The sequence below is a fragment of the Entelurus aequoreus genome, linkage group LG10 (genome assembly GCF_033978785.1).
Source record: "Entelurus aequoreus isolate RoL-2023_Sb linkage group LG10, RoL_Eaeq_v1.1, whole genome shotgun sequence".
Lineage (NCBI taxonomy): Eukaryota > Metazoa > Chordata > Actinopteri > Syngnathiformes > Syngnathidae > Entelurus > Entelurus aequoreus.
The window spans coordinates 46,711,228-46,783,316 of record NC_084740.1 but is presented as its reverse complement, the minus strand read 5'-3'; the positions used below and the strand labels follow the sequence as shown (position 1 = coordinate 46,783,316).

The following is a 72,089-nucleotide window of genomic DNA, read 5'->3' as shown; positions in this document are numbered from 1 at the left end:
TTTTCTAAATGTGTCCACTGAGTGTCGCAATGGCAATTCTGTTAGGCAAGCAAATAGTTTATATCGGGGCGAGCAAGTATACCCAGCAAGAGGTACACGACTCCTCCCCCTCGACCCAACGTAAAACACACATGAGTTAAATAAACAATTGGTAAAATGCTGCATGAGACACTACACATTGATAAAGTTCTGTTGAAACAATTGTCTTCTGTGCAAATTTAAATAAAGTGAACAGTGGAAATGACGAATGAGGTAGTTAATACATAGAGTTTTTATTTATGTTTTAATATGGGCTGTGACTTAAAGTTTAATTGCTTAGTAGATTCACTGAAATTAAGTCTAAGTTCATTGTGTTCGTCATTTCGTTTTTGAAACTGCCCCAATTTTTTCCTCAGAATTTTCAAATAACTTTAAATATTTTGTCAAGACGGATATATGTGATGTATTTCCTTTTTTTAGAATGTGCTTGTTCTATTTTGGGCCGAAGTAAAACAAAGAAAACAAGCTGAAGTTTGATTGAATGCTTTATTTGTCCATTCTTAACATGTACAAGACACATAAGAACTGAAATTACATTTTCGGCACAATCCCGCTAAGAGCAGACATACGTTACAGGGAGACAAGACGGGACCGCCAACGGATCAGCCACTTAGGGCGCTCCTTAAAAAGGTGGGAAAAAGGTAACATTGGGGAAGGGGGGGGAGTAAAAAAAATATCAGTCTGAGGCTGGACCCTCAGGAATGGTCCAGACTGAGTCCGAGGAAAAAACCTCACATAGCATGGCACACATAAACATGGTACATGAATCACAACAACTCGCAACAGAGTCATCCAACAGGACTTTGGAGGCCGGCAGCTGCTGTTGAGCGCTACTCAGCCCCCACAACCCCGGAGGAATTAAGCAGTGGTGAAGGCGTTGATTTGGGGAGGGGTGTGTGCGTGCATGTATGCCCAATTAACTTGGGTGAGATGTTGGAATTGTCTTTATGGGCCGAGGCCGGCCCCAAGAGTTCAAGAGTTCAAGAGTCCGACCCAGGTGCTTTTGAAAAAAGGGAAAGGTCAAAAGCGTCCATCTTTGAGGAGTCCTCAGGGGAGTGTTTTCAAACAGCCTGTTCCTCAAGGCCATTCGAGGGAGTCAAATCGTAGATTAAGATGTTGTTTTTTCTTCGAGCAGTCAAAACAATGACATTCCTGCTCTGTATGCTGGCTCTGACAATTCCAATTTATTCTTTCTCTAACTTCATCAAGATGGAATCTATCTTGCGATTCAAATCAGCAATCGCTCCAGTCTGTGATCCCACAGCACGACCCAATCCTTCCATTGCGTTGAACAGCCTGTTGGCCCCTTGAGTGGCTGCCATCGTCTTCCGAATTTGACGATACACCAGAGCAATGCCCAGCCCAATCAGCAAATGCCCTGCGATCACAGCTCCAAATAGGTAGATGTCTTCCACGTCCTCGATGGAAAGGACTGAGAGGCACATGATTCTCCAAGTATTCCAGGAATCTCTCACGTACCCCGCAGCAATGGTTCCATCAGGGCAGCCAGGCTCCCCCGAACCTCTTTTCCTTGTCGAAAAGACTGTGTCAATTGCGTCGAGAGTCCAGTTGATCAAATTCATTTTGATGTTTAGATTTGAGGACAGCTCAAGAAAAGAGGCTTCAAAAAGTTCGGACAAAGACAAGGACACAAGAAAGCAAGCGGGAAGGAGGAGGAGCAGGGAAAAATGCGACCACCCTCACCAAGAGGCAAGACAGAAGTTGTCGTAGTTGTACTTTTAAGTTATCATGCCATGATTTTACCCGTCCGGCCCATGTAGGAATAGATGGTTCTCCATGCGGCCCCTGAGCTAAAATGAGTTTGACACCCCTGATGTACAGTGTATTTTGTCAACAACTGTATGTGTGTAACATATTTTTAGTGCTGAGCGATCATAAATCTGCTGCGGAGACACACTGTGTGAGGCTCGTCTCATAACCCCGCCTCCTGGTGCCAAGCGCCTCCTGGTGCCAAGCACCTCCGCCGCAGAATGCACCGCCCGACGGGAGCACCGCGGCCACACCAACCAAAGCCCACACCCAAACCCTCCTTGTGCAAGACCGAATCCACCCAAAAAAAGTCACTTAACAAGAAGCCAAAAAGTGCAAAAACAACAATGCTCGCGCTGCAGGAGCCGCGAACGACCGCAGTGACACAACATTAGGTACACCTGCACTGCAGGTTCATATGTTTGTAAATCTGACTGTGATGATGCAGTCGTGCCTCACCAGACATTAACCTCACCGCACGCCACTGATATATATATATATATATATATATATATATATATATATATATATATATATATATATATATATATATATATATATATATATATATATATATATATATATATACATTGTTTTGATTCATTTCAATATCTTACATACACTTGTTATTACATATGTTGACCAGATGTTGAGATATTTGCTGGGAGTCCATATTGGTTCTCCACCAGCGTCCCACTTTTGTTCATAAATAAATCTAATCAGCTATTGAATAGTTTTTCCATGATTTTGGAGAATGGTGGAAGTAATGAAACTGGTGTGTAGTTAGTAAACTGGTGTATGTCTCCAGTGTTTCCCACAGGACAGGCATCTATTTGTGGTGGTGTGGTCGGGGGGCGGGGGTGGCGGCGGCAGCGGCGATGATCAAGAAGAACGCGGAGTTGGAATATAATTACAACACATTATGTACATATTTATATACAGATTTGAACAATTAGTTATTCACTGAAATATATGTATTAATTGTGGTTCTTACAAAAAATATATCTTATAAAATATAAAAGCTGGACCAGGGTACCTTGCCTCGAACTCTCACCGAAGCGTCAATAACTGTATTACTAAAATCGGGCAAAGTAGATTCTGACTGTAGTTTTTACCGTCCCATCTCTCTCTTAAACGCTGATTATAAGATTTTAGCTAAAGCACTGGCCCTTTGCCTTGAATCAATTTTACCAAACATCATATCACCTGACCAAACTGGGTTTATGAAAAACCGGCACTCTTTTTCCAACATTCGTAGCCTTCTTAACATTATTTTTTCTCCAGCATCCGAGGAGACGCCAGAAGTGGTGGTCTCTTCAGATGCAGAGAAAGCTTTCGACAGGGTGGAGTGGGGATATTTATTGGAGGTCTTAAAGAGGTTTAACATTGGGTCTAAATATATATCTTGGATAGCACTTCTATACTCTTCTCCTAGGGCTGCCGTAAGCACAAATGGGATCTTATCCCAATTTTTCACACTTGGGGGAGGTACACGTCAGGGGTGCCCTCTAAGCCCATTGTTATTTGTTACTGCAATCGAACCCTTGTCCATTGCTCTTAAATCGGCTGGTATCAGTAAAGGAATCCATAGGTACGGTCTAGAACACACACATTCTCTATATGCGGATGATTTACTTTTGTTTATATCTGATCCAATCTCTACCATTCCAAAGATTATTGAATTGCTAAACAATTTTGGATCATTCTCTGGCTATAAATTGAATTTCGCTAAGAGTGAATGCTTCACTGTGAATAATTTGGCCCTTGAGATCCCTGATGGATATTTCCCATTTAAGATTTGTCCAGGAACAGCTTCAAGTACTTAGGTGTACATATTTGTCGTAAGCTACCAGCTCTCTACAAGGACAATTTTCCACCTCGAATCGACAAACTTAAATTAGATTTGGATAGGTGGAATGATCTACACATAACTATAGCTGGCAGGGAAAACTGCGTCAAAATGAATGTGCTTCCTTGATTTTTGTATCTGTTTCAATTTTTGCCTATCTTTTTACCCAATTCCTTTTTTTGCATAATAAACAAACTAATTTCATCCTTTATATGGAAAGGCAAGACTCCCAGGATTAGAAGAGAGTTCCTGCAAAGGCATAGGTCCGTAGGTGGTTTATCACTCCCTAATCTAAAATACTACTATTGGGCAGCTAACATACACAAAGTGACTCTCTGGATCCAAGAACCTGAATTAATCTGGTGTAAGTCTGAAGCTAGTTCCTGTTCTACCTCTCCCTTGGATCTGCTTACATCGAAATTACCTTATCGACCATCCCAATTTACTTGTAGTCCAATTGTCATTTCTACCCTTAGAATCTGGTCTCAATTTAGAAATACTTTTGGCCTGCAGGGCTTATCCAACCACAGCCCCATTCATAATAACCACCTCTTCCTCCCTCCTAGCACAGATGTAGCGTTTTCTCTATGGAAGCAGTCAAGCCTTAGCAGGCTAAAGGACTTATATATCCGGTTTCAGGGCAAATCACTCTACGGAGACAGCCCTCGCAAAAATGACTAATGATCTATTGCTAACGATGGATTCTGATGCGTCATCTATGTTGCTGCTTCTTGATCTTAGCGCCGCTTTCGATACCGTCGATCATAATATTTTATTAGAGCGTATCAAAACACGTATTGGTATGTCAGACTTAGCCTTGTCTTGGTTTAACTCTTATCTTACTGACAGGATGCAGTGCGTCTCCCATAACAATGTGACCTCGGACTATGTCAAGGTAACGTGCGGAGTTCCCCAGGGTTCGGTTCTTGGCCCTGCACTCTTTAGTATTTACATGCTGCCGCTAGGTGACATCATACGCAAATACGGTGTTAGCTTTCACTGTTATGCGGATGACACCCAACTCTACATGCCCCTAAAGCTGACCAACACGCCGGATTGTAGTCAGCTGGAGGCGTGTCTTAATGAAATTAAACAATGGATGTCCGCTAACTTTTTGCAACTCAACGCTAAGAAAACGGAAATGCTGATTATCGGTCCTGCTAGACACCGACATCTATTTAATAATACCACCTTAACATTTGACAACCAAACGATTGCACAAGACGACTCGGTAAAGAATCTGGGTATTATCTTCGACCCAACTCTCTCGTTTGAGTCACACATTAAGAGTGTTACTAAAACGGTCTTCTTTCATCTCCGTAATATCGCTATAATTCGTTCCATCTTGTCCACTAGCGACGCTGAGATCATTATTCATGCGTTCGTTACGTCTCGTCTCGATTACTGTAACGTATTATTTTGGGGTCTCCCTATGTCTAGCATTAAAAGATTACAGTTGGTACAAAATGCGGCTGCTAGACTTTTGACAAAAACAAGAAAGTTTGATCATATTACGCCTATACTGGCTCACTTGCACTGGCTTCCTGTGCACTTAAGATGCGACTTTAAGGTTTTACTACTTACGTATAAAATACTACACGGTTTAGCTCCAGCCTATCTCGCCGATTGTATTGTACCATATGTCCCGACAAGAAATCTGCGTTCAAAGAACTCCGGCTTATTAGTGATTCCCAGAGCCAAAAAAAAGTCTGCGGGCTATATAGCGTTTTCTATTGGGGCTCCAGTACTCTGGAATGCCCTCCCGGTAACAGTTAGAGATGCTACCTCAGTAGAAGCATTGAAGTCCCATCTTAAAACTCATTTGTATAATCTAGCCTTTAAATAGACCCCCCTTTTTAGACCAGTTGATCTGCAGTTTCTTTTCTTCTCTCCTCTTCTCCCCTGTCCCTTGGGAGGGGGAGTTGCATAGGTCCGGTGGCCATGGATGAAGTGCTGGCTGTCCAGAGTCGGGACCCCGGGTGGACCACTAGCCTGTGCATCGGTTGGGGACATCTCTGCGCTGCTGACCCGTCTCCGCTCGGGATGGTTTCCTGCTGGCCCCACTATGGACTGGACTCTCGCTGATGTGTTGGATCCACTGTGGACTGGACTTTCACAATATTATGTCAGACCCACTCGACATCCATTGCTTTCGGTCTCCCCTAGAGGGGGGGGGGTTACCCACATATGCGGTCCTCTCCAAGGTTTCTCATAGTCATTCACCGACGTCCCACTGGTGTGAGTTTTTCCTTGCCCGTATGTGGGCTCTGTACAGAGGATGTCGTTGTGGCTTGTGCAGCCCTTTGAGACACTTGTGATTTAGGGCTATATAAATAAACATTGATTGATTGATTGATTGATTGATTGATTGATGATGTCTTCGCTAGTTTCAGTGAACTGTGTAAAAAATTTGACCTACCAAAATTTCACCTATTTCGATATTTTCAGGTTCGTAATTTTGTTAAATCAAATAGTCTCTCTTTCCCTAATACTCCACATAATTCGCTAATTGACTCAATTTTAGATATTCCCACAAATCAGAAAGGCCTAATCTCCAAAATCTACATCTTAATATCCCAGTTTAGTAAAACATCTCTTGATAAAATCAGAGGGAATTGGGAAGAAGAGCTTGGCAGATCTATAGATGATGGAGATTGGGATTCTGCCTTAACCCGAATGAACAACAGTACATCCTGTTCAAGGCTTAATTTAATACAATTTAAGGTTGTCCACCGTATTTACTTTACTAATTCCAAACTCTCGAAAATATACCCCAATATCTCGGATACTTGTAACAGATGTCACACGTCACCGGCAAACATGACGCACATGTTTTGGTCTTGTCCCCATTTGCTGGACTATTGGACAACTATTTTCAAACACCTTGCTAAGGCATTGGATTTAAACCTGACACCATGTGCAGAAATGGCTATTTTTGGGACGGTATCAGATCCCCAAATAAGGGAAAAATTTAAGGCTAGTATCGCCTTTGCATCCTTATTAGCACGTAGGGGAATTTTGCTGGAGTGGAAGTCACCATTTTGCCCCAAAGCCTCCTTATGGCTTAAAGACCTTATGATGTATCTAGATTTGGAGACAATAAAGTTCAATCTTAGGGGGGCACCTGGGAAGTTTTATTCTGTTTGGGGTGGTGTGGTTGACTACATAGCTAAATTAAAGACGCTATAGGACACATGAAAAGTTCACCTTTCACAAGCCAGCTTCCCTTTTTTTATTTTTTTTTTATTTATATTTATTTTGGGTGTATATTTACTATCTGCCTATGTTGAGAAGAAAGTGATGTACTAAATATTTTCCATTTGTGACTGTACCTTTAACTTATGTAGGACCTGGGGGGTTTGTGTATCGGGTATGTGTTGGGTTGCTGTTCTTGGAAGTGGGTGGGAAAAAAAGGGGAAAATGTGATTACTGTTCTATTGTATATTGTAATACCTGTCAAATTCAATAACAACATTTATTAAAAAATATATATATAAAAGCTAAAATGTCTCTTAAAGCTCTGCCCCTTTAATTGGTGCATACTAAATAATTTAACTTTAGCCTACTACTACAACCATATTATTTACCAGCAACATAAAGTGAAATTAGGACCCTTTTCATGAGAAAAGTGCATTTGTGATCTGACCCTGCTTTATTTTTCAGTGTTTGCTGAGTCTCAACTGTTGCCTCTGTCCTAGCTGGCTCTACATGCTGCCTGTCTTCCTCCTCTCCTACAACATCTCCCTGCGTACTTACTATCCTTTCCTCCTCACCCTCTCTTACTGCCTCAGCTGCGCCACTAGTTGAAGCCTGGAAGTATTGGAAGCAAATTCATTTTCACACTGATGGACGTCTGTTCACTTTCCTTATGAGATTTCTAAGTGTCTACACCGTTTTGATAATACCTCCTGTGGTCCGGACTGTAGGCCTACCTCCTCTCCAAGTCCAGCCCTTTTCGGCCGTTGAAAATATTGTTCTATACTCATCTGTGTGAAGGAGTGAACATCCAACATTAGAGTTTATTACTAACGAACAGAAGCGCTCTATGTACAGTGCCGTCTAACCTTAAGCGGCAGCAGCTCAACACGTGCAGGGTTCAACGTTAAGGTTTTTTTCTACTTGCCCGACTTCTCAAATCTACTTGCCCCAATATTTTTACTTGTCCTGCCTAGGTTTTTTTTCTGGCTGTGTAGTGCTCATGGCTTATATCTTACTAAAACCCTTCCCGTTGACTATTTACAACACTACACAGTATTTATTATTATTATTATCTATAATTACATTTAAATGGCATTGCATACATGTAAAATTAAATGCTATTTCACATGATTTGACCAGTAGCAGTTACACCCATCTGAACAGGTCAGCCACCTGTTTAAAGCCCGATCACAGTTGAAATCTTGAAATGAAGGGCCTTTAATGGCCAAAACATTAGCCTGGACAACATTTTAACAGCTGCTTGGCTCAGATGTTATTCTTTTCATTGCATTCACATGCTGCAGTGGACAGTGGACAATTTAGCTTCAGTATTAATGCAGTATCCGAAGCACCGTCTCCACTTGTGTTTATTGACAACAGGGTTATAACCTGGACACGTTAGCTCGTCGGTATGGTAACAGGTGACTGTTACTGCGTGCGTCTGCCCCGGCCCCCGAGTCAAACAGCGGCGGTGTTAATGAAGCAGCGTCAGGCTGCTCATCGTCAGTGAAACGCTCGGTGAAATCGCGGATTAACGTTAAATATATGAGGAGCCGCAAGCGATGCAGCTATAACCTATCTCACCTGGTAGAGCACCCGCTGCGGCGACCCAGTTCCATCCCACCTGACAGTCGCTTTGCTCCAAGTCAATCCCCCCTCTCACCCTCTCTCCCCCCTCCCCCGTCTCTCTCCAGCTGTCCTTTCAAAATAAATGCATTCAAATCCCGAAAATAAAAATTAAGAAAATCCGAGTCGGTGCTGCACACTACACAGGTTCGGACGACTTTTGAACTTGTTTGCCAAGACGTCTTACCCTCGTATTTTGATCGGGTCAGTCTGTTCTTCTTTCACTTTGTCGTCATCGTCGTCGTCTTCTTCTTCTTCTGGCCCACCAGGTGAATTAAGTGCTATTGGCGGAGTTACAATGCATAGTAGGCTACCGCCACCTACTGCACCGGAATTGTAACTACAAGCTACATTCACAGACAGAGTCCCATTGCTTTTATGAGCGGTCGAGCGAGTCAAAAACCGAACAATCTATTCGTGGCGGACGTAATTCTTTCGTGGCGGGCCGCCACAAATAAATGAATGTGTGGGAAACAGTGGTCTCCATTCTTAGAAATTGGTACGACTTTTGCAATTTTCATTATGTCAGGGAATTTGCCGGTTAGAAATGATACGTTGCTGATATATGTCAGAGGTTCTGAAATGTCTTCTATAACCTTTTTTATGGTTACCATATCTATTCCATGACAGTCGCTTGAGGTCTTGGATTTACAATGTTTTACAATTTTGATTATTTCTTCTTTTGTCACGTTCTTAAGAAACATGGAATTGGGATTTCTGTCTATGAGCTCACTCAAGTCCTCAACTGATCCATCATCTGCATTTGGAAATCTTTGTTCCACATTTTTTCCCATATTAATAAAGTAATCATTAAAACGTTCAACTATTTGGTTCATATTGTAATTTTTTGTATTTCCATGTAGAAAGTACTGGGGGTAATCTTTCTTAGCAGCATTTTTAATGATGCTATTTAGGATGTTGCTCTCATGTTGTTTCTGTTCTTCTTTAATAATTGTCTGTAGTATTCCTTCTTACATGTTCCTAGTATACCAATTAGCTTGTTTTATATTTCTTATACTTATTTTCTGCCTCTATAGGTGTCTGTGTTATTAATATTCCATATAATGTCTTTTTTTTGTGACAAGCATTTTTCAGTCCTTTTGTCATCCATTGTTGGTAGTTTTTCTTTTGCTTCTTACTAACTTCTTTCCATGGACAACATAAACATTGATATCATACATGTGGGCCTATATATATATATATATATATATATATATATATATATATATATATATATATATATATATATATATATATATATATATATATATATATATATATATATATATATATATACATGCTGTTAAATGTAGCTTTGATGTGTCAAGCTACTTTTGCAGTGTAGCTTGTAGTGTAGCGTGCTACAATTCTCTGAGGATAGCTTAGCTACATTTAATTGAGAGTAACTTGTAGCTTAGCTTACTACATTGTCCAGGTAGCTTGCCCATCACTGTCTATTTGGCCTAGCTCACATGTCAATAGTTTGAATACTGCAAACTTCAATACAGTAATACCTCATTTGTTCTGCAGACGTCCAGCGGGTGTCAGCGGGGAGTCATGAAGAGGAGTGGCACACCAGTGTGGGACAGAAGGAGCTACAGGCCCCCTCCCACATTAAAGAGGAGCAGCTTCATGATGAAGATGAAGCTCAGTCCTTACAGCTTCATCACAGTCAAAGTGAGGAGAACAGAGGGGCGGAGCTTGTAAGTCAACACATCACAGAAGCTGATGGAGAGCATTGTGAAGATATAAAGTCAGAACCAGACAGCATCTTTGCTCCACTGTCAGACACGGACCACATGATGTCACACTCTTCTGATCACAGTGACCACATCCAAAAACCTTTGGAGAGTAAAAATGACTCTAAAGGTGATACGAGACATCACACTAACAACAAACACTTTGACTGCTCTCAATGTGGGAAATCATTTAGACAGAAGATTAATGTTACAGTACACATGAGAACACATACTGGAGAGAAACCTTTTACTTGCTCTGTTTGTAAAAAGAGTTTCTCCACAAAGCGTAACATGACCACACACATGAGAATACACACTGGAGAGAAACCTTTTACTTGCTCTGTTTGTAAGAAAAGTTTCTCCTCAAAGGCTGACATGACCACACACATGAGAACACACACTGGAGAGCAACCTTTTACTTGCTCCGTTTGTAAGAAGAGTTTATCCACAAAACATTACATAACCACACACATGAGAATACATACTGGAGAGAAACCTTTTACTTGCTCAGCTTGTGCTAAAAGATTCAACACTAAGAATGAACTTGTATTACACGTGAGAACACACACAGGTGAGAAACCTTTTACTTGCTCCGTTTGTAAGAAGAGTTTCTCCACAAAGCTTAACATGACCACACACATGAGAATACATACTGGAGAGAAACCTTTTACTTGCTCCGTTTGTAAGAAGAGTTTCTCCACAAAGCCTAACATGACCACACACATGAGAACACACACTGGAGAGAAACCTTTTACCTGCTCAGCTTGTGCTAAAAGATTCATCACTAATCAGGAATTCATATTACACATGAGAACACACACTGGTGAGAAACCTTTTAGTTGCTCTGTTTGTAAGAAGAGTTTCTCCACAAAGCGTGACATGACCACACACATGAGAACACACACTGGAGAGAAACCGTTTACTTGCACTGTGTGTGATAAAAGGTTCAGGTATAAGTATCAGGTGAGTAAACACAAGTGTGTAACAGTCATGGAAGCTGCAGGGATTTAGAAACACTTAAAGGCCTACTGAAAGCCACTACTACCGACCATGCAGTCAGATAGTTTATATATCAATGATGAAATCTTAACATTGCAACACATGCCAATACGGCCGGGTTAACTTATAAAGTGACATTTTAAATTTCCTGCGAAACTTCTGGTTGAAAACGTCTCGATATGATGACGTATGCGCGTGACGAAATCAGTTGTACGAGACATCTTGGAATAGGTCCGTCCCAATACAAACAGCTCTGTTTTAATCGCTAATTTCCACAGTATTCAGGACATCTGTGTTGGTGAATCTTTTGGCAATTTGTTCAATTAACAATGGAGACTGCAAAAAAGAGAGTTGTTGGGAAACGTTGTGTTGCTGCGGGATGTAGCAACACAAACAGAAACACAACCGGAGTTTTATTGTTTACATTCCCAAAAGATGGCGGCCAAGCTTTACTATGGAACAAAGAAGTCAAGCGAACACGGTTGGATTGGACGACACATACAAAGTACAGTGTATTATGCAGCGAACATTTCGAAAGATCATGTTTCGAAGAGGGTCCCATGCGAATGGCAGAGATGGGGATCACCACCCGTCGACTCGTGCTGAAGAAAGGTACGAAGCCAACTATTTTCGATAGACCACGGTCATTGTCTTGTTGTGGATCTTATTAATCTACATGCATGTTTTTAGTATTGCCGGTATATGGAGCTGTGGCCCATAGAAATAATGGGTAATTAATTAGGTTTGACATTATGTCTATGATAGATACTTAGTCTATAGATAGGCCTGGGGTGTAAGTTGTATCACTAACAGTAACAGTGCAAGACTAGGCCACAAACTAAAACTAGTCTATAAATAAATAACATATTACCATTCTGTATTCTGAAGGCGATCTATGTCGTGTGCTACTCCAGCATCAATATCAGCAGCATCCTCCTGACCGTCACCGTCAGCGTCGGGTTCAAAGCGGTATGGCTCGATCCCTCTCACAGCATCTTCCCTATCTGAATCGCTTCCACTCCCCACTAGTCCTTCACTTGCACTTTCCTCATCCACAAATCTTTCATCCTCGCTCAAATTAATGGGGAAATCGTCGCTTTCTCGGTCGAATCGCTCTCACTTCTGGCCGCCATCACTGTAAACAATAGGGAACTTTGCGGAAATGTTCAACTGACTACGTCACGCTACTTCCGGTAGGGGCAAGGCTTTTTTTTATAAGATACCAAAAGTTGTGATCTTTATCGTCGATGTTCTCTACTAAATCCTTTCAGCAAAAATATGGCAATATCGCAAAATGATCAAGTATGACACATAGAATAGATCTGCTATCCCCGTTTTTTTTTAAAAAGTCATTTCAGTAGGCCTTTAAATGCCTACTGAAATGTCATTTTTTTTCACCTAACCCAAGGTTCATAAAGCTTATATATTTACCCAAAGTTACGTACGTGACACGCACGTACGGGCAAGCGATCAAATGTTTGGAAGCGCAGCTGCGTATTCACGGTATCGCGTCTGCGTCTGTGTATCCAAATCAGAGTATTCCTGGTAAGAGTCTCTGTTGTCTGAGTTCTTCGATCTTGACTGCATCTTTCGGGAATGTAAACAATGAAACACCGGCTGTGTTGTGTTGCTGACTTCCCTCGCAAAATACTCCGCTTCGCACCGACAACTTTCTTCTTTGCTTGCTCAGCTTCTTTCTCCATAATGCAATGAACAAATTGCAACAGATTCACCAAGACAGATGTCCAGAATACTGTGGAATAATGACATGAAAACAGAGCTATTTCGTATTTGCTTCAATGGGGAAGCCATACCTCTGTTTCACTGGCTACGTCACGCGCATACGTCATCATACAGAGACGTTTTCAAGCGGAAGTGTGGCGGGAAATTTAAAATGTCACTTTATAAGTTAACCCGGCCGTATTGGCATGTGTTGCAATGTTAAGATTTCATCATTGATATATAAACTATCAGACTGCATGGTCGCTAGTAGTAGCTTTCAGTAGGCCTTTAAACAGTGATTGTGCTAAATGTAGTTTAAAAACACAGCATGTTTAATAAGAATGTATATTTGATGTTGTATGTAGTGCTTCTCATCTTCTAGTCTTATATGTTGTCCTGTACTTACTTTTTAAGTTGTGTGCATGTATTGAATATTATATATGTAGCTACTATTTTATTCTATTTTGTCATCTTTGAAGAGAGGACATCTTATTATTTTCATTGTTTTTTTCCACACATTTTTCCATTGCATTTTATTGATGTTATTATCCAATTAAAAGTATGAATGAATAAAATGGTTAACAAAATGTGGACTCTGGTAGATTAGCAGCATTGTTACATCATGGATGTTAACTACTGCAAAACATCAACAAAGAAGAAAAATGCTGAAGTTAGCAACACATCACTGAACTTTAGAGCCATCGTGAGTGGAGTTGCTTGTTTTTATTGCTGCATTTGTACTTATTTCACCTCACATCTTCACTTTTAATCCTAAAGTCTTCTTCACATATATTGTTGTAGGCTTCTAACATTTATGTTTCTGATGTGTGTGTAGTCTGTGGAAAGGGTTGTTGTCCCTTGTGGATCCATGTGTTCACTTGCACAGATACATCTTCATCATCATCATCATCATCAATATCATCATCATCATCAGACGTTACCGGTCCACTAGTGGACGAAACCTTAGCAATAATGTTTTAATATAAGTGTGACCTCATTATTCCTTGATAATAAGACTAAAAATACAGATTTAAAGGCCTACTGAAAGCCACTACTACCGACCACGCAGTCTGATAGTTTATATATCAATGATGAAATCTTAACATTGCAACACATGCCAATAAGGCCGGGTTAACTTATAAAGTGACATTTTAAATTTTCCGCTAAACTTCCGGTTGAAAACGTCTATGTATGATGACGTATGCGCGTGACGTCAATGGTTGAAACGGAAGTATTCGGACGCCATTGAATCCAATACAAACAGCTCTGTTTTCATCGCAAAATTCCACAGTATTCTGGACATCTGTGTTGGTGAATCTTTTGCAATTTGTTTAATGAACAATGAAGACTGCAAAGAAGAAAGTTGTAGGTGGGATCGGTGGAGGATTATATATATATTTAAGATCAAATACTTCTCTTAACAGGTAGAAAAATGACACCACACACTCAAAAAAATTACTCATTGGATGAACTCAATTAAAATGAGGGCAGGATTTCCATCCAACAAATATGTTGCCCCAACTCAAAATTAGTACATTCTCACAATACAATAAACTTGTGTTAATCCAACTAATTTTTAGCAAATAAAGCCAAACTTAAATTATTGCAATAACTAAGTGAAATTGATTTACATTTGTCGGACTAATTTTTAACAAATACAGCTAAAAAAGGAAATTATTTTGGTTACTAAGTGAAATTGATTTTTATGTGCCCAACTCAAAATGGATTGGAAATTAAGCAAGCTAAAAATCACCCTAGATCCCATAAAAACACATCAGACAAAACCTGGTTGGTATTTTTAATTTAGAATAATCCTTAATTCAACAATCTTGAATATAACACCACAAGATGTCAAAGTTACTTGCAACACAAACCAAAATGTTGCGTTTGAGTGAAAACAAAACATCAAGAAGTTAATTGTACATAAAGATGTCAGATTTGCGTACCAACACAGACCAAGAACTTAGTTTTATATAAACAAAGATGTCAAATGTACTTGATACAAAGCATAGAGAACTCAGTCTTAGTTATAAAACACCAAGAAACAGTTTTACCTTTTCTTAAATAACTTGAGGCAAACTTTACGAGAAATGGTTCTCCAAAATAGTTTAAAGTGGTGTAAAATGAACACTCAGGAAACTGCAAAAACACATTAGAGTCCTGCGCAAGTGTGCTAATGTAGCCATTAGCCTTAATGTACTAGAGTTCCATCCATCCATTTTCTACCGCTTGTCCCTTTTGGGGGTGCTGGAGCCTATCTCAGCTGCATTCAGTAAAGAAAAAAAAAAAAGGCAAATACAAAATCCCCATGGATCAAATTGGCAACAAACAAAAATAAACAAGAAAAACTTAAAGGCCTACTGAAAGCCACTACTACCGACCACGCAGTCTGATAGTTTATATATCAATGATGAAATCTTAACATTGCAACACATGCCAATATGGCCGGGTTAACTTATAAAGTCCAATTTTAAATTTCCCGCCACACTTCCGGTTAAAAACGTTTTATTATGCTGATGTATGCTGATGTATGCGTGTGACGTCACGAGGGCAAGGGAAGTATTCGGAGCCTGTAGAATCCTATACAACAAGCTCTGTTTTCATTTCATAATTCCACAGTATTCTGGACATCTGTGTTGGTGAATCTTTTGCAATTTGTTTAATGAACAATGGAGGCTGCAAAGAAGAACGTTGTACCCACATATGCGGTCCTCTCCAAGGTTTCTCATAGTCATTCACATCGACGTCCCACTGGGGTGAGTTTTTCCTTGCCCGTATGTGGGCTCTGTACAGAGGATGTCGTTGTGGCTTGTGCAGCCCTTTGAGACACTTGTGATTTAGGGCTATATAAATAAACATTGATTGATTGATTGATTGAATGTAAGCAAGTAAAAACAAAACATGAGACAGTACTAGCTATTCCAAAAATATATATAAAAATCCAAAATCTTGAATGGAACTCAATCCATTTCTCCTGAGTTGAGTGATGAAACGGAGGAGAGAAGTGTGGAGGGTAGTCACACTCAGAGATCAAATGGGGAGGTAAAGTTCATCCAGTCCAAACCCTAAAGTCATCTCTGTCCACTCCCCAGGACTGCATTTCATATGTTGATTGTGTACTTCAGCAGTTCAGTAAACAGCCTCTTCTTCCCTGGAACTTAGTCCATTCTGAGTCCAATTCTCAAGTTGAAAATGTTGTAGGTCATATTGTCTTAAATGGGTGAAAATGAAGGCAAAAACAATACAAGCCAAAATAAAGATCCGATGATGAACTTTGTCAACAAGTGTTCACCTCTCATGCAAGCAACTTGATTTCCAGCTGCTGTATCTTTGTGTTCAGCTTGTGCCCGTCCAGGTTAATTAGGATCTTCTGGAAAAACTCAAATGTTGTCTGCAAAGTTTAGATCCAGGGCATAAATGAGGCCAAACATCATTATGACCCCCATGATGACGCTGTCCACGTTGCTCAGGACTTTAAAACCTTGGATAAGAACTCCCACATCCTCTGGCTGCCTATCGCCATCTCCACGGATGATGTACTGTACATCCCATGACTGTGAGGGCAATGTCCCTTTCTGCATCCTCAGTGGCGGAGGCCTGAACAACAACACAAAAACAGAACACTTGTGTTAGGTCAAATGCTGAACACCACTAGCAGAAAATGAATTGTTTTCTGGCATGCATATGTAATGTGTTTTTTTTTAAGTCCCCATTGCTTGTCAAATCAATCATTTATGTATCATGAGTATGTAAATGTATCACGTGATTGGAAAGTTAACTATATATACAGTATATACTGTGTATATATATATATATATATATATATATATAGATATATATATATATAGATATAGAAATATAATGTTTGAAATTGTCCAGTAAATAAGTTCAGCAAGCAGCCATGAACATAATGCAATTGCTGCAACATGATCCTTTAGGCAAGCACGTCCCTATAGAGATGGACCTGTGGGACAGAAATAGCTGTTTTACTCCACAGGGCCTCCGCCCGTTTGCCACTACCAGCTTAGGAGACTCTGACTCTGTCTTTTCTTGCACCTACCAGTGATTTCAAACAACAACATACTTGCCAACCCTCCCGGATTTTCCGGGAGACTCCCGGAATTCAACGCCTCTCCCGAAAACCTCCCGGAAGAAATTTTCTCCTGAAAATCTCCCGGAATTCAGCCGGAGCTGGAGGCCACGCCCCCTCCAGCTCCATGCTGACCTGAGTGGGGACAGCGGCGACAGTCTGTTTTCACGTCCGCTTTCCCACGATATAAACAGCGTGCCTGCCCAATCACGTTATAACTGTAGAATGATCGAGGGCGAGTTCTTGGTTTCTTATGTGGGTTTATTGTTAGGCACTTTCATTAACGTCCTCCCAGCGCGGTAACAACACACAACAACAGCAGTCACGTTTAGTCTACCGTAAAGCAGTTCGTCTGCCGTAAACAGCAATGTTGTGATACTCTTAAACAGGACAATACTGCCATCTACTGGATAGCCTCCGGAACACTGAAATTCAAGTATTTATTTTATTTATATAATAAAATAAATAAATATATATATATATATATATATATATATATATATATATATATATATATATATATATATATATATATATATATATATATATATATATATATATATATACACTGTATATATATATATATATATATATATATATATATATATATAGCTAGAATTCACTGAAAGTCAAGTATTTCATACATATATATATATATATATATATATATATATATATATGTATGAAATACTTGAGTTGGTGAATTCTAGCTTAAATATATTCCCCTCTTAACCACGCCCTTAACCATGCCCCAACCACGCCCCCCACCCCGACCACGCCCCCCCCACCCCACCTCCCGGTATCGGAGGTCTCAAGGTTGGCAAGTATGCTTACCAAAGACCGAGCTCCAACCTGCTTCCCGGTTCCTGCTGATGCGGTCCACTCCCGCCAGAAGACGTTATGCTAATGAGTTATGCCCGCCAAGATGATATGCGCATGCGCAAAGGGTGGTTCCAAGTTCTGAACTCATTTATTTTGCGTTGATCAACATCAAATCAATCCCATTGGATCAATTATGAGAAATGTTATGTTTCACTGATTAAATATGTATGTGTATATTTTAAAACTAGATGTTTTTTAATAAATTCAACAATACTTAAATGTGTCACATCTAAGAAGGGCTTGAATAATTTTTTTGAGTTTACTTGTTCTTATGCTTTCTGAGCTCACTATGTTCACCGCTCGCTGTACATATCCTTCCAAGTGAGACAGACACTGTTACAATGTCCTTCTTTCAGATGATACAATTGTTGATGACTGAAGTGATGATATCAACCAAACCTAACCCCCCCCCCACCCCCCCCCCCCCTCCACACCCCTGATTGTAAATAATGTAAATAATTCAATGTGATTATCTTGTGTGATGACTGTATTATGATGATAGTATATATCTGATAGTATATATCTGTATCATGAATCAATTTAAGTGGACCCCGACTTAAACAAGTTGAAAAACTTATTCGGGTGTTACCATTTAGTGGTCAATTGTACGGAATATGTACTGTACTGTGCAACCTACTAATAAAAGTCTCAATCAATCAATCACACCGGGGGGAGCTGGTTACTTGTTTCTCTCGCGAGATCTGGAAGAGAGAGCTGGTTACTTGTTTCTCTCGCGAGATCTGGCAGATCTGTCACTGCATGTTACTAGACGCAGAGATGAGCGGTCGCACCCTCTTTCGCTCCCGATCGGGAATTCAAACAACTGCTCGGATTATCCCACACTTCCTCCTTTTTCTACTGTGGATCACGGATTTATATTTTAAACCTCCTCGGATACTTTACCCTCTTGAAAATGAGAGTCAAGAACGTGAAATGGACATTCATAGTGACTTTTATCTCCACGACAATACATCGGCGAAGCACCTTGGCTTTGGAGCTAACGTGTTAGCATCATGCTTGACTACCCATCAAGGCAAAGTGAACATGCCCCCGACTGGAAGGATAGACAGAAAGTCAATAATACTACTATTACTTCTACTATCAGGAGACACTGAACTCAACCCTGGACCTGCAACAACACGGTTAATGGTGTCCCGACTGGCGAAGACTAGCAATGCTACTGCTAGCGTCGCCATCGAGGCTAGCTCGGCTACCGGCTCATCTCAGCTCAGGCTCACCTGTGCTCCAGTGATCGGCGGCTCGGCGGAGGACTTCGCCCCGTTCATCGACACGGTCGGAGGCTCGGCGGCGGCGGTGGAGGACGACCCAGTCATCGGAGAAGGCAGCGGCGGCGGTGGACGGCGAACCAGTCATCGATGATGGTGGGGAACTGCACGAGATGGCGGGGGTCCACGCGACCTCTCCTCGGTCCACGACGGTTGAGGACGCGGCATACACTGAATTTAGAGGCGCCTTTACAAAAACATTTTCGTTATTCTCTTTGTCCTCAAAAAAGCCCACCAAAAGGAAATCCACCCCCAGCAACCCTACCTGGCATCCCCCACTTCCCCTCTCCAACTCCGCCCCTCCCCCGCCCTCCCCCTTCACCTGGAGGAAGAACAGTATGCCTCTCTCTCTCTCCTCTCTCTCCCTTCTGTTCTTCAACTTCAACAGCAATAACAACCAAGAACTTTTCTGGTCAGTACCACAACACAGCGGACTCTGTGATGCTCTTTTTGGTTCCAGTGGACTACACATCATCCACCTTAATGTGAACAGCCTCTCTGGAGCCAAACTTGACCAAATCAGAGAAATGTTCCTCAACACGAAGGTAAAAATTTTGTGTTTCTCTGAAACCAAATTTGATCAAAGTGTTTCTGACTCAAAGATAGAAATAGAAAACTTTTCGGTTATCAGAAAGGATAGGAATAAACACGGTGGGGGCGTTTGTATGTACAGGTAAAAGCCAGTAAATTAGAATATTTTGAAAAACTTGATTTATTTCAGTAATTGCATTCAAAAGGTGTAACTTGTACATTATATTTATTCATTGCACACAGACTGATGCATTCAAATGTTTATTTCATTTAATTTTGATGATTTGAAGTGGCAACAAATGAAAATCCAAAATTCCGTGTGTCACAAAATTAGAATATTACTTAAGGCTAATACAAAAAAGGGATTTTTAGAAATGTTGGCCAACTGAAAAGTATGAAAATGAAAAATATGAGCATGTACAATACTCAATACTTGGTTGGAGCTCCTTTTGCCTCAATTACTGCGTTAATGCGGCGTGGCATGGAGTCGATGAGTTTCTGGCACTGCTCAGGTGTTATGAGAGCCCAGGTTGCTCAGATAGTGGCCTTCAACTCTTCTGCGTTTTTGGGTCTGGCATTCTGCATCTTCCTTTTCACAATACCCCACAGATTTTCTATGGGGCTAAGGTCAGGGGAGTTGGCGGGCCAATTTAGAACAGAAATACCATGGTCCGTAAACCAGGCACGGGTACATTTTGCGCTGTGTGCAGGCGCCAAGTCCTGTTGGAACTTGAAATCTCCATCTCCATAGAGCAGGTCAGCAGCAGGAAGCATGAAGTGCTCTAAAGCTTGCTGGTAGACGGCTGCGTTGACCCTGGATCTCAGGAAACAGAGTGGACCGACACCAGCAGATGACATGGCACCCCAAACCATCACTGATGGTGGAAACTTTACACTAGACTTGTCCCAGAGTCTGGAGGAAGACAGGAGACACGTTGCCTGAAGTCTAGTGTAAAGTTTCCACCATCAGTGATGGTTTGGGGTGCCATGTCATCTGCTGGTGTCGGTCCACTCTGTTTCCTGAGATCCAGGGTCAACGCAGCCGTCTACCAGCAAGTTTTAGAGCACTTCATGCTTCCTGCTGCTGACCTGCTCTATGGAGATGGAGATTTCAAGTTCCAACAGGACTTGGCGCCTGCACACAGCGCAAAATCTACCCGTGCCTGGTTTACGGACCATGGTATTTCTGTTCTAAATTGGCCCGCCAACTCCCCTGTCCTTAGCCCCATAGAAAATCTGTGGGGTATTGTGAAAAGGAAGATGCAGAATGCCAGACCCAAAAACGCAGAAGAGTTGAAGGCCACTATCAGAGCAACCTGGGCTCTCATAACACCTGAGCAGTGCCAGAAACTCATCGACTCCATGCCACGCCGCATTAACGCAGTAATTGAGGCAAAAGGAGCTCCAACCAAGTATTGAGTATTGTACATGCTCATATTTTTCATTTTCATACTTTTCAGTTGGCCAACATTTCTAAAAATCCCTTTTTTGTATTAGCCTTAAGTAATATTCTAATTTTGTGACACACGGAATTTTGGATTTTCATTTGTTGCCACTTCAAATCATCAAAATTAAATGAAATAAACATTTGAATGCATCAGTCTGTGTGCAATGAATAAATATAATGTACAAGTTACACCTTTTGAATGCAATTACTGAAATAAATCAAGTTTTTCAAAATATTCTAATTTACTGGCTTTTACCTGTATATTCACCAAGATATTAAATACATAACTCGCACTGATCTTAACCACAATGACCTGGAATCTGTGTGGGCGGAAATCAAATTTAAAAACGCTAAGCCGGTACTAATAGGGACTGTTTATAGACCCCCTAATCAGAGTGATTTCTATGGGGCTTTGGAAGAATGCTTGGCAGGGACAGACAACGTGGAGAAAATTATAACTGGGGATCTGAACACAGATATTCAACGCAAAGATGCGCCTGTCTTCAGATCCTTCAGCAAGTTTTGTAATCTGCACGGTCTTTCCCAGCTAATAGCGCTACCTACAAGGGTGTGTGATTCCACCCAATCCACCATAGATCTCATTCTCACTTCAGACCGGCCTAAAATAAAAAAATAGTGGGGTCATGATCTGTGGTCTTAGCGACCACTATCTAACCTTCTGCACCCGCAAAATAGCTAAACCCAAAACCAATGGCCACATAACAGCCCAATCCAGATCCCTCAAAAAAATACTCCAATGACAATTTCAATTTAAAATTAGATGAGTGGGACTGGTCCCCTGTGCTCGCGAGAAACCTGGTCGATGTTGCTTGGGATCGCTTCAAAACGGCGTTCCTAAATATACTAAATGACATGGCTCCCGTGAAAACAGTCAGGATCAAAGCCCGCTCGGAACCATGGATGGATCCGGACCTATTAGCTGCCATTAAAGACAGAGACAGAAAATACTCTGAATACCAAAAATGTAAAACAGAAGTAGATAAACAACCCAATAACATCAACCTCAAATTACTCCTTTCAACTCTCAAAAAGCAATGCAATAAATTAAGAAATAAGTCAACCAACCTGACTAAATCCTTTAAAAAAAATTACATTAACGACAAAATAGAGGAAAACACAAATAAGCCACGTGAGCTCTGGAAAATTCTCAACAACCAGCTTCCTGGTTGCAGCCAGAAACTTAAAACAAGACTCACCAACATCAGCATCAAGGAGGGTGACTCCCTCATTACAGACAAAATTGAGGTAGCTAGCAGACTTAACATCTTTTTCACCAGCATAGCCGCAACTCTTGTCAACAAGCTGTCCCACCACTCTAGTCTCTTTGGTGTAGAACACATTAAAGCCTTCTACAGAAAGCTAGGAGTATCCAACGATGATTTCAAATTAGAAATGGTCACAGCTGATGAGGTGTTTAAAAAATTAAGCGCGCTCCACCCTAACAAGGCCACCGGCCTTGATAATATTCCCTCCAGATTCCTCAGGGACTCTGCCTCCATCATTGCCCCGATCATCACGCACCTAATAAACCTATCAATTACACAAGGCCAAGTACCAAAAGATTTTAAGATAGCAAGAGTAACTCCCCTCTTTAAAAAAGGAAGCAAATTGGAACCTGGCAACTACCGACCTGTTTCTATTCTCAGTTCCATTTCGAAAGTAATGGAGAAAATAGTTTATGAACAGGTCGATAGTTACCTTGCCACTAATAAACTCATGTACAAATTCCAATCCGGCTTCAGAACTAACCACTCCACTGACACATGTCTTCTCTATCTGACCGACCACATCAAACATGAGGTGGACGCGGGCAAATACTGCGGCATGGTCATGCTGGACCTTCAGAAGGCCTTTGACACCGTTAACCACGCTATACTGTTGGATAAGCTCAGAGCAATCGGATTTAACAAAACCTCATGGAGCTGGATGCAATCTTACTTGGAGGGGAGGGAGCAGGTGGTAGAGGTGAACGGCACCGTCTTGGTGAGCTGTGGAGTCCCCCAAGGCAGTATATTGGGACCTTTACTGTTCCTAATATACATAAATGACATGTCATCGGCATGCGACTGTGAATTGTTTTTGTTTGCGGATGACTCTGCCTTGCTGGTATCCGACAAGGACAGTCACAGGTGGAGAAAATCCTCAGTGCTGAGCTGTGTAGAACTTGCACCTGGCTCGCTGACAACAAGCTATCCATACACTTGGGTAAAACAGAATCCATCCTGTTTGGGTTCCACATCAACCTTAAGAAAGTCAATGACTTCACCATAAAAGTGGGTGACATTGTTATCACCAGGAAAGATGAGGTCACCTACCTAGGTTTCATTTTAGAGGCTAACCTTTCCTGTGATAAAATGGCAACCAAGGTAATCAGAAAGGTTAACCAACGAACAAGATTTCTCTACAGAATCTCCTCTCTGGTCAACAAAAGCACCTTGAGGATTCTGGCGGGAACTCTCGTTCAACCCTTTTTCGATTACGCATGCACCTCCTGGTACCCTAGCACCTCCAAAACCCTCAAATCTAAACTCCAATTATCTCAGAACAAGCTAGTCAGGTTACTTCTAGACCTCCACCCCAGATCCCACCTCACTCCTACCCACTTCTCTAAAGTGGGCTGGCTCAAGGTGGAGGACAGAGTTAAACAACTTGCACTGAGCCTAGTCTATAAAATCCGCTACACCTCCCTGATACCGAAGTACATGTCAAACTACTTCCTTAACGTAAATGACCGCCATAACCACAACACCAGGGGGAGCTCCACTAACCACGTTAAACCCAGATTCCGAACTAACAAAGGTCTTAACTCATTCTCTTTCTATGCCACATCAATGTGGAATGCGCTCCCAACAGGTATAAAAGAAAGGGCATCTCTATCCTCCTTCAAAACCGCACTAAAAGTTCACCTCCAGGCAGCTACAACCCTAAACTAACACCCTCCCCGGATTGCTAATAATCAAATGTAAACAATCAAATGCAGATACGTTTTCTTATGCCTTCTGATCTCTCTCTCTCTCTCTCTCGCTCTTTCTCTCTCTATATATATATGTCCACTACTTGCTGTCCATATCCTACCCCCCCCCCCCCCCCCTCCACACCCCTGATTGTAAATAATGTAAATAATTCAATGTGATTATCTTGTGTGATGACTGTATTATGATGATAGTATATATGATAGTATATATCTGTATCATGAATCAATTTAAGTGGACCCCGACTTAAACAAGTTGAAAAACTTATTGGGGTGTTACCATTTAGTGGTCAATTGTACGGAATATGTACTTCACTGTGCAACCTACTAATAAAAGTCTCAATCAATCAATCAATACTTGTTTCTCTAGCGAGATTTGTAAAAGAGCTGGTTACTTGTTTCTCTCGCGAGATCTGACAAGACTGCGCGCGAAGCAAACACGTTGAGGATAAAGCGTCTGACGGTGAAGACGTTATTGCAGTGTTCTTAATCTGTGCATCCATGTACACATATATGTCCTTTATTACACTCTATTAATTAATAACTGTTTGTATATTAGTCTGAGCGCACTTTGATGCTAGCTGTTGGAGCCAAAATTCCTTATTTGTTTATATTGTTCTTATTTTTATTTTCTCTAATTGATTGTTGGGTTCAGCATGTTTAATTTCCTTTTCGGCAGATTGCTCCGCCCACTTCCTGTTAAGAACCAGGAAGTGTTGACAGGGAGGTGACTGTTGCTATGGTGCGGTTACCATTAGGGTTGGGTATCGAGTATCGATTGGAACCGGGACTAACTTTGCGATTCTCCCGGTATCGTTCAAAAGTTTGAATTTCGATTCCTATTTTCGATACCCAGTCCGCCGAACCGGAAGAAGAAGCCGCTGAGCACCAACGAAGAAGCGCACACCGCCGGAAGTGTTAGCATAGCCGAGCGAGTCAGTCAAGCTAAAGCATGGATAGCGAGCGTCGGCGGTCGAAAGTGTGGCTTTACTTTACAAAAAAAAAAGAAATAACAGAGCTCCATGTCCATCAAGAAACGAGTGGAGAGAGAGCTGCAGATGTACCAGGACGTTCCACCGATACTTATGTCTGACGACCCTGCTGCATGGTGGTGGTCCGGTGGAACCAACAAAAGACTTATCCTTTGCTGTCAGATCGCGCTTTCTCCTATTTATGCGTTCAAGCTTCTTCCACACCCAGCGAACGTGTATTTTCCACAGCAGGAGACACTATCTGTCCAGAACGCTCACGCATCCTGCCTGAGAAGGCGGATATGGTCATTTTCCTAAACAAAAACTGTCTCTGATTTTATACTGTACCTGCTGCTAATCTGGACTGGGTTTTGCAAGTTGTTTCTTATTGTTTATTTGCTTTCCTGCACCAGGTTAGCCCATCAGTGGGAGCACGGTAACATTTTTAAGTGCCTGCAGCATCATACACTTGTGTGTGTAAATGTGTTTTCATGAGGTTTTCAAAAATAAAGCTCTCTTGAGGAAAGTGTACCCCTGGGAAAATGTATTCATAATTTATAATATTTATATTCAAGTTCATAGATTTGATATTTATATTCTAGTTGAAAACAGCCCTGTGAGGAATTTATAGTAAAGTTCATAAAAAGTTAATAGAATTAAAATTGATGGAGAATGTCAGACTATTTCATTCAGAAAGACTGTAGATTAGCTAGCTCATTTAAAATATCCTAAACTTTTTTTGACCCTGCCTCTTTAAAGAATCGGAATCGAGGATCGTCAGGAATCAGAATCGAAACAAAGAATCGGAATCGTTCGAATTCAAACGATACCCAACCCTAGTTACCATGGTAGCCTCCTTAAATTGGGTTCAGGTGTGAGCATGGGCAGGGCGATTGGAGGACAAACAGTTTTCGACCGTGGTCGTGTTCGTGACGTGCCGTATCGTATCATGTGGTGTCGTGTCATATCGTGTCATGTCATGCCATTCAAGGTCAGCATACTTTGTTATACAACCTACATTTGATTTAATTTAGATAGCTGGAATAAACGGATTGTCATATCCAAACACAGTTCTACAGTACTGGACATTCTATCATTTGCACGCGTCAAACTAGTCAACACAGTCGCCCTCGGTACCAGCCCAAAGGTAAGGGCTGTACAGTAAGTCAAAAACTTTAGTCTTCGTTTTGGAAAAAGACTAAGTTTGAATGTCAGTAAGACACACAGTGGACACTTCATTAGGAACAGGAAGTAAATAGACTGCAAGCAGCGCGCAGTGTGTGGACCTGGAGCGCATGCTGGGACGGTGTTCAGCCACAGGCCGGGCTGTTTCGCCTCCTTTGGACCAGGAGAAGAGCCACACAGCGGACGGGATCGTCGTTTGGGGCCAGGAGCAACGCAGCGACAGGCAGACGGAGGACGCCGCGCTGATCGAGACGCAGGACGCCGCGCTGATCGAACAACAGCCACGACGGCCGCAGCCCTCGCCGTTTGGAGTGACAGCTGAGCAGCGCTGGGACATGCAACGCTGTTTGAAGTTTTGTACTCTTTTCGAAGATATTGAACTCTTCGAAGAACATCTTTTGAAGACAAGAACAAAGTAAAGGTATGTAGCGCGCTACACAGGTTAATATATGGCCATATAATAGTGTGTGCACACAAAGACAGAAACAAAAAATCCAATGCATTGGTGGTTAATATTCAATGTTATTTAACCCGTTCGTGGGTACATTTCTATGAGGTTTTGTGCATGATTGCAACCCGTTCGTGGGTACATTTCAATTACAAGGTGGTGTTTTATGATTCCTTGTGCAAGCCCGTTCGTGGGTGAGGTTTGGTTTGAACAAATTCAAATGAATAATTGCGGGTTTTGATTTTTGGTGTTTTGACTGACAACAAGGTTTCCATATATTTGATCTGATTTTGAATTGTGGGTTGTGTACAATCATGGATCCTGGAAAAGGCAAACATGATGCTTGGGAAATGCATGATCATGCGTTAATGGAGGAGTTAAAGTTAACGCGTTCAATTGGTGACACAATTAAAAGTCAAATGGAACCCTCACAGGCTGAATTGTCAGAAATGACTGAAAATCAGTCACAGCCTGCAGACATGGAAAATCAGGTGGACACAAATCAAACATCTGCTGTAAAAAAACGCACAGTGAAAATGACACCAAAAGCTCTAATGGTGAGAATTGAAACACTTCAGAAGGAGAGAAGATCCCAATTAAACAAGGCAAGCAACATGCAGAAACATATCATGGAGAGGATGGAAAATGTAGAGGACAAAATGGAAGTGCAATCGTCTTTCACCAAATATCTCAATGTTGTAAAGGAAGCTGCAAGTGCACACCAATCCCTCCTACCAATTCTACCTACAGAGGACCAAATCAAACATGACATATGGTACAAAGCCAAATTAATCAGTGTACATGAATTTAGCGAGCATGTTAACACCTGGATGAGAACACCAACCCTGGGAAATATTGAGGATTTGGAAAACGAAATTAATCCAAATGACAGCATTTCTAATGTTATAAGTCACAAATCACATGGGAGTCACACACACTCTGGTTCTAGTCGGTCAAGCACCTCCTCAGCTCGCAGACAGGCAGAGGCCGAAAGGGCTGCCCTCGCTGTTCGCTCTGCAGCTCTAAAGGAAAAACATGCATTGGAAGAGAAGGAGGAACAAATCAGAAAGAAAAAGGAAAGGATGGATCTGGATGCTCAATTGGCAGCTTCTGATGCAAAATTAGCAGTTTTAAAAGCTCCTAGCCTTCATGCTTCCTCCCATACAGCATCTGATGGCATGAGCTCCTACTTAAAGAGAACCAAGGAACCACCAATCACTCTCAACCCCCAGGCTAAAGCACCAGTCACTCTCAACCCCCAGGCTAAAGCACCAGTCACTCTCAACCCCCAGGCTAAAAACTATCAACCCCTCACACAGCAGCAGTCAAGCCAAGCTTCACCACCAACTCCACCACAGTCCATACACCATCCATCTGAGCAACAACAACTAACAGCATGGCAACTACAACATATGACACCACCTCCCATTCAACCACCCACCTTTTGGCAAGAGCAACAGTTCATGCTTTCACACCCTAAACCCATTCAGGTACAACTGCAACCACCACATTCTGTACCAAAACAGCAGCAGGTGTCTTGGAATACAGTGCAGTACCATAGCCCTACAACCCACATGGACCCCCCTGTACAGCAATCAAGGCAAACTAACATTTCCCCTCCAACCCATGGCACCCCTACTGTAATTTATTTATTGCACAGGCAAAATGAGATTGCAACATTGCAAATGTCATTGCAAACTTCTCATCTACTCCCACCCAGGGAGATTCCCTATTTTGATGGTGATCCATTACGGTACAGAACCTTTGTCAGAGCATTTGTGCAATGTATTGAGAAAAACACAAGCAACAAAGGAGACTGTTTGTACTACCTGGAAATGTACACTAGGGGTCAACCTAAAGAACTGGTGCGTAGCTGTCAACACATGCCCCCAGAAAGAGGCTATGAGATGGCAAAGTATTTGTTGGAAAAACACTTTGGTGACCAGTACCAGATAACAGCAGCTTACATGGAGAAAGTGTTTAACTGGCCTTTGGTAAAGTCTGAAGACGTACGAGCTCTGCAAGCCTACTCTCTTTACCTTCGAGAATGTTGCACTGCCATGGAAAACGTGCAGTACATGCAGGAACTTAATATGCCAGCTAACATGAAAACAGTAATCTTCAAGCTGCCGTACAAGCTGCGAGAAAGCTGGAGAGTCTCTGCATGCAACATAATGGAAAACCACCATCGCAGACCTCAGTTCTCAGACATTGTTGCATTCATTGAGCGACAGGTGAAAATTATCTCTGACCCAGTCTTTGGAGACATCCAGAATGCACCACAGACTACAGGAAGTAACCCTGTACAAGCAACAAAATCACAAAGTAAACCCAAATTCCAAGGTAGCAGTTTTGCCACAACCATTAATATCGAAACCCCTGAAGCGGAAGATCAAACCACATTTAAACATGTTCCAAAGCAAAGTGCACCTGCTCGTACCACAAACGCCTGTGTTTGCTGCTTTAAAAATCATGCTCTTGACCAATGTCCTCAGTTGGAGGAGAAGACCCACAGAGAGAAGATAACTTTCATAAGACAGAAAGGAATCTGTTTTGGGTGTCTTCATGTTGGACATCTTAGCAGGGATTTTGATAAGCGCTTGACCTGCAAGATATGCAAGCAAAATCATCCAAGTCTGCTTCATATTAGTCAGAAGGAAAGAGCAAGCAACACAATTCTAAACCAAAATAAGGAAAGGGGACCATCTGTGAGCAATGCACAAGTATCTCTGCAAACGTGAACAAACGGGGGCTGGAAATGGAATTCTGTCAATTCTGCCTGTACAGATAAAGTCCAGCAAAGGACACACAGTCATACAAACCTATGCATTCCTGGATCCGGGCAGCACAGATAAATTTTGTTCTGAAAGCTTAATGACAAAGCTCAACTTTAATGGAATAAAAACTAAAATCAGTCTCCTAACGATGGGCCCAAAAACATCAGTTTCCAGTTACATGCTGACAGACTTAAAGATTTCAAGCCTTACTGGGCAACAGTTCTACGACCTTCCCAAGGTCTACACCCAAAAAAGGATGCCCATTACTACAAACAACCTCATCAATAAAGAGGAGTTAGCTAAATGGCCATACTTGGATGGCGTCACTCTTCTTCGTATTCAAGCCGATGTAGAGCTAGTGATTGGGACCAATGCATCTAAACTGCTTGAACCCTGGGAAGTGGTCGACAGTCATGGAAATGGACCATATGCCGTTAAGACCCTATTGGGGTGGGTCATCAATGGCCTTCCTGATTACAGTAAGAAGAGGAGTAAGATTGGCTGCTCCACTACTACTGTTAACAGGACCTCCATAACGAAGCAAGAGGAGCTGCTGCACAATCAATACAACCATGATTTACACGACAGGTCATCAGAATACAAAGAAGACATTTCTAGAGATGACATGAAGGTCATGACTACTACGTGCAAGCTTCAAAATGGACACTACACTTTGGAATTTCCCTTTAAAAAGGATGATGTGTCTTTGCCCAACAAACAGTGCACTGCTAGGCAACGCATACTTAATCGGGAAAGGAGGGAAAGATGCAAAACATCTGATGTCACACAATGGCGGTACATTAATACCACTCAAATTCCTGCAGACAAAGCCTCAAGAGGAGTTGAAGTGGATCAGGAAATGTTTCTGAAGAAACAGAGGAAGAATGGCCAGCTGATATGTTGGAGTATGGGATCGCAGCGGAGGACCCTGAGAGGTCAGTCGCCTGGATCCTGAAAATAAGGACTCTACTGTAGATGAGTCAAATGAGGAAATCACTAAGTGACAAAGTGGATCAGGAAATGATGCGCATTAAAGCTGCACTAAAAAAGGAGACAAGTTCAATACATCTCTGACCTATGCTGGAAACGCTGGTTAAGAGAGTATTTACCTTTGCTACAGGAGCGGCAGAGGTGGAGCAAACGGAGAAGAAGTCTCGTCCCAAATAACATTTGTACTGATCGCAGACAACACCGCTCCACGTGGCTCTTGGTTACTTGGAAGAGTCATGGAGACTTATCCAGATAAAAAAGGATTGGTGTGTTCTGCTAAAATCAAAACTGAAAAAACTAACTCAAAGATGGTTATTTGTTTATATTTATGGCTCCATTGTTATTTATTTTGAATTGTTCATGGCATCCTGCCCTTCTCAATTGGGGGCCGGAGTGTTGGAGCCAAAATTCCTTATTTGTTTATATTGTTTTTATTTTTATTTTCTCTAATTGATTGTTGGGTTCAGCATGTTTAATTTCCTTTTCGGCAGATTGCTCCGCCCACTTCCTGTTAAGAACCAGGAAGTGTTGACAGGGAGGTGACTGTTGCTATGGTGCGGTTACCATGGTAGCCTCCTTAAATTGGGTTCAGGTGTGAGCATGGGCAGGGCGATTGGAGGACAAACCGTTTTCGACCGTGGTCGTGTTCGTGACGTGCCGTATCGTATCATGTGGTGTTGTGTCATATTGTGTCATGTCATGCCATTCAAGGTCAGCATACTTTGTTATACAACCTACATTTGATTTAATTTAGATAGCTGGAATAAACGGATTGTCATATCCAAACACAGTTCTACAGTACTGGACATTCTATCATTTGCACGCATCAAACTGGTCAACACAGTCGCCCTCGGTACCAGCCCAAAGGTAAGGGCTGTACACTAGCTTAGCTTGCTAGTTAGCTTAGCTTGTTAGCTGCTAACAAAGAGAGGCAGAAGTGATGAAAACACATCGCTCAAGTGTGATCGGGAAACAAAATACAAGGTAGCCTATATAAAACCACATATATGTGCACATGTATGCACTGATTAAAAATACAGAACTAAAATGTCCACGTTTATACTTTCTCCCCCAAACGCCATCTTGCTTTTTCCTTCTTCTTCTTTTTTCTATTTGCAGCAGCCTAGTAGAACATCTTAGGTGTATTGCTGCCCTCCACAGGTTCTTAACGGGATTTCCTCCTTCTGTCTTATAGCCCACACTACATTCTACAGTCCAGTAGGTGGCAGTATGAACCTTTCAAGTCATGGCTGCAAACTGCCAGTAAGAAGAAGAAGTAATAGAGCTGGTTGCTTGTTTCTCTCGCGAGATCTGACAACATGTTTAAATAGAACAATTGACAGGTTGACAACATCCAAACAAACCAAGTCATCTCCAACACATCTCAACATTACACACATCCTCCAGGCTGACTTAGTCATGGAAGTCATATAAAGAAAACTTAAAAAATTGACATAAATTTGATAATAAATAGAATAGAATACATACCCACAAATATTAACTACATTTATTGTACCCAACATTAGTTGAAGCATACATTGTTTATTGCATAAAGGTCTGGGGACATACATATAAAACAATCACACAACTATATTCATATTACACAAGAGAGTAATAAAGACAATTAATAGAATGGATTATAGAGACCCAACTAATGATTCATAAAGTCACACATTTTAAAATGGTATAAAAGACAACTGCTCAAAGGATGTATAAAGTAAATAATAATATGCTTCCAGAAGATGTTTCAGATGTGAACCGGTAAATATGAACTAAGAGGGATTTATGTGTACTCAAAAGCAAAGGTATGAACACATGTAAAACAAATATGTATATCATATAAAGGAGTTCATCTATGGAATCATCTACAATTAGAACATAAAATATGTAACACTTCATTATTTCAAAAACATATATAAAACACTATTATGAATAAATATAAAAGTGAATTATGAATATCTACACATAAAATGTTTATTGTATGTAACATATTTGATGTAGTGTTTATTGTCACCTTTTCAGTCCAATTGTTCTGTTCATTTTAAAGTACACAAATGTGTATATTAACTCATGTACTTGACTGAAATAAAAGCACTAATCTGACGTGTCTAATCTATAAATGTTAGAATCATATTAACAAGATGGTGTTACACACACAACAATGATGTCACACATGTTATATGTGCTGATGTTGTTAGAAAGTCAAAGTTAAAGTTTATTTCAAACCCTGCATCTTCATTTGCTGCTGCTGTTCTCACCAGCACACCTGTGTTTCTTACACTGGTACTTAGAAGACAATCTTTCACCACACACACCGCAACTCAACACTTTAACTCCTGTGTGTGTTCTCATGTGTTCTGTACAAGATTGTCGGTGACGAAAGCTTTTGTTGCAGCTTGAACAGGAGTATGTATGGTTTATCACCAGAGTGCCTTCTCAAGTGTTCTTTTAAACTTTGATTTATTACAAAACTTTTACCACATTCTGAGCAGGAAAAATGTTTTTCTCCAGTGTGTATTCTCATGTGTATTTTCAAATAACTAGAATATTTAAAAGTTGTGTGACAGAGAGAACATGTGAAGTGAGTGTTGTCAGTGTGACATGTCTTATCATCTTTAGAGTGTTCATCATCAGTGTCAGGAGAGTGTGACGTTGTGTCCTCACTATCTGATAGTGGCGCTAAGATCTTGTCTGCTTGTGATCCTCCACAGTGGTCTCCATCAGCTTCTGTTGTCATGTGTTGTGTTGAGCGGCTGCTTCTCTTCTCCTCACTCTCACCTTTGACCTCATCACCTTCACTCTTCACAGGGACACCAGTCACTGGCATCTTGGTGACATCAACCTCCTCCACTCCTTCAAAATGCTCTCCCTGCTGACTGATGCTGTGTTCCTCCTCTTCCTCTTTAATGTGAGGGCTCAGTGGGTCCTCCTCTTCGTCCTTAATGTGAGGGCTCAGTGGATCCACCACTTCTTTAAAATGGGGTGTCAGTGGATCCACCACTTCTTCTTTAAAATGGGGTGTCAGTGGGTCCTCCTCTTCCTCTTTAAAATGGGGTATCAGTGGGTCCTCCGCTTCCTTTTTAAAATGGGGGATAAGTGGGTATTCCTCTTCCTTCTTAATGTGGGAGGGCTGTGGCTCCTCCGTCCGCATCCTGAAGCTCCACTGCTGTTGCTTAGGGTGAAGATGTTCTTCACAGACGTCTGCAAGACAAACACACCATCTCTGCTCAGTCACACAATGCATTCAGTACTTTTACATGCACTTGGGAAAAACAAGTTATCGTATGAACTGTCTTGAAATCTCAGTGACGCACAAACACGCTGCTCTTTACAACATTATTCACAGGACAAGAAAAACAAACCAGGACGACAGGACTTTTTACTATGGATAGACGATATGGTTTAAATTTGATTTTGCAATATATTATTTCATATATAATTACTAATAGAACCATTTTAAAACAGGCTACACAGGCTCCTAATTTAGTTGCTGAAATATGCAGTAAAATATTACATCATTTCCAGTATTATTTTCTCAAATAAAGTAACCAGATATTAACAGTAAATAAACAAGTACATTCCTCCCACCTCCAAAGACATGCACCTGGGGATAGGTTGATTGGCAACACTAAATGGTCCCTAGTATGTGAATGTGAGTGTGAATGTTGTCTGTCTATCTATGTTGGCCCTGTGATGAGGCGGCGACTTGTCCAGGGTGTACCCCGCCTTCTGCCCGAATGCAGCTGAGATAGGCTCCAGTGACCCCCCGCGACCCCAAAAGGGACAAGCGGTAGAAAATGGATGGATGGATTAATAATAATAGTTTCCACAAAATAATACAATTAGAAATGACACAATATGTTACTGCATATGTCAGCTGCCAAATTAGGAGCTTTTGTAACACGCTTTGAAATTCTTATATTATCAATCATATACCAAATGATATATTGTGACATATATTGTTATTAGGATATACATTTGAGGTCATATCGCTCATACCAAACATTGGTTCGCCGAGTCATTTTGTTCGGCCCACCAAATATATTTATTTTTTATATTCTTCAGATGTGTGTGTATGTTTAAAATGTGGTACTACTGTTCTACATCACGTGGAAGTGTCATGTCATGGGGATGGTGTGCTTTCAACTAAGGGTGTGCCGATACGGTCAGCTCACCAAAGGATACTCGATATTGGCTTTAGTAGAACGAGACAATATTTTGGTGGTTAACATGATTCTTACACATATGTGTACTTCATGTGTATATGAATGTACTTTCCCTTGTGTGGTTAGTTTTACTGTAACTTCATTGTGGATAATATCTATAAACAACCTCAATTGTTTGCCATCTTTAATTTGAAGGACTGTTTACTTATCTGACAAATTCAAAGGAAACTGCACTTTTTTAAAATGTCGCCTATCGTTCACAATCCTTACGTGACACATATGTTTTACATTTTACATTTGGTAAACAAACGTGAGCAACAATCAGCTAACATTGGAGTCAATGGGAACTCCTTTATTAGACCCACAAAGTCCTCCAAATAACCATCCAAAAACTGCCAACAATACTCCATTTACATTTTGTGACTTGAATATTAACCAAGTATTAGTGATATTGTTATTATAAGCACTAACGTTAAGAACCTACTTTTAGCGGCGCATTGATCACAGAAGTAACTAGCTTATGCTGCTATATTGACATACTGAGCTGCTTCCTCGCCTCTAAGATGGTGAAAGCTAATTTTAGATTATAAATCATGCCTCTCACTTATACGGTGAAGTTTGTGGACACAAACCGGAGAACTGGGTCAACTTTTTTTTTTTTTTTTTGCAAATATTTTTATTGAATTTTACAGTTAAAATCACATTTACCAGTCATCCTTTGCTCACGCAAAGCCTTCATACAATCACACATCCACTCATACACACTCACATGCACACTTGAGGAGAGAGGTGCACTTGAACTTTAACTCAAGGTTTACAGTATAAACATTATTAGAAAAAAATACCCAGATATTGTATATATATAGCCATCCATCCCGCTCCGGCTCAGGATCAGCAGGCTGTCGAGACCACAGCAAGATGGATGAACATTCCTCGGCATCAAGGATCCTCAGGAAGTGATCCCAAGATCACCTCTCGAGGACCTCTCCACCGTTCACACTTAAAAAAGAAAAGGAAAGTCACAGAAGTTGATCAGATGCAAAACAATACAAGATAAAAAGTCACAAAAAAAATAAAAATAAATAAGCAGGTAAACCGTGGCAAAGCCATATCAGAAGTAACAAAACAAAAAAAAAAAAAAAAAAAAAAGCAATAATGTAGGATCAATACAGAAAATAATAAAGATAATACAACTACAAAAAAGATCAATCAATCAATGTTTATTTATATAGCCCTAAATCACAAGTGTCTCAAAGGGCTGCACAAGCCACAACGACATCCTCGGTACAGAGCCCACATACGGGCAAGGAAAAACTCACCCCAGTGGGACGTCGGTGTAAATGACTATGAGAAACCTTGGAGAGGACCGCATATGTGGGTAGCCCCCCCCCTCTAGGGGAGACCGAATGCAATGGATGCCGAGTGGGTCTGACATAATATTGTGAAAGATGGCAGATTTTTTTGTGTTTTTTTTGTTTTTTTTTTCTTTTCTTGTTTCTTTTTCTTTTTTCCTTAAATGTCTAAATTATGATTCAATATATGTCAGTAAAGGTTTCCAGGTTAGTTCCCATTTATTCATACTTGCAGAGTTTATAGATCTTGTTTTTTCAAGAGTCATTACATTGACAAGTTCATTTAGCCAGTTCCTGAAGTTGGGTGCAGATGAGCTTTTCCAGTCTTTGAGAATGAGTCTTTTGGCCAAGATCGTCCCGAGCAGCAACACAACTGTAATATATTTTGGAAGTTTTTGTGTTTCTGAAGACCACCCAAACAAGATTATATCCCTGTCAGGGACAAGTTATCTCTGATATACCCCCGAGTAAAAAAAGAAAATGCTGGACCAAAATGATTGAAAGATTGGACATTCCCAAAACGAATGAGACAATGATCCTTCAGCAGATTGACATTTATCACAAAGTGGAGATGTATCAGGATAAAATTTGTGTAATAAGACTTTAGAGTAGTAAAAACGATGAATCACTTTAAACTGTATGAGCCTAAGTCTGCTGTTAATTGAGCAATTGTGAATTTGAGAGAGTGTCCGTTCCCATTGCTGTTTGGGTATTGTTGTTCTTACTTCCTGTTCCCAGGCTCTTTTAACGCCGTCTGCTGATGTCATGGGCATAATGAAGTAGCTGGCAAATTTGGCAATAAGCTTTTTACTTGTGGGTGGTAAAATTAGTAATTCTAAGAGAGGGTGTTTTTCATTTACCAGCTGAGACTTTGAAATGTTTTCTTTAATAAATTTGTTTGCCTGCAAATAGCAAAACCAACTGAATTGGGACAAATTGAATTTGATTCGCAAATGCTCAAATGATGCAAGACTGTCCTCGACAAACATGTCTTTTATGCATTTAATTCCATTCAAGTACCAGTTAAAAAAATGTCTGTCTGTTATGGATGGAATAAATGCATGATTGTGACACATTGGTGAATACAGTTACATTGGAAATATTCAATTGTTTTTTAATTTGAGAAATAATTTTGATAGAATTTCTTACTACTACACTATGGCTTGTTGATTTGATAGGAGACTGGTTTAGTAAAAAGTAGAGATAGCAATGATGTGTAAGGTTTAACTAATGACTGCAGTTCCAATTTCAGCCACAAGGGAGCAGAATTAAGTGATTCATTCTTTGGGAACCCCATCTTCCAATAGGTCAATGCGTTCAGATTTGATGCCCAATAATAATTTTTGAACATTGGGAGACCTAGCCCCCCTTCCCCTGTAGATCTGAATAAGTGCTTTTTAGATATTCTGCGTTTTTTATATCCCCACACAAAATCTAGAACTAAATATTCAAGTTTTTGGAAAAAATCTGCAGGAATTAGAATTGGTAAATTTTGAAAAAGATAGGTAAATTTTGGCAGGGTAATCATTTTGACAGCATTCACCCTACCTAACAGAGAGGGGTAGGGTCTTCCAATACTCTATACACACTTTCAGTTTCTCAAAAGCTTCAGTAAAGTTCAATTTTAGTAATGATTCATAATTTTTAGATATTTTTAAGCCGAGATAGGATATATAGTTTTCTGCAACTTTAACTGGGTTTTGACTAATCTTAACATTATCTCCTAGGAACATAAGCTCGCTTTTGGACCAGTTTATTTTATAACCAGATATTTTACCAAAAGAGTCTACATATTCTAAAAGAAGTGGTAATGCCATTTCTGGCTCAGTAAGTGTAACAAGTACATCATCTGCATACAGTGAGATGAGACTCTCTGATGTGCGCACTGAAAATCCCTTAATATTAGAGTTCATTCTTAAACTAATAGCCAGTGGTTCTAGGGACAAATTGAAAAGTAAGGGCGAAAGGCAATCGCCCTGTCTCACGCCACGATGTAATTCAAAACTATCCGATATTACATGATTAGTTATGACATATGATTTTGGTGCAAAATAAATTATTTTAACCCATTTTATAAAATGTTCTCCCAACCCAAATAATTTGAGAACATGAAGTAGATAAGCCCACTCAATTGAATCAAAAGCTTTATGAGCATCCAGAGTCAGGACGGCTGCCTTTTTGTTTCCTATGCAGTCTGAGTACAAGTTCAATAATCTCCGTACATTGCCAAAAGAAGGTCTGTCCGGGATGAAACCGACCGGATCCGGATGGATAATTTCTGTTATGTGGTTGCTTAACCTTGTTGCGAGTACCTTAGTTAGAATCTTATGCTCTAGATTGAGCAGGGAGATATGTCTATAATTGGCTGGATCGAGTGGATTTTTTCCCTTTTTTGGTATTATACATATATGAGCTTCATACAAAGAGCTTGGAAGTTTATTGTTTACGAAAGAGTCATTTAACATTCTTAGTATTATAGGGGACAGTATTTCACTAAAAGCTTGATAAAACTCCGCACCAAATCCATCTGGACCAGGGCTTTTATTCACGGAGAAAGATTTCAGTGCTTTTAGCAGTTCTTCAGTTGAAATAGTATTGTTTAAAGAATTCTGATGATTTGGACTCAGTTGAGGTAGGTTTAATGGAGTAAAAAAATAATTTAAATCATTAACCGATATAGCTGAACTAGATTTATATAATTCTGAATAAAAGTCTTTAAAGACATTGTTGATATCCTGTAAATCTGTACATATTTCACCTGTTTTTGAGAATATTTTGTGGATAGCAGCTTTAGCTTGATCTCCATTGAGCTGTCTAGACAGAAGTGTTTGTGGTTTATCAGATATTTCAAAATGTTTTTGTTTATTTTTCAGTAACAGTTTAGATACTTCCCAGTGAAGAAGAGAATTGTATTCATTTTTCAGTTTCAGCATCTTATTGTAGTCAGACTGCAAAAGAGAATTTATATGAATTTCTTCCATTTCTTTAATTTCTTTTTCCAATTCTTTATGCCTTTTTCTTACTTCTCTTTGTTTTGAGCTTTCAAATGAAATGATATATCCTCTCACAGTAGCTTTAAGGCAGGCCTGGGCAATTATTTTGACTCGGGGGCCACATTTAGAGAAAAAAATGTGTCTGGGGGCCGGTATATCTATTTTTAGGAACACTAATACAAAACCTCACAATAATGTCTGATTGAATGCTAAAAACGTCATGACAGACCGCCTTAAAAAACGTAATGGAATTTTAAATGTTTCTATAAACGATAAAACACTGAACATTGACAAAATATGAATGTCACATCTCCTTTTGATCAAAATATTTTACAATCAAGTGAAACGCAACAAAAATGCAACAAACAGTGAAATATGAACGCGAAGGGTACAAAATAAACCAACCTACAATCTGACATATCTGATACATCACTAAGCTTTAGAACTTTGTTGTGAAAATCTCCTTCCGCGTCTGTGGAAACGCTTCCCACCCACACTGCTTGGTGCCTCGTCTGAGCAGCTGTGACGTCGATTACCATAGTAACTAATTAGATGACCATAGTAACTAATTAGATTAACATAGTAACTAATTATTTTACCATAGTAACTGGTATATCATCCAAAAGCGCAGATTCCAACCATTGAAATACTTAGTATAGTTCAAGACTTACGGTCATTAGAAAACATCACTGCACATAATTGCAGATACACTTTCCATCTTAAACATCTAAAAAAAATTATTTGGGAATGTCCGGCGGGCCAGATTGAAAGGCTTAACGGGCCGCATGTGGCCCCCGGGCCTTAATTTGCCCAGGTCTGCTTTAAGGGCTTCCCACAGTATAGAGTCTGAGACCTCTCCGTTATCATTCACCTCAATAAACTCTTGGATAATCTTATTCATATATTCTTTGAAATCTTCATGTAATAATACTTGTGGATTAAATCTCCATTTTTGTTTGGTTTTATGGAGATCAATTTGGATCTGTAGACTCACAGGGCTGTGATCTGAGATGACTCCACTGTGGTACTCAGGATTACTGACATTGGAGAGAGCAGAGGCTTCCACTAAAAAGTAATCGATTCTTGTGTAAGAATTGTGTACAGCGGAGTAAAATGAATACTCCCTTTTATTAGGATGTTTTGTTCTCCATATGTCTATGATATTTCTTGATCTCATAAGATTATTAATGGTTTTAGTTGAGTTAGCAATTACATGAGATTTAGTTGACAATCTATCTAAAGTGGGATCCAAAAGGCAGTTAAAATCACCACCAATGTAGATATGAGAGGAGTTATCATCAGGAAGTAGACCAAAGACTCTATGATAAAAGTTTGAGTCATCTGTGTTTGGTCCATAGATATTCAAAAAAGTTACTGGGTAGGATGTAATATGACCAGTTAATAAAATAAATCTTCCGTTAGGGTCAATTATTTTTGATGTAAGTATGAAGGGCACATTTTTATGAAATAAAATGGCTACACCTCTAGCTTGTGAAGTAAAGGGTGCATGATAAACCTGAGATATCCAGCTAGCTTTAAGTTTGTGTTGGTTGTCTTTACAGAGATGTGTTTCTTGTAAGAATAAAACATCTGCTTTTAATGAATTGAAGTGTGAAAAAACCTTCCCTGCTTTAATATTTTTGGCTAAACCCCTGACGTTCCATGAAACTAGTGTCATTTTTTTCTTATAAGTTGACATTAAAGTTTTTTAGGGTATTTTATCTTTACGTGAAAAAAAACCTTAGTAATTGGTAAGTTGAAATATAATTGTGCACCTCTCTCCTCCACATTCATGCTCAGATTCACACACTCACACCCCATTGTTCCCCCCTCCCTCTGCCCCCATCGTGTGTAGTTCAATGAATATGAATCATCTCACGTCACTTCCGGTTTGGAGTTCGCGCGCGTTTGGCTGTTTTCGAAGTGGGGCTGTTGAGTTTGGCAATCGCCTTGTGCAAAGCTAGTACAACTTTTTGTACTTTTGTGCTTTTTTGGCTTCGCTGTGTCACTGTGCCGTGACACTTTGTAGCTTGTGTCGATCGGTGCTGCGAGCTAGCACACCGGAGCCGGCTAGCATTACCGGCCTGAGATACGGAGGTGGATTTTTCCTTCTGTTGCTGGATGCGTCTGCAGATAGATCGTGATGCCTGCACCGAGGAAAAGCCCCACATCGGAGGAGTTCGAGGAGATGAGGCTCACACTCCTTTCCCTGTGCGGTGACGTGACTGCGGTGAGGGGGCACCAGGAGCAGCTTTTGGGTCTACTGGAGGAGGTGAAACAATTACGCCTCCAGAACGTGGAAAAAGACTGGCGCATTGTGGACCTGGAGCAGCGAGTGGACGAGCTGGAGCAATACTCCCGCATGAATGATGTGGTCATCACCGGGATCAAGATCAAGCCACGCAATTACGCGCGTGCGGTGGCCGCGGACAGCGGGGAGTCCAGCGTGCAGGAGGCACAGTCGGTGGAGCAGCAGGTGGCCTCCTACCTCCAAAGCAGGGGGATAGAGATGGACCTGGAGCACATCGAGGCTTGTCACCCACTGCCCATGAGGAACCAGAGACCACCCGCTGTCATCATGAGATTCGCAAACAGGCAAGGACGCAAACTCAAAGGAACAGATGTTTTCATCAATGAACACTTGACCAAGAAAAATGCTGACATCGCAAGGGTCGCACGACAACTTAAAAGGCAAAGCAAGATTCAACAAACCTGGGTAACGAACTGTAAGATCTTCATCAAACTAAATGGGACGCCGGAGGAAGCAAAAGTCTTGGTGATAAGGAAAATAGAAGATCTTGATAAGTATTGACATTGATGCAGTACTTGGTATCAATGTAGCTTGTGACTTTTACATCATCTCAATGCTACCCACACCAAGAACACAGAGTATTAATATGGACATGTTACAGAAGATCCTCCAACATCTACAAAAAGAACTGGACATGTGTGAGTATCGAGCACAGCACAACAGAGACTTATATGGACATAGACCCTGATAATAATTTTTTCTCTGCGATTGTTAAAAACTAATTATTTTACCCGCGAACAATATAAAAACAGTGTAAAATCAGAAGATAGTCTATCTATAATACATTTCAATAGTCGAAGCATGTACACTAACTTTGAGGCTATCAAGGATTACTGAAAGAATTTAGTCATCCATTTACCATTGTTGCAATCACTGAAACCTGGTTCAACAGTGATAAAGGTATTGATTTTAGTCTGAATGACTATGAATTAACATACATAAACAGAATAAATAAAATAGGAGGAGGGGTCGCATTGTACATTCATAAATCTGTTACATTTAAAGTTTTAACAAACATGACCATAGCAGTCGATGGATTATTTGAATGTTTAACAGTGGAAATCCTAAATGACAAAAAGACAAATATCTTCATGAGTTGTGTATATCGGGCACCTGGTTCATGCATAGAAACTTTCAATGAGTGGATGGCTAAACTATTTTCCTCTGTGAACCAAAAAAACATATTTATCTGTGGTGATTTTAACATTGATTTGTTAAAGTCAACCAAGCAAAAACATGTTGATGACTTAATTGACACAATGTACAGCTTGTCTCTATATCCAACCATAACCATGTTGATGACTTCATTGACACTATGTACAGCTTGTCTCTATATCCAACCATAACCATGTTGATGACTTCATTGACACAAAGTACAGCTTGGCTCTATATCCAACCATAACCATGTTGATGACTTCATTGACACAAAGTACAGCTGGTCTCTATATCCAACCATAACCATGTTGATGACTTCATTGACACAATGTACAGCTTGTCTCTATATCCAACCATAACCATGTTGATGACTTCATTGACACAAAGTACAGCTTGTCTCTATATCCAACCATAACCATGTTGATGACTTCATTGACACAAAGTACAGCTTGTCTCTATATCCAACCATAACCATGTTGATGACTTCATTGACACAAAGTACAGCTGGTCTCTATATCCAACCATAACCATGTTGATGACTTCATTGACACAATGTACAGCTTGTCTCTATATCCAACCATAACCATGTTGATGACTTCATTGACACAAAGTACAGCTTGTCTCTATATCCAACCATAACCATGTTGATGACTTCATTGACACAATGTACAGCTTGTCTCTATATCCAACCATAACCATGTTGATGACTTCATTGACACAAAGTACAGCTTGTCTCTATATCCAACCATAACCATGTTGATGACTTCATTGACACAAAGTACAGCTTGTCTCTATATCCAACCATAACCATGTTGATGACTTCATTGACACAAAGTACAGCTTGTCTCTACATCCAACCATAACCATGTTGATGACTTCATTGACACAAAGTACAGCTTGTCTCTATATCCAACCATAACCATGTTGATGACTTCATTGATACAAAGTACAGCTGGTCTCTATATCCAACCATAACCATGTTGATGACTTCATTGACACAAAGTACAGCTTGTCTCTATATCCAACCATAACCATGTTGATGACTTCATTGACACAAAGTACAGCTTGTCTCTATATCCAACCATAACCATGTTGATGACTTCATTGACACAAAGTACAGCTTGTCTCTATATCCAACCATAACCATGTTGATGACTTCATTGACACAAAGTACAGCTGGTCTCTATATCCAACCATAACCATGTTGATGACTTCATTGACACAATGTACAGCTGGTCTCTATATCCAACCATAACCATGTTGATGACTTCATTGACACTATGTCAGCCTGTCTCTATATCCAACCATAACCAAACCAAGCAGAATAACAACACATAGTGCCACAATCATTGACAACATTTTTACAAACATTATGGGAAATCAAGTCACCAGTGGCCTATTTATATATGATATGACTGACCATTTACCTGTTTTTACTTGATATGACTGTCATCTCAAGAAAACCAAAGACACTATGGCAAAAATCTCTAAAGGAATAACAACTGAGGAAACAATCTGTGCCCTAAACAATAGTTTAGCAGTTCAGGATTGGACTTCAGTATACAGAGAACCTAATGTGGACAGTGCTTATTGTCATTTTTTAGACATCTTTACTTCCCTGCATAATAAACATTGCCCCGTAAAAGAATATTTTATAAAAGGAAAAAATAAAAATAGCCCTTGGATCACAAAAGGGATAATTAATGCCTGTAAAAAGAAAAACAATCTCTACAAACTTTTCATCAAAATAAAAACAAAAGAAGTCGAACAACGATACAAGAAGTACAAAAATAAATTAACTGATATTATAAGAACAAGCAAACGGTTATATTATCAAAAAAAACTATATGAAAACAAAAATAATATAAAAGGAACTTGGGATGTTTTGAATAGTCTAATAAAACAAGGATATTCCAAGTTGACATATCCTGATTACTTTATTGATGAAAACGGTGAAGATTATAATATGAGTAATGTAGTAAACAAGTTCAATAGTTTTTTTGTAAATGTTGGTCCTAAATTGGCTGTTGATATCCCAGACAATGGAGTTACAAAATCAACTATTGAACAGAATACTTCCTCATTCTTCCTCTCAGCTACAAATGAGCAGGAAGTGACAAACATTGTGCGCAAGTGTAAAAGTAAGTGCTCCACTGACTGCCATGATATCAACATGATATTGGTTCAAAAGGTTATCCTGAATATTGTAAAACCATTAACTTATATATGTAATTTATCATTCCAGACTGGCTGCTTTCCAAGTCAAATGAAAATGGCTAAGGTAACTCCGCTCTTCAAAAGTGACAGCAAACACGCTTTCAACAATTACACACCAATCTCTCTTTTGCCTCACTTCTCAAAAATCTTAGAGAAACGATTTAACTCTCCACTTGAATCTTTTCTTGAGAAGCATCATATAATCAATGACGGTCAGTATGGCTTTAGGTCCAAAAGAACAACTTCAATGGCAATAACTGAAGCTATTGAGGAAATGACTAATGCACTGGAGCATAAAAGATATGCAGTTGATATTTTTATTGACCTAAAGAAAGCATTTGATACCATTAATCATTCAATTCTACTAGATCAAATGGGAAGATATGGAATTAGGGGGCTTGCTGGTGACTGGCTAAAAAGTTATTTAACAGGGAGGGTACACTTTGTTAAAATGGGTCAATTTTTATCTGATACTCTTGGCATTGCTTGTGGTGTCCCCCAAGGGTCCGTGTTGGGGCCAAAACTGTTTAATGTATATATTAACGATATGTTTAATACATCCAAAATACTGAAATTTATACTTTTTGCAGATGACACAAATTTATTCTACAGTAGTGATGACTATAATGAGCTCATAAATACAGTAAACACAGAACTAAACATAGTAAAAAAAATGGATGGACACAAATAAACTATCTTTGAATATAAATAAAACTAAGATAGTAATGTTTGGAAATCGCAACATAACGTCTGAACAGAAAATAAGTATTGATGGTACCCAAACTGAAATCGTAAATGAGAATACATTTTTGGGAGTAATAATTGATAGTAAACTATCATGGAAACCTCATGTCAGACACATTAAAATAAAAATCTCCAAAAGCCTCTCAATTATAAACAAAGCAAAACTATACCTCAATGAAAATGCACTCCGTACTCTATACTGCACCTTGGTACTGCCATACCTTACATACTGTGTTGAAGTATGGGGGAATACTTACCACAACACAATTCATCCTCTGATCATATTACAGAAAAGAGCAGTGCGGATCATTCACAACGTTGGTTATTTAGAACATACTCATAATCTGTTTATGCAATCAAAGTTGCTGAAATTTGATGACCTTGTTAAATATAATACATTAATAATCTTATATAAAGCTTTTAACAAATTATTGCCACCTAATCTACACCGTTTTTTTATAAGACGAGCGCAAGCTCATAACTTGAGAGGCTTTGGATATTTCTTATTGCCGAGAGCTCAAACCACTCGTAAACCTTTTTGTGTGTCTGTATGCGGAGTAAAACTATGTTTTTGTGTGTCTGTATGCGGAGTAAAACTATGTTTTTGTGTGTCTGTATGAGGAGTAAAACTATGTTTTTGTGTGTCTGTATGCGGAGTAAAACTATGTTTTTGTGTGTCTGTATGCGGAGTAAAACTATGTTTTTGTGTGTCTGTATGTGGAGTAAAACTATGTTTGTGTGTGTCTGTATGCGGAGTAAAACTATGTTTTTGTGTGTCTGTATGAGGAGTAAAACTATGTTTTTGTGTGTCTGTATGAGGAGTAAAACTATGTTTTTGTGTGTCTGTATGCGGAGTAAAACTATGTTTTTGTGTGTCTGTATGCGGAGTAAAACTATGTTTTTGTGTGTCTGTATGTGGAGTAAAACTATGTTTGTGTGTGTCTGTATGCGGAGTAAAACTATGTTTTTGTGTGTCTGTATGCGGAGTAAAACTATGGAACAAACTGGACTTACAACACAAGCAATGCCAAACTATTAATGGATTTAAACTATTATACAAACATGGGGTCTGGTTCAAATATAGAGATGAGGGTCTTTAAATTTGACCTGCTGCTGTACTCTGTCTCAAAGTGTTAACATGTGCTCAATGTTTACTCACCATTGTTGCTATGTTGTCTATTACCATTATTGCTATGTTGTCTATTACCATTATTGCTATGTTGTCTATTACCATTGTTGCTATGTTGTCTATTACCATTATTGCTATGTTGTCTATTACCATTATTGCTATGATGTCTATTACCATTGTTGGTATATTCATTATTCCTACATTGTTGATACAAATGATTGTTACAGTGTAATAATTATTGTTACCTGTGGTAATGCCACTATGACACAACATCTGTATTATAATCCTTGAACAAAGTGAGAGTGAAACTCATGTGAATAATCACTGAATGGAGAACTGGGGGTGGGATTAAATAAATTATCTTCTTCCCACTCCCTTTCAGGCAAAACTGGACAATAATGCACTATATTAATTTATATTATTATGTTTTGTCAACTTGTACGTCTTTGTCATTGCCTGAAATAAATAAATAATTGAAAAAAGAAATGTTTTGGAGTGAAATCCCCATTGTGATGTTATCCATACGACGTCGTGTTGGTCGATTCCCCAGTCCAAGAGTCCCCCACCCCAACCCCCATCTTCAGGCGCAGGGCGTATGCTAGTAGTTGCGTTCACTGCTCCAAGCAGCGAAGTGTTTTCTTTTTTTTTTTCCTGCGTCCTCCGGTGAAATAAACCTCAGTGAAAAAGTGTATTTCTGCTTTATGCTTATCATAAGCCTTGTGGTAAAGCCGTTATTGATGATTAGCCACTAAGATGTTTTATAATGAAAGTGTTAGTGTCTGTAGAGGAGGTAAACACCTTTACCTGGTCGTTGTACTCCACATGCAGGCGAGCTGGAAAACGCAGCATAAACTTGATTTCCTTCTCCCGCAGCGTGTTCATTACCTCTCGAAAGGCCCGTCTTTGTGCGGTCACCTCGGCAGTGTAGTCTGGAAACAGGAAGACGCGCAGGCCGTTGTAGATCAACTCCTGGCCGCGGCTCAGTGGAAGAAGTAGCTCCTTGTCCTGGTAGAAGTGTATCCTTGCGATGATGCTCCTGGGACGCTTGCCGTCACCGTAGCGAGCGAGCGGGACACGGTGCGCGCGGTCCACCACCACTGGCTTGGAGAAGTTACTCGCTCCAAACAACTTTGGTATCAGGTCCGTAACGAAATCCGTAAGTCTTCCCTTTTCTTCTTACTCTAGTATCCCTACTGTTTTAAGTTATTACGTCTTGAGCGCCCTTCCAATTCGTCTATTTTATCTGCCAATTTCACATTGCTCTTCTGCGTTTCAGTCAGTTTTTGTTCGAGCGCTTCGATGCGGCGCTCATGTTCGGAACCTTGCTGCTGCATGTCCTCCACTCTGTTGGTCAATGCCGCCTGCTTGCTTGTAAGAGCCTCAAGCTTTTCCTCAAGCATGTCAAAACGTTTGTTGATAGATTCGAGTATTTTATCCAGCAACTTCTCAAAAGTTGATGACGCCATCTCAGCGCCAGCCTCGAGCTCGTTTACGGCCACAGGTGACTCTGATTGCTTCCCTCTTCGTGTCTTGGGCATAATTATTGTTATGTTGTCTTGATAGAGTATAACTCACCCAGAGTGATAGGCATGCATATAGTTGGCCAAGCGTTGTAAGTTTTAATTAAAAAAAAAAAGCAGAATTTGAGTTAAATCTTAAAGTTTTCACCGGAGTTACCGCAGAGGCAAACTACTGCTTGCGCATCTTAGCCACGCCCCCCAACTTCCCCTTTTTGACGGCATTCTGTGACGTCAAGTTTTGTTATGTTAGAATATTTTAGGAGTGTGTTGTCTAAAAAGTAGCTTACCTAAAAGTAAAGGGGAACATGAGGGGGGTATTTAAAAACATGTTGTATAATTATAATGCAATAGTAATCGTCCAAATTTGACGCGAACATGAATGTTTAAAATGCGAGATTTTAGCTGAGGAGCTATCGCTAGCTGTTGTGCTAAATTGCTACAAAGAGAGATATAGGTTATGGAGCAAATGTATACATGTAAATAAAGCTGTAGTCACTAACCAAAACCAAAACTTTGAACTTGAAACTTAAACTCCAGGTCCACCTTTGGCCCCTGGACTACCAGGTAATCTAGAGAGAGAAACGCAGCACAATCATACACATGTACTAGAACACTCTTTATTTAGGACCACATGTTACAGTGCATTTTAATGTATAATCACCTCATGATAGTATTACACAATTCCCTAAGTCAGTGATTCTCCAACTGTGGTACGACAAAGAATTACATAAATATGCAAACAGTGTTACTGTTCAAAATGTGGCCAAAAATATTCAATGAATGCTTATAGATAGTACTTTATTGATTCCTTCAGGAGAGTTCCCTCAGGAAAATTTAAATTCCAGCAGCAGTGTACAAAATTGTAAAAAGTAAAAAGTAAATAATGGCCTTACGGCCACTACACAACTGTATTTCAATGTTGGTCATTATGGTGGTACTTGGAGAGCAAAGTTGTTTTTCCTGAAGTGGTACATACTGTATATATGTCTTAGGGACATTAGTATTAGGGACTAATTTTCAACATTACCTGCGAGTGGAGATCCACGGCAGGTCGGCTTTCTTAAAAGGAACACGCACCTATAGACAAATGTACAGCTTTATTAGTGACTTCCAGCAAGTAGAGGGACTAATTTTGAACATTACTTCCGAGTGGAGATCCACGGCAGGCCGGCCTTCTTAAAAGGAACACGCACCTATACATTTACCTTATAAATCTTTTTTTTTACCTTGAAACCTTTTTTTTTTTTTTTTTAATAGAAAACATTATTTTTTTTACATAGCAAACATTCTTTTTTTTTTACATAGAAAACATTTTTTTTTTTTTACAAAGAAAACATTCTTTTTTTAAATAGAAACCCTTCTTTTTTATACATAGAAACCCTTCTTTTTTTTTATACATAGAAAACATTCTTTTTTTTTCACATAGAAACATTCTTTTTTTTTATACATAGAAAACATTCTTTTTTTTTTACATAGAAACATTCTTCTTTTTTTTTTACATAGGAAACCCTTTTTTTTTTTACATAGAAAACCCTTTTTTTTTTTACATAGAAAACCCTTCTTCTTTTTTTTTTTACATAGGAAACATTCTTTTTTTTACATAGCAAACATTATTTTTTTTACATAGGAAACATTCTTTTTTTTTACATAGGAAACCCTTCTTTTTTTACATAGGAAAACGTTCTTTTTTTTACATAGAAACGTTCTTTTTTTTACATAGGAAACGTTCTTTTTTTACATAGGAAACTTTTCTTTTTTTTTTTCATAGAACCCCCTTTTTTTTTTTTACATTAAAAAACCCTTTTTTTTTTTTACATAGAAAACCAACTTTTACCTCGAAAACCAACTTTTACCTGCTGCTGGCTCCGCTGCTGACTCCGCTGCTGGCTCCGCTGCTGACTCCGCTGATATAAAAATTGAACACATGAATATTAATCTGACTTAAAAGTACTAATATGACAAAAGTTGTACACATGAATATTAATGACAAAAGTTGTACACATGAATATTAATATGACATAAATATTGAACACATGCATATTAAACTGACATTAAAGTACTAATATGACATAAAAGTTGTACACATGAATATAATCTGACAAAAGTTGTATACATGAATATTAATATGACATAAAAATGTAACACATGAATATTAATCTGACATAAAAGAACTAATATGACATAAAAGTTGTACACATGAATATAATCTGACATGAAAATTGTACACATAACTATCAATCTGACACAAGGGTTGTACACATGAATATTAATCTGACATAAAAGTTGTACACATGAATATTAATATGACATACAAATTTAACACATGAATATTAATCTGACATAAAAGTACTAATATGACAAAAGTTGTACACATGAATATAATATGACATAAAAATTGTACACATAACTATGAATCCGACAAAAGTTGTACACATGAATATTAATCAGACATAAAAGTTGTACACATGAATATTAATATGACATAAATGTATTAACCTGACATAAAAGTTGAACACATGAATATTAATCAGACAAAAAAGTTGAACACATGACTATTAATCAGACATAACAATTGTACACATGAATATTAAAATGACATAAAAATTGTACACATGAATATTAATCTGACAAAAATTGTACACATGAATATTAATCTGACAAAAAAAATGTACACATGAATATTAATCAGACATACAAGTTGAACACATGAATATTAATCTGACATAAAAGTTGTACACATGAATATTAATATGACATAAAAATTTAACACATGAATATTAATCTGACATAAAAGTACTAATATGACAAAAGTTGTACACATGAATATTAATGACAAAAGTTGTACACATGAATATTAATATGACATAAATATTGAACACATGCATATTAAACTGACATTAAAGTACTAATATGACATAAAAGTTGTACACATGAATATAATCTGACAAAAGTTGTATACATGAATATTAATATGACATAAAAGTTGTACACATGAATATTAATCTGACATAAAAGAACTAATATGACATAAAAGTTGTACACATGAATATAATCTGACATGAAAATTGTACACATAACTATCAATCTGACACAAGGGTTGTACACATGAATATTAATCTGACATAAAAGTTGTACACATGAATATTAATATGACATACAAATTTAACACATGAATATTAATCTGACATAAAAGTACTAATATGACAAAAGTTGTACACATGAATATAATATGACATAAAAATTGTACACATAACTATGAATCCGACAAAAGTTGTACACATGAATATTAATCAGACATAAAAGTTGTACACATGAATATTAATATGACATAAATGTATTAACCTGACATAAAAGTTGAACACATGAATATTAATCAGACAAAAAAGTTGAACACATGAATATTAATCAGACATAACAATTGTACACATGAATATTAAAATGACATAAAAATTGTACACATGAATATTAATCTGACAAAAATTGTACACATGAATATTAATCTGACAAAAAAAATGTACACATGAATATTAATCAGACATACAAGTTGAACACATGAATATTAATCTGACATAAAAGTTGTACACATGAATATTAATATGACATAAAAATTTAACACATGAATATTAATCTGACATAAAAGTACTAATATGACAAAAGTTGTACACATGAATATAATATGACATAAAAATTGTACACATAAATATGAATCCGACAAAAGTTGTACACATGAATATTAATCAGACATAAAAGTTGTACACATGAATATTAATCAGACATAAAAGTTGTATACATGAATATTAATATGACATAAAAGTATTAACCTGACATAAAAGTTGAACACATGAATAATAATCAGACAAAAAAGTTGAACACATGAATATTAATCAGACATAAAAGTTGAACACATGAATAATAATCAGACAAAAAAGTTGAACACATGAATATTAATCGGACATAAAAATTGTACACATGAATATTAATCTGACAAAAATTGTACACATGAATATTAATCTGACATACAAATTGTACACATGAATATTAATCTGACATAAAAGTTGTACACATGAATATTAATCTGACAAAAGTTGTACACATGAATATTAATCTGACACAAATGTACACATGAATATTAATGACATCATAGTTGTACACATGAATATTAATGACATAAAAGTTGTACATATTAATCTGACATAAAAGTTAAACACATGAATATTAATATGACATAAAAGTTGAACACATTAATATTAATCTGACATAAAAATTGTACACATGAATATTAATCTGACATAAAAGTTGTAGCCACGATTAATATGACAAAAGTTGTACACATGAATATTAATAGGACAAAAGTTGAACACATAAATATTAAACAGACAAAAAAATTCAACACATGAATATTAATCTGACACAAACGTACACATGAATATTAATCTGACATCAAAGTTGTACACATGAATATTAATGACATAAAAGTTGTACATATTAATATGACATAAAAGTTGAACACATGAATGTTAATGACAAAAGTTGTACACATGAATATAATCTGACATAAAAGTTGTACACATGAATATTAATATGACATAAAAATTGAACACATGAATATTAATCTGACATAAAAGTACTAATATGACATAAAAGTTGTACACATGAATATTATCTGACAAAAGTTGTACACATGAATATTAATCTGACATAAAAATTGTACACATGAATATTAATGTGACATAAAAATTTAACACATGAATATTAATCTGACATAAAAATTTAACACATGAATATTAATCTGACATAAAAATTGTACACATGAATTTTAATCTGACATAGTAGTTGTACACATGATTAATATGACAAAAGTTGTGTGCATGAATATTAATAGGACAAACGTTGTACATATGAATATTAATCTGACAAAAGTTGAACACATGAATATTAATCAGACAAAAAAATTCAACACATGAATATTAATCTGACACAAACGTACACATGAATATTAATCTGACATCAAAGTTGTACACGTGAATATTAATGACATAAAAGTTGTACATATTAATATGACATAAAAGTTGAACACATGAATATTAATATGACAAAAGTTGTACACATGAATATAATCTGACATAAAAGTTGTACACATGAATATTAATATGACATAAAAATTGAACACATGAATATTAATCTGACAAAAGTTGTACACATGAATATTATCTGACATAAAAGTTGTACACATGAATATTAATATGATATAAAAATTGTACACATGAATATTAATCTGACATAAAAATTGTACACATGAATATTAATATGACATAAAAATTTAACACATGAATATTAATCTGACATAAAAGTACTAATATGACATAAAAGTTGTACACATGAATATTAATCTGACATAAAAGTTGTACACATGAATATTAATATGACATAGAAATTTAACACATGAATATTAATCTGACAAAAGTTAAACACATGAATATTAATCAGACAAAAAAGTTGAACACATGAATATTAAACACAAACGTACACATGAATATTAATCTGACATCAAAGTTGTACACATGAATATTAATATGACATCAAAGTTGTACATATTAATGACATAAAAGTTGAACACATGAATATTAATATGACATAAAACTTGAACACATGAATATTAATCTGGCATAAAAGTACTAATATGACAAAAGTTGTACACATGAATATTATCTGACATAAAAGTTGTACACATGAATATTAATCTGACATAAAAAGTGTACACATGAATATTATGACATAAAAATTTAACACATGAATATTAATCTGACATAAAAATTGTACACATGAATATTAATCTGACATAAAAGTTGTACACATGAATTTTAATCTGACATAAAAATTGTACACATGATTAATATGACAAAAGTTGTGCACATGAATATTAATAGGACAAAAGTTGTACACATGAATATTAATCTGACAAAAGTTGAACACATGAATATTAATCAGACAAAAAAATTCAACACATGAATATTAATCTAAAACAAACGTACACATGAATATTAATCTGACATCAAAGTTGTACACATGAATATTAATGACATGAAAGTTGTACATATTAATATGACATAAAAGTTGAATACATGAATATTAATATGACAAAAGTTGTACACATGAATATAATCTGACATAAAAGTTGTACACATGAATATTAATATGACATAAAAATTGAACACATGAATATTAATCTGACATAAAAGTACTAATATGACATAAAAGTTGTACACATGAATATTATCTGACATAAAATTTGCACACATGAATATTAATATGACATAAAAATTGTACACATGAATATTAATCTGACATAAAAATTGTACACATGAATATTAATATGACATAAAAATTGAACACATGAATATTAATCTGACATAAAAGTACTAATATGACATAAAAGTTGTACAAATGAATATTAATATGACATAAAAATTTGTTGCGTCGACCAGCATTCCTCCAATGGGGAATTCAAATTGCTAGTCTCTCCCAGATTCTTTTTATGGCAATACGCTGATATTTATATTCAATCTCCAGGCAATAGTTGGTATTTTGTAATTTATTCTCAAAGCTTAGAGGACAAACCTGAGACCAACCCAGCACCCAAGCGTTCCCTAGCCCGGTCCAGATCGGTCTAGCTCGGTCTAGCTCAAACCCCCCGGAAGTCCCGTGATCTTCCGTCTGTCCCTCGCCTCCACTCGCTTTGTTTAGACTACTCCGAGTTATCTCTACTCTGACACATTCCAATCTAAAAGGCCAACACCTTACTATGAGACTCAAAAGAAGGAAGAATACTAGCTATTCTTTATATGACTATAGGAGTTTAGAAAGAAGTAACACTTAAATATGGATATGTTTCCATTAATTATTAATCTGACATAAAAATTGTACACATGAATATTAATATGACATAAAAATTTAACACATGAATATTAATCTGACATAAAAGTACTAATATGACATAAAAGTTGTACACATGAATATTAATATGATATAAAAATTGTGCACATGAATATTAATCTGACATAAAAATTGTACACATGAATATTAATATGACGTAAAAATTTAACACATGAATATTAATCTGACATAAAAGTACTAATATGACATACAAGTTGTACACATGAATATTAATCTGACAAAAGTTGTACGCATGAATATTAATATGACATAAAAATTTAACACATGAATATTAATCAGACAAAAAAGTTGAACACATGAATATTAATCTGACATCAAAGTTGTACACATGAATATTAATCTGACACAAAAGTTGTACACATGAATATTAATATGACATCAAAGTTGTACATATTAATGACATAAAAGTTGAACACATGAATATTAATATGACATAAAAGTTTAACACATGAATATTAATATGACATAAAAATTTAACACATGAATATTAATCTGACACAAAAGTTGTACACATGAATATTAATATGACATAAAAAACTAATATGACCAAAGTTGTACACATGAATATAATCTGACATAAAAATTGTACACAAATATTAATCCGACAAAAATTGTACACATGAATATTAATCCGACATAAAAGTTGTACACATGAATATTAATATGACATAAAAGTATTAATCTGCCATAAAAGTTGAACACATGAATATTAATCTGACATAAAAATTGTACACATGAAAATTAATCAGACACAAATGTTGTACACATGAATATTAATCTGACATAAAAATTGTACACATGAACATTAATCTGACATAAAAGTTGAACACATGAATATTAATATGACATAAAAGTTGTAAACATGAATATTAATCTAACATAAAAATTGTACACATGATTACTAATCTGACATAAAAGTACTAAGGTGACACAAAAATTGTACACATGAATATTAATCTGACATAAAAGTTGAACACATGAATATTAGACATAAAAGTTGAACACATGAATATTAATCTGACAAATTGTACACATGAATATTCATCAGACATAAAAGTTGAACACATGAATATTAAGCTGACATAAAAGTTGTACACATTATTAATATGACATAAAAGTTGAACACATGAATATTAATCTGACACAAAAGTTGTACACATGAATACTAATCTGACATAAAAATTGTACACATGAATATTAATCTGACAAAAGTTGTACACATCATTAATATGACATAAAAGTTGAACACATGAATATTACTCTGAAAAAAGTTGTACACATGAATACTAATCTGACATAAAAATAGTACACATGAATATTAATCAATACTTATGGCCACTACACAACCGTCTTTCAATGTTAGTCATTTTTCTATTTTGTTTCCATTTATACCTCCATTATTTACTTTTTAAATTCGATCTCAATTTTGTACACTGCTGCTGGAATTTTAATTTTCCTGAGGGAACTCTCCTGAAGGAATCAATAAAGTACTATCTATCTATCTATGGTGGTACTTGGAGAGCAACTATGCTGTGTGTATGTATATATATATATATATATATATATATATATATATATATATATATATATATATATATATATATATATATATATATATATATATATATATATATATATATATATATATATATATATATAGTTCTGATGTTGTGACCGCTGTTTATAATATACCTTTTCGCTGGTTACTAATATCCATCCATCGAAAACTTCACTATAATAATAGTAATTATACGTCAGGGGCCGAGGTCCGCGCATGCGCGAAGACAACTTCCCCTTTTTGACGGCATTCTGTGACGTCACGTTTTGTTATGTTAGAATATTTTAGGAGTGTGTTGTCTAAAAAGTAGCTTACCTAAAAGTAAAGGGGAACATGAGGGGGATATTTAAAAACATGTTGTATAATTATAATACAATAGTAATCGTCCAAATTTGACGCGAACATGAATGTTTAAAATGCGAGATTTTAGCTGAGGAGCTATCGCTAGCTGTTGTGCTAAGTTGCTACAAAGAGATATAGGTTATCGGGCAAATGTATACATGTAAATAAAGCTGTAGTCACTCACCAAAACCAAAACTTTGAACTTGAAACTTGAACTCCAGGTCCACCTTGGTCCCCTGGACTACCAGGTAATCCTAGAGAGAGAAACGCAGCACAATCATACACATGTACTAGAACACTCTTTATTTAGGACCACATGTTACAGTGCATTTTAATGTATAATCACCTCATGATAGTATTACACAATTCCCTAAGCCAGTGATTCTCCAACTGTGGTACGACAAAGAATGACAAATATGCAAACAGTGTTACTGTTCAAAATGTGGCCAAAAATATTCAATGAATACTTATAGATAGTACTTTATTGATTAATTCAGGAGAGTTCCCTCAGAATAATTTAAATTCCAGCAGCAGTGTACAAAATTGTAAAAAGTAAATAATGGCCTTACGGCCACTACACAACTGTATTTCAATGTTGGTCATTATGGTGGTACTTGGAGAGCAACTATGCTGTGTGTGTGTATATATATATATATATATATATATATATATATATATATATATATATATATATATATATATATATATATATATATATATATATATATATATATATATATATATATATATATATATATATATATATATATATATATATATATATACACACACACACATATATACATACACATATACACACATAAATATAGTTCTGATGTTGTGACCTCTGTTTATAATATACCTTTTTGCTGGTTACTAATATCCATCCATCGAAAACTTCACTATAATAATAGTAATTATACGTCAGGGGCCGAGGTCCGCGCATGCGCGAAAACAACGTCCCCTTTTTGACGGCATTCTGTGACATTTTTTTGATTGAAACTTTTATTAGTAGATTGCACAGTGAAGTACATATTCCGTACAATTGACCACTAAATGGTAACACCCCAATAAGTTTTTCAACTTGTTTAAGTCGGGGTCCACTTAAATTGATTCATGATACAGATATATACTATCAGCATAATACAGTCATCACACAAGATAATCATCAGAGTATATACATTTAATTATTTACATGATTTACACTCCTGGGTGTGGGATATGGAGGGGGTGGGGGGTTTGGTTGGTATCAACACTTCAGTCATCAACAATCAGCATCAACAATCAGCATCAACAATTGCATCATCAGAGAAATGGACATTGAAACCGTATAGGACTGACTTGGTAGGATATGTACAGCAAGTAGTGGACATAGAGAGAGAGATCAGAAAGTATAAGAAAAAGTGTCTACATTTGATTATTTACATTTGATTTACAATCCGAAGAGGTATTATGTGGAAGGGAGGGTGTTAGTTTAGGGTTGTAGTTGCCTGGAGGTGTTCTTTTAGTGCGGTTTTGAAGGAGGATAGAGATGCCCTTTCTTTTATACCTGTTGGGAGTGCATTCCACATTGATGTGGCATAGAGAGAATGAGTTAAGACCTTTGTTAGTTCGGAATATGAGTTTAACGTGGTTAGTGGAGCTCCCCCTGGTGTTGTGGTTATGGCGGTCATTTACGTTAAGGAAGTAGTTTGACATGTACTTCGGTATCAGGGAGGTGTAGCGGATTTTATAGACTAGGCTCAGTGCAAGTTGTTTTACTCTGTCCTCCACCTTGAGCCAGCCCACTTTGGAGAAGTGGGTGAGGTGTGATGTGGGGTGGAGGTCTAGAAGTAATCACGTTTTATGTTAGAATATTTTACGAGTGTGTTGTCTAAAAAGTAGCTTACCTAAAAGTAAATGGGAACATGAGGGGGATATTTAAAAACATGTATAATTATAATGCAATAGTAATCGTCCAAATTTGACGCGAACATGAATGTTTAAAATGCGAGATTTTAGCCGAGGAGCTATCGCTAGCTCTTGTGCTAAGTTGCTACAAAGAGAGGTATACAGTAGGTTATCGAGCAAATGTATACATGGAAATAAAGCTGTAGTTACTCACCAAAACCAAAACTTTAAAATCCAGGTCCACCTTTGGCCCCTGGACTACCAGGTAATCCTAGGGAGAGAAACGCAGCACAATCATACACATGTACTAGAACACTCTTTATTTAGGACCACATGTTACAGTGCATTTTAATGTATAATCCCCTCATGATAGTATTACACAATTCCCTAAGCCAGTGATTCTCTAACTGTGGTATGACAAAGAATGACATAAATATGCAAACAGTGTTACTGTTCAAACTGTGGCCGAAAATATTCAATGAATACTTATGGCCACTACACAACTGTATTTCAATGTTGGTCATTATGGTGGTACTTGGAGAGCAAAGTTGTTTTTCCTGAAGTGGTACTTGGAGAACAACCTTTACATATTTGCTTTTGAAGTCGTAAGTCAGGGGAACAAGCATTTAAACAAAAACATTATTGGATTATAAATGTTACCACAGGGGTGTCTAAACTTTTTCACCAAAAAGTCAAAGTATGCGGGCACCGTTTTGATATATTTTTATTTTGTACAAAAAAATACTCAAGACATAAAAGACAAATCTTAAGTTACAGCTATTTTTTATTTTAACGTCGGTACTTGGTTCATTAAATAATTTAAAGATAATCTATCAAGTTTTAAAATATTGCATGAAGTGATTTTCTTTAAGTTATTGACTTTTTATTCATGCATTTATTATGTTTTGAAGTTCACTTTCCAAGAAGTAGGTCACTTATTTTCTTGGTCTTAAAAAGTGACAATTTTTGAGCTTCAAAAATTCCCAGCTCCTTTAATATCTTTATGGTTCAAATACCATTGAAACACTGTTTCCCTTTGCACTAGGGTCGTTTTTTAAAGATATTTAGCATTTTAAATTTTGAGAGTAGTCAGGTTACTACATACAGCAAAAATTAATCCAACATCTTGCTTATAAAGTCATTAATTAGCAGTTTTTGTTATTTTGTTAATGCTAGGTTTATTGCCTGAAGGCTGCTGGCTATTCAGTTTGAAACTACTCTTCAGCTGCTATACAACACACGGGCTATGGGGAGAGACATTTTCAAGCCAAGGACTAGCTAAACCAGGGGTGTCCAAACTTTTTCCACTGAGGGCCGCACACTGAAAAATCAAAGCAAGCGGGGGCCATTTTGATTTTTTCTATTTTAAAAATCAATACATGTATAAAAAATATACATTTAGGCCTCCACTCAGGCTTGATCCCGGGGACCCCAAAGGGTTTTGGTCAAAAAAATATTTAAAATGTGTCATTATTCAGTATTATTATTTTTATTATTATTCAAGGTTTAAATCTCTAGATCAACATTAGGTCTATCTGTCAATATAACGTTTTTAAAGATTTAAGTTGTATGCTCTTTTTGTCAAATAAAACCCTGTTTTTTTATGGTAAAAAAACAAAATATGTAATATTTTCATCCAATAAAATTTTTAAGAGGAATATTTCAGATTATATAATAATTGGAGTCTTAAAAAGGTCGATAACTCACAACTTTGACTTTAATTCATTACTATTTTTGAGCAATGACACTTAAAAACAAATCACACTAAAATTATTGGGGATCCAAAAGGGTCCTACTCATTAAAGTGTTAAGAAATAAATTATACATTTTTACTGTTTACTTTTAACACAATAATCTTGAGATCAACTTAAGATCTATCCGTCAATTATAAGTTGCATTGTTCATGTTTTTTGTTTCTTCATTTTAGGCCCTTTAAAAAAACAGCTTAGTTTTTTTATATGGCAAACAAAATATGCAACATTTTCCCAAAGTGGAATATTTAATGTGATGTAATTGGAGCCTTGAATAGGTCAATAATTCATAATGACTGATTTTGATTCATTACTTTTTTTAAAGAAAAAAAAAGCCTGCATGGCAGCTTTGTGTTATTAAACATTGCAACATTTTCTTGTTACATTTCACATGGTTGCTCTTTTATATCACTTATGTTTTTTTAATCGTATTTTTAGAATGTGCCGTGGGGCCGTTAAAAAATGACCTGCGGGCCACAAATGGCCCCCGGGCTGCACTTTGGACACCACTGACCTAAACATTTGCAGGCATGTGAGCACCTTTTAAAAAAAAAGAGAGAGAAAGGCTGACACAAATTTAAGAATGAACATGAATGTTTAAAACGTGAGATTTTAGCCGAGGAGCTATCGCTAGCTGTTGTGCTAAGTCGCTACAAGGAGAGATATAGGTTATATATGTAAATAAAGCTGGAGTCACTCACCAATCTCCAAACCAAAACATTGCATCACTCGGGAGTAGAGAAGTTGGCGCCAAATTCATTCCAAATGTTTGGTAGTTGTTCCACGCATGCGCGAAGAGTACGTCACTTCCATCAAATTGTTCCAGAATCAGAAATACTTTTAACGTTCCGTGGTATTTATTAACTTTCCCGCCAGTTCATTTTTATGATCTTTATTCGAGTAACACTCCTTGATAGAAGATTGCATACAAAACAACCGTTACTTAAAGGCCTACTGAAACCCACTACTACCGACCACGCAGTCTGATAGTTTATATATCAATGATGAAATCTTAACATTATAACACATGCCAATACGGCCGGGTTAACTTATAAAGTGACATTTTAAATTTGCCGCTAAACTTCCGGTTCGAAACGCCTCTGAGGATGACGTATGCGCGTGACGTAGACCGGGGAACACGGGTATGCCTTCCACATTGAAGCCAATACGAAAAAGCTCTGTTTTCATTTCATAATTCCACAGTATTCTGGACATCTGTGTTCGTGAATCTGTTGCAATCATGTTCATTGCATTATGGAGAAGGAAGCTGAGCAAGCAAAGAAGAAAGTTGTCGGTGCGAAATGGACGTATTTTTCGAACGTAGTCAGCAACAACAGTACACAGCCGGCGCTTCTTTGTTTACATTCCCGAAAGATGCAGTCAAGATGGAAGAACTCGGATAACAGAGACTCTAACCAGGAGGACTTTTGACTTCGATACACAGACGCCTGTAGAGAACTGGGACAACACAGACTCTTACCAGGATTACTTTGATTTGGATGACAAAGACGCAGACGTGCTACTGTGAGTATGCAGCTTTGGCTTCTAAACATTTGATCGCTTGACCGTATGTGCGCAACTTTTTTTTGCGTATGTACGTAACTTTTTTAAAATATATAAGCTTTATGAACCTTGGGTTAGGTGAACGGTCTTTTGGGCTGAGTGATTGTGTGTGTTGATCAGGTGTTTGAATTGTATTGGCGTGTTCTATGGAGCTAGGAGCTAGCATAGGAGCTAGGAGCTAGCATAACAAACACGCAGGTGTTTTTATGCAGGATTAATTTGTGGCATATTAAATATAAGCCTGGTTGTGTTGTGGCTAATAGAGTATATATATGTCTTGTGTTTATTTACTGTTGTAGTCATTCCCAGCTGAATATCAGGTCACCCCCGGCTCTCACAGCATCTTCCCTATCTGAATAGCTTCAACTCCCCACTAGTCCTTAACTTGCACTTTACTCATCCACAAATCTTTCATCCTCGCTCAAATTAATGGGGAAATTGTCGCTTTCTCGGTCCGAATCTCTCTCACTTCATGCGGCCATCATTGTAAACAATAGGGAACTTTGCGTATATGTTCAACTGACTACGTCACGCTACTTCCGGTAGGGGCAAGCCTTTTTTTTATCAGATACCAAAAGTTGCAATCTTTATCGTCGTTGTTCTATACTAAATCCTTTCAGCAAAAATATGGCAATATCGCGAAATGATCAAGTATGACACATAGAATAGATCTGCTATCCCCGTTTAAATAAAAAAAATTCATTTCAGTAGGCCTTTAACGCACATAGCACAATGTGGGGTGAAAGGATGAGTTCAGGGTGACTTTAACGCACATAGCACAATGTGGGGTGAAAGGATGACTTCATGGTGACTTTAACGCACATAGCACAATGTGGGGTGAAAGCATGACTTCATGGTGACTTTAACGCACATAGCACAATGTGGGGTGAAAGGATGACTTAATGGTGACTTTAATGCATATAGCACAATGTGGGGTGAAAGGAGGACTTCATGGTGACTTTAATGCACATAGCACAATGTGGGGTGAAAGGATGACTTAATGGTGACTTTAATGCATATAGCACAATGTGGGGTGAAAGGATGACTTCATGGTGACTTTAATGCACATAGCACAATGTGGGGTGAAAGGATGACTTCATGGTGACTTTAATGCACACAGCACAATGTGGGGTGAAAAGAATGACTTAATGGTGATTTTAATGCACATAGCACAATGTGGGGTGAAAGGATGACTTCATGGTGACTTTAATGCACATAGCACAATGTGGGGTGAAAGGATGACTTCATGGTGACTTTAATCCACATAGCACAATGTGGGGGGAAAGGATGACTTCATGGTGACTTCAACGCACATAGCACAATGTGGGGTGAAAGGATGACTTCATGGTGACTTTAACGCACATAGCACAATGTGGGGTGAAAGGATGACTTCATGGTGACTTTAACGCACATAGCACAATGTGGGGTGAAAGGATGACTTCATGGTGACTTTAACGCACATAGCACAATGTGGGGTGAAAGGATGACTTCATGGTGACTTTAATGCACATAGCACAATGTGGGGTGAAAGGATGACTTCATGGTGACTTTAATGCACATAGCACAATGTGGGGTGAAAGCATGACTTCATGGTGACTTTAACGCACATAGCACAATGTGGGGTGAAAGGATGACTTCATGGTGACTTTAACGCACATAGCACAATGTGGGGTGAAAGGATGACTTCATGGTGACTTTAATGCACATAGCACAATGTGGTGTGAAAGGGTGACTTCATGGTGACTTTAATCCACATAGCACAATGTGGGGTGAAATGATGACTTCATGGTGACTTTAACGCACATAGCACAATGTTGGGTGAAAGGATTACTTCATGGTGACTTTAACGCACATAGCACAATGTGGGGTGAAAGGATGACTTCATGGTGACTTTAATGCACATAGCACAATGTGGGGTGAAAGGATGACTTCATGGTGACTTTAATGCACATAGCACAATGTGGGGTGAAAGGATGACTTCATGGTGACTTTAATGCACATAGCACAATGTGGGGTGAAAGCATGACTTCATGGTGACTTTAACGCACATAGCACAATGTGGGGTGAAAGGATGACTTCATGGTGACTTTAACGCACATAGCACAATGTGGGGTGAAAGGATGACTTCATGGTGACTTTAATGCACATAGCACAATGTGGTGTGAAAGGGTGACTTCATGGTGACTTTAATCCACATAGCACAATGTGGGGTGAAATGATGACTTCATGGTGACTTTAACGCACATAGCACAATGTGGGGTGAAAGGATGACTTCATGGTGACTTTAACGCACATAGCACAATGTGGGGTGAAAGGATGACTTCATGGTGACTTTAACGCACATAGCACAATGTGGGGTGAAAGGATGACTTCATGGTGACTTTAATGCACATAGCACAATGTGGGGTGAAAGGATGACTTCATGGTGACTTTAATGCACATAGCACAATGTGGGGTGAAAGGATGACTTAGTCGACAGACACTTAGAAAAAAAACGGACAAAATAAAAAAAAAAATTGGGATTTTTTCTAAGTACCAAATCGAAAGAGGATAAAAAGTACCTCTTTTTACCTTCTCTCGATCAGACACTTAGAAAAAAAACGGAGGAAAAAAAAAAAAAATTGATTTTTTCTAAGTACCAAATCGAAAGAGGGTAAAAAGCACCTCTTTTTACCTTCTCTCGATCAGACACTTAGAAAAAAATGAGAAAAAAAAAAAAAAAAATTGGATTTTTTCTAAGTACCAAATCGAAAGAGGGTAAAAAGCACCTCTTTTTACCTTCTCTCGCTCAGACACTTAGAAAAAAAACGGGGAAAAAATAATAAAAAATTTGATTTTTTCTAAGTACCAAATCGAAAGAGGGTAAAAAGCACCTCTTTTTACCTTCTCTCGATCAGACACTTAGAAAAAAAAAGGGGGGGAAAAAAAAAATTGGATTTTTTCTAAGTACCAAATCGAAAGAGGGTAAAAAGCACCTCTTTTTAACTTCTCTCGATCAGACACTTAGAAAAAAAACGGGGGAAAAAAAAATTCTCTTGGATTGTTTTCTAAGTACCAAATCGAAAGAGGGTAAAAAGCACCTCTTTTTACCTTCTCTCGATCAGACACTTAGAAAAAAAACGGAGAAAAAAATAAAAAATTGGATTTTTCTAAGTACCAAATCGAAAGAGGGTAAAAAGCACCTCTTTTTACCTTCTCTCGACAGAAACTTAGAAAAAAATGGAAAAATAATAATAAAAAATAGGATTTTTTCTAAGTACCAAATCGAAAGAGGGTAAAAAAGCACCTCTTTTTACCTTCTCTCGACAGACACTTAGAGAAAAAACGGAGGAGAAAAAAAAAAGTTGATTTTTTCTAAGTACCAAATCGAAAGAGGATAAAAAGCACTTCTTTTTACCTTCTCTCGATCAGACACTTAGAAAAAAATGGAGAAAAAAATAATTAAAAATTTGATTTTTTCTAAGTACCAAATCGAAAGAGGGTAAAAAGCACCTCTTTTTACCTTCTCTCGATCAGACACTTAGAAAAAAAACGTGGAAAATATAATAATAATTTGGATTTTTTTCTAAGTACCAAATCGAAAGAGGGTAAAAAGCACCTCTTTTTACCTTCTCTCGATCAGACACTTAGAAAAAAACGGAGAAAAAAAAAAATTATTGGATTTTTTCTATGTACCAAATCGAAAAAGGGTAAAAAGCACCTCTTTTTACCTTCTCCCGATCAGACACTTAGAAAAAAAAAAAATAATAATGGATTTTTTCTACGTACCAAATCGAAAGAGGGTAAAAAGCACCTCTTTTTACCTTCTCTCGATCAAACACTTAGAAAAAAAACGGGGAAAAAGAAAAAAATCTCAGATTTTTTTCTAAGTACCAAACCGAAAGAGGGTAAAAAGCACCTCTTTTTACCTTCTCTCGATCAGACACTTAGAAAAAAAACGGGAAAAAAAAAATAATTATTGGACTTTATCTAAGTACCAAATCGAAAGAGGGTAAAAAGCACCTCTTTTTACCTTCTCTCGATCAGACACTTAGAAAAAAAACGGAGAAAAAAAAAATTATTGGATTTTTTTCTATGTACCAAATCGAAAGAGGGTAAAAAGCACCTCTTTTTACCTTCTCCCGATCAGACACTTAGAAAAAAAACGGGGGGGAAAAAATAATTATTGGATTTTTTCTAAGTACCAAATCGAAAGAGGGTAAAAAGCACCTCTTTTTACCTTCTCTCGATCAGACACTTAGAAAAAAAATTGTAAAAAAAAAAAAAAAATCTTGGATTTTTTCTTAGTACCAAATTGAAAGAGGGTTAAAAGCACCTCTTTTTACCTTCTCTCGATCAAACACTTAGAAAAAAAACGGGGAAAAAGAAAAAAATCTCAGATTTTTTTCTAAGTACCAAACCGAAAGAGGGTAAAAAGCACCTCTTTTTACCTTCTCTCGATCAGACACTTAGAAAAAAAACGGGAAAAAAAAAATAATTATTGGACTTTATCTAAGTACCAAATCGAAAGAGGGTAAAAAGCACCTCTTTTTACCTTCTCTCGATCAGACACTTAGAAAAAAACGGGGGAAAAAAAAAATTTATTGGATTTTTTCTAAGTACCAAATCGAAAGAGGGTAAAAAGCACCTCCTTTTACCTTCTCTCGATCAGACACTTAGGAAAAAAACGGGGGGGAAAAAAACAATTCTTGGATTTTTTTCTAAGTACTAAATCGAAAGAGGGTAAAAAGCACCTCTTTTTACCTTCTCTCGATCAGACACTTAGAAAAAAAATGGAGGAAAAAAAAAAGTGGATTTTTTCTATGTACCAAATCGAAAGAGGGTAAAAAGCACCTCTTTTTACCTTCTCTCGATCAGACACTTAGAAAAAAAACGGGGGGGGGAAAAAAAAAAAAAAAAAAAAAAAATTGGATTTTTTCTATGTACCAAATCGAAAGAGGGTAAAAAGCATCTTTTTTTACCTTCTCTCGACAGACACTTAGAAAAAAAATGGAGAGAAAAAAAAAATTGGATTTTTTTCTAAGTACCAAATCGAAAGAGGGTAAAAAGCACCTCTTTTTACCTTCTCTCGATCAGACACTTAGAAAAAAATGGAGAAAAAAATAATTAAAAATTTGATTTTTTCTAAGTACCAAATCGAAAGAGGGTAAAAAGCACCTCTTTTTACCTTCTCTCGATCAGACACTTAGAAAAAAAACGTGGAAAATATAATAATAATTTGGATTTTTTTCTAAGTACCAAATCGAAAGAGGGTAAAAAGCACCTCTTTTTACCTTCTCTCGATCAGACACTTAGAAAAAAACGGAGAAAAAAAAAAATTATTGGATTTTTTCTATGTACCAAATCGAAAAAGGGTAAAAAGCACCTCTTTTTACCTTCTCCCGATCAGACACTTAGAAAAAAAAAAATAATAATGGATTTTTTCTACGTACCAAATCGAAAGAGGGTAAAAAGCACCTCTTTTTACCTTCTCTCGATCAAACACTTAGAAAAAAAACGGGGAAAAAGAAAAAAATCTCAGATTTTTTTCTAAGTACCAAACCGAAAGAGGGTAAAAAGCACCTCTTTTTACCTTCTCTCGATCAGACACTTAGAAAAAAAACGGGAAAAAAAAAATAATTATTGGACTTTATCTAAGTACCAAATCGAAAGAGGGTAAAAAGCACCTCTTTTTACCTTCTCTCGATCAGACACTTAGAAAAAAAACGGAGAAAAAAAAAATTATTGGATTTTTTTCTATGTACCAAATCGAAAGAGGGTAAAAAGCACCTCTTTTTACCTTCTCCCGATCAGACACTTAGAAAAAAAACGGGGGGGAAAAAATAATTATTGGATTTTTTCTAAGTACCAAATCGAAAGAGGGTAAAAAGCACCTCTTTTTACCTTCTCTCGATCAGACACTTAGAAAAAAAATTGTAAAAAAAAAAAAAAAATCTTGGATTTTTTCTTAGTACCAAATTGAAAGAGGGTTAAAAGCACCTCTTTTTACCTTCTCTCGATCAAACACTTAGAAAAAAAACGGGGAAAAAGAAAAAAATCTCAGATTTTTTTCTAAGTACCAAACCGAAAGAGGGTAAAAAGCACCTCTTTTTACCTTCTCTCGATCAGACACTTAGAAAAAAAACGGGAAAAAAAAAATAATTATTGGACTTTATCTAAGTACCAAATCGAAAGAGGGTAAAAAGCACCTCTTTTTACCTTCTCTCGATCAGACACTTAGAAAAAAACGGGGGAAAAAAAAAATTTATTGGATTTTTTCTAAGTACCAAATCGAAAGAGGGTAAAAAGCACCTCCTTTTACCTTCTCTCGATCAGACACTTAGGAAAAAAACGGGGGGGAAAAAAACAATTCTTGGATTTTTTTCTAAGTACTAAATCGAAAGAGGGTAAAAAGCACCTCTTTTTACCTTCTCTCGATCAGACACTTAGAAAAAAAATGGAGGAAAAAAAAAAGTGGATTTTTTCTATGTACCAAATCGAAAGAGGGTAAAAAGCACCTCTTTTTACCTTCTCTCGATCAGACACTTAGAAAAAAAACGGGGGGGGGGAAAAAAAAAAAAAAAAAAAAAAATTGGATTTTTTCTATGTACCAAATCGAAAGAGGGTAAAAAGCATCTTTTTTTACCTTCTCTCGACAGACACTTAGAAAAAAAATGGAGAGAAAAAAAAAAATTGGATTTTTTTCTAAGTACCAAATCGAAAGAGGGTAAAAAGCACCTCTTTTTACCTTCTCTCTATCAGACACTTAGAAAAAAAACGGAGAAAAAAAAAAAAATCTTGGATTTTTCCGAAGTACCAAATCGAAAGAGGGTAAAAAGCACCTCTTTTTACCTTCTCCCGATCAGACACTTAGAAAAAAACGGGGGGAAAAAAATAATTATTGGATTTTTTCTAAGTACCAAATCGAAAGAGGGTAAAAAGCACCTCCTTTTACCTTCTCTCGATCAGACACTTAGGAAAAAAACGGGGGGGGAAAAACAATTCTTGGATTTTTTTCTAAGTACCAAATCGAAAGAGGGTAAAAAGCACCTCTTTTTACCTTCTCTCGATCAGACACTTAGAAAAAAAATGGAGGAAAAAAAAAAAAGTGGATTTTTTCTATGTACCAAATCAAAAGAGGGTAAAAAGCACCTCTTTTTACCTTCTCTCGATCAGACACTTAGAAAAAAAACGGGAAAAAAAAAAAATAAAATTTGATTTTTTTCTATGTACCAAATCGAAAGAGGGTAAAAAGCATCTTTTTTTACCTTCTCTCGACAGACACTTAGAAAAAAAACGGAGAGAAAAAAAAAAAGTGGATTTTTTCTAAGGACCAAATCGAAAGAGGGTAAAAAGCACCTCTTTTTACCTTCTCTCGATCAGACACTTAGAAAAAAAACGGAAAAAAAATAATAAAAAATTTGATTTTTTCTAAGTACCAAATCGAAAGAGGGTAAAAAGCATCTCTTTTTACCTTCTCTCGACAGACACTTAGAAAAAAAAACGGAGAAAAAAAAAAAAAAAATTGGGATTTTTTTCTGAGTACCAAATCGAAAGAGGGTAAAAAGCACCTCTTTTTACCTTCTCTCGATCAGACACTTAGAAAAAAAACGGAGGAAAAAAAAAAAAAGTGGATTTTTTCTAAGTACCAAATCGAAAGAGGGTAAAAAGCACCTCTTTTTACCTTCTCTCGATCAGACACTTAGAAAAAAAACGGGGAAAAAAATTAAAAAATGGGATTTTTTCTAAGTACCAAATCGAAAGAGGGTATAAAGCATCTCTTTTTACCTTCTCTCGACAGACACTTAGAAAAAAAAACGGAGAAAAAAAAAAAAAAAATTGGGATTTTTTTCTGAGTACCAAATCGAAAGAGGGTAAAAAGCACCTCTTTTTACCTTCTCTCGATCAGACACTTAGAAAAAAAATGGAGGAAAAAAAAAAGTGGATTTTTTCTATGTACCAAATCGAAAGAGGGTAAAAAGCACCTCTTTTTACCTTCTCTCGATCAGACACTTAGAAAAAAAACGGGGGGGGGGAAAAAAAAAAAAAAAAAAAAAAATTGGATTTTTTCTATGTACCAAATCGAAAGAGGGTAAAAAGCATCTTTTTTTACCTTCTCTCGACAGACACTTAGAAAAAAAATGGAGAGAAAAAAAAAAATTGGATTTTTTCTAAGGACCAAATCGAAAGAGGGTAAAAAGCACCTCTTTTTACCTTCTCTCGATCAGACACTTAGAAAAAAAACGGAAAAAAAATAATAAAAAATTTGATTTTTTTCTAAGTACCAAATCGAAAGAGGGTAAAAAGCACCTCTTTTTACCTTCTCTCTATCAGACACTTAGAAAAAAAACGGAGAAAAAAAAAAAAATCTTGGATTTTTCCGAAGTACCAAATCGAAAGAGGGTAAAAAGCACCTCTTTTTACCTTCTCCCGATCAGACACTTAGAAAAAAACGGGGGGAAAAAAATAATTATTGGATTTTTTCTAAGTACCAAATCGAAAGAGGGTAAAAAGCACCTCCTTTTACCTTCTCTCGATCAGACACTTAGGAAAAAAACGGGGGGGGGAAAACAATTCTTGGATTTTTTTCTAAGTACCAAATCGAAAGAGGGTAAAAAGCACCTCTTTTTACCTTCTCTCGATCAGACACTTAGAAAAAAAATGGAGGGAAAAAAAAAAAGTGGATTTTTTCTATGTACCAAATCAAAAGAGGGTAAAAAGCACCTCTTTTTACCTTCTCTCGATCAGACACTTAGAAAAAAAACGGGAAAAAAAATAAATAAAATTTGATTTTTTTCTATGTACCAAATCGAAAGAGGGTAAAAAGCATCTTTTTTTACCTTCTCTCGACAGACACTTAGAAAAAAAACGGAGAGAAAAAAAAAAAGTGGATTTTTTCTAAGGACCAAATCGAAAGAGGGTAAAAAGCACCTCTTTTTACCTTCTCTCGATCAGACACTTAGAAAAAAAACGGAAAAAAAATAATAAAAAATTTGATTTTTTCTAAGTACCAAATCGAAAGAGGGTAAAAAGCATCTCTTTTTACCTTCTCTCGACAGACACTTAGAAAAAAAAACGGAGAAAAAAAAAAAAAAAATTGGGATTTTTTTCTGAGTACCAAATCGAAAGAGGGTAAAAAGCACCTCTTTTTACCTTCTCTCGATCAGACACTTAGAAAAAAAACGGAGGAAAAAAAAAAAAGTGGATTTTTTCTAAGTACCAAATCGAAAGAGGGTAAAAAGCACCTCTTTTTACCTTCTCTCGATCAGACACTTAGAAAAAAAACGGGGAAAAAAATTAAAAAATGGGATTTTTTCTAAGTACCAAATCGAAAGAGGGTATAAAGCATCTCTTTTTACCTTCTCTCGACAGACACTTAGAAAAAAAAACGGAGAAAAAAAAAAAAAAAATTGGGATTTTTTTCTGAGTACCAAATCGAAAGAGGGTAAAAAGCACCTCTTTTTACCTTCTCTCGATCAGACACTTAGAAAAAAAACGAAGGAAAAAAAAAAAGTGGATTTTTTCTAAGTACCAAATCGAAAGAGGGTAAAAAGCACCTATTTTTACCTTCTCTCGATCAGACACTTAGAAAAAAAACGGAAAAAAAATCATAAAAAATTGGATTTTTTCTAAGTACCAAATCGAAAGAGGGTTAAAAGCACCTCTTTTTACCTTCTCTCGATCAGACACTTGGAAAAAAAACGGGAAAAAAAAAATAAAAAATTGGATTTTTTCTAAGTACCAAATCGAAAGAGGGTAAAAAGCACCTCTTTTTACATTCTCTCGATCAGACACTTAAAAAAAAACGGAGGAAAAAAAAATAAATCTTGGAGTTTTCCGAAGTACCAAATCGAAAGAGGGTAAAAAGCACCTCTTTTTACCCTCTCTCGGTCAGACACTTAGAAAAAAAACGGAGAAAAAAAA

At 37.5% G+C, this 72,089-nt stretch overlaps 2 protein-coding genes across 4 annotated transcripts in view; one reads left to right on the top strand and one right to left on the bottom strand.

The window, feature by feature from the left end:
* The window catches only part of LOC133658699 (zinc finger protein 25-like), a 196,459-nt gene extending 183,344 nt beyond the window's left edge, over positions 1 to 13,115 (top strand). For all 3 annotated transcript variants that reach the window (XM_062061033.1, XM_062061032.1, XM_062061034.1), the window contains exon 4: positions 10,013 to 13,115. In XM_062061033.1, the coding sequence (XP_061917017.1) occupies positions 10,013 to 11,232 (1,220 nt within the window). In that variant the 3' untranslated portion in view covers positions 11,233 to 13,115. The remainder of the gene's footprint in view (positions 1 to 10,012) is intronic.
* Positions 13,116 to 32,478: 19,363 nt separating this feature from the next.
* On the bottom strand, positions 32,479 to 57,179 carry LOC133658707 (zinc finger and SCAN domain-containing protein 31-like). Its single transcript, XM_062061050.1, has 4 exons — positions 57,167 to 57,179; positions 49,982 to 50,032; positions 49,156 to 49,205; positions 32,479 to 33,742 (listed from the first exon to the last, which is right to left on the bottom strand). The coding sequence occupies exon 4, from the start codon at positions 33,690 to 33,692 to the stop codon at positions 32,871 to 32,873; it is 822 nt and encodes a 273-aa protein (XP_061917034.1). The 5' UTR covers positions 33,693 to 33,742; positions 49,156 to 49,205; positions 49,982 to 50,032; positions 57,167 to 57,179; the 3' UTR covers positions 32,479 to 32,870.
* Between the last annotated feature and the right edge of the window lie 14,910 nt (positions 57,180 to 72,089).

Bases quoted from the DNA above. Each gene is read 5' to 3' on its own strand.
- LOC133658707 (XM_062061050.1), bottom strand. From the start codon at position 33,692: ATGCGGACGGAGGAGCCACAGCCCTCCCACATTAAGAAGGAAGAGGAA.